Raw genomic sequence first — 71,477 nt, 5'->3', positions numbered from 1 at the left:
CAGCCATATCTGGATCTCTCCAGATGATTCTAATTGGTGACAGAGTTGATGACAAAGAAGGTGCTCTCTTAAGCACCCTGGAAACAAGCCATTGCATCTGAACCCTCCACTTTACACATCACTAAGGCCCATATATGAACACCCAAGTCGCTCACCTTCATAGAATCATAGAACGTTAGAGTTGAGACCTTGGAGGTCTCCTGATCCAAACCCCTGCTCAGTGCAGGAAACCGCTACAGCATAACTGATGGATGGCTGTTCAGCCTCTCTTCGAAGACCATCCGCGAAGGAGAGAGAGCCCATTCCACTGTCAAACAGCTCTTAAAGGTAGAACAGGGCTCTCAACTTTGGCCTTCCTTCAGATGTTGCCCTACAACCCCCATAATCCCTGGCTATTGGCCACTGTGTCTTGGGATTATGGGATTTGTAGTCCCAAAACAGCTGGAAGGCCAAAGGAGCAGGCCTGAGGTAGGACATTCTTCCTCGTGTCTTGCTTCCATCAGCTCCCTTGTCATTTTAACCTACTGAACCATCTATATAACTATTTCTCCTGGGTGTGCCTTTAGAATGTGTGTCCCGGCAGCCCAACTGATTGGCTGGGCTGCGGAGGCGCCTGATTGGCTGGTGCACCCAGGAGAGAGGATAATTGGCAGGCGGTGGGCCAGGGCAGCTGGCGTGCCCAGCTGGGCAACAGGTGGTGGCCGCGGGCCCAGCTGCGGCGAAGCAGTGGCGGCCCGGCCACGGCGAAGCAGCAGCAACAGGCCCGGCCACAGCGGTGGCGGTGGGCCTGGCCCAGCTGAGGGCGAAGGGCGTGAGGAGGCAGAGGCAGACCCAATACTGGGGTAGAAGGTGTGGGGAGAAGTGGCCGGCCCCAAAGATTTGCCAGCAGTGGCAGTGGGCCCGGCAGGCCACAGAGGCAGCACTTGGCGTGGCGGGCCCAGCCGCAAAGGCGGTACTCGGCCCGGCGGTGGGCATGGCCATGGAGGTGCAGGGCCCGGCCGCGTTGGCGGTTCTCAGCCAGGCGGCTCCGGAACCGGCTGCCGAGGCCAGGAGCCCATGGGAGGCTGGGGTGGGAGGGAACCAGGCGGCGGGACTTTCCTGTTTGCTGCCTGGGAGGAGGAGCAGCGGCAGCCGACCGGTAAGTAGAGCTTTTTAAAATGGAGGGAGAGGAGAGAGGGGGGAGGGGAGAGGGGGGAGGGGAGGGGAGGAGAGAGGGAGAGGGGAGGGGAGGGAGAGGGGAAGGGGAGGAGGGAGGGGGAGGTTAGGGGAGAGGGGGAGGGGAGGAGAGGAGAGAGGGGGAGGGCAAGACACTGGGGCAATAGGTGGGGGATGGAAGGTGAGACACTGGGGCAATAGGTGGGGGATGGAAGGCGAGAAACTGGGGCAATGGGGGGATGGAAGGCGAGACACTGGGGCAGAAGGTGGGTGGATGGAAGGTGAGACACTGGGGCAGAAGGTGGGGGGATGGAAGGCGAGTCACTGGGGCAGAAGGTGGGGGGATGCAAGGCGAGTCACTGGGGCAGAAGGTGGGGGCTTGGAAGGTGAGTCACTGGGGCAATAGGTGGGGGGTGGAAGGAGAGACACTGGGGCAGAAGGTGGGGGGGATGGAAGGCGAGACACTGGGGCAGAAGGTGGGGGGATGGAAGGCGAGACACTGGGGCAATAGTTGGGGGGGGTGGAACCCAGAAAACAACAGGGACAAAAAAACTCCTGACCAAATACTTGAAACACCAACCCACCCCCCCCCCAAATCAAAATACAAAGTGCACTGATGCACAAAAAGAACTGCAAAAAGACAACAAAGCCACATGGAAAAATAAGCAAGTGAACAACCAGCCAAATTCTCACAACAGAACTCCAAGAAGTAAGTAAACTACCGCACAGAAGCTCTGTGCGGGTTCAGCTAGTTGATTCTATTGTCCAATTTTGCAGTGCCATCTGCTGGCCATTTGATGCCAGTCCATGATGAGTCTTTGGAGGCTACCCCAGTGGCAGTAGTTGACCAGCAGATGGTGCTGCAAAATTGTGCAATGGCCAACAATATCTGAATATACTGTGCTAAAACCAGTAAGAACTTCCATTTTAAATGAAGTATTTCTCCACCTGGAAACACCCTTGGGCTCCAAAAGAGATGACAGTGATACTGAGGTCACTTTTGTTCTTTTCAGATGCAGATCATTGCAACAAATGTCCAGACAATCAGCATCCTAACAAGGACCAAAATCAATGTGTACCCAAGGCTGTAACTTTCCTCTCTTATGAAGAACCTTTGGGGATTATGTTAGCTTCTTTTGTCCTATTCTTTTCCATCACCACAGTGCTTGTGTTAGGAATCTTCATTAAATATCTTAACACTCCGGTAGTCAAAGCCAACAACCGGGACCTCTCCTACATCCTCCTTGTTTTCCTCCTGCTTTCCTTTCTGTCCTCCTTCCTGTTCATTGGCCACCCGAGGAAGGTGACCTGCCTTCTCAGACAAACCGCCTTCAGCATCATCTTCTCAGTTGCCGTCTCTTCCGTGTTGGCCAAAACCATCACTGTGGTGGTAGCCTTCATGGCCACCAAACCAGGGAACAGGATGAGGAGTTGGTTGGGGAAGAGTTTGGCCAACTCCATTGTATTTTTCTGTTCCAGTGTTCAGCTTGGGATCTGCACCATCTGGCTGGGGATCTCTCCACCCTTCCCAGAGTCTGACATGCATTCTCAGCCTGGACAGATCACCCTGCAATGTAACGAAGGGTCTGTTGCCATGTTTTATGGAGCCCTTGGCTACATGGGCTTCCTAACCACTGTCTGTTTCACGGTGGCTTTCCTAGCCAGGAAGCTGCCTGGGGCATTCAACGAAGCCAAGTTGATCACCTTCAGCATGCTGGTTTTCTGCAGTGTTTGGGTCTCCTTTGTGCCCAGCTACCTGAGCACCAAGGGGAAATCCATGGTGGCTGTGCAGGTCTTCTCCATCTTGGCCTCCAGTGCTGGCTTACTGGGCTGCATCTTCATTCCCAAGTGCTACATTATCATCCTGAGACCTGGTCTGAATACAAAGGAGCACCTAATGGTGAAAACTGAAGGTGGCATCTGATCCATAGTACATACTTTTCAGTTTTTGCAATGCTATTACAGCTTTGCAGTAATGAAATGAGCAACCTTTCGTTGGGATGTAATGACCAGAGCTGCTGTCATAACAAAGTTCTCTTCCCTTAAGATATAAATGATTCTAGTCATGAATGTATCATCATGCTGTTTTGTGCAAACCATCATCATCCCCTGGGGTCCATGCCCTACACCAGCTGAAGCTTCTGCATAGTTTTTAAGCCACGTGTAGAAATCACTGCAGTAATCTAGCCTGTGTGTAACTAGAGCATGTATAACTGAAGCCAGGTCCACCACATCCTGGCTGCAGTCGGAGCCCCAAACAGAGTTTATATATGAATAACCCTGTTGGATCAGGCTTGGAGCCTCTCTAGTCCAGCATCCTGTTTCACACAGTGGTCCACCAGATGCCCCTGCGAAGCCCACAGGCAAGACCTGAGGGCATGCCATCTCTCTTGCTGTTACTCCCCTGCAATAAAGTAGCTTTTAAATTGACACCTGGGAGACAGCCGACAGGAGCTGGGCAGTATCCGATTTGGCAAATGTTATCCCTTAAGATGCGAGGGTGTAAATGCTTCAGTTAAACCAGAAGGGGACAGAGTAGAAGCAGATAGAAAGCAGACAGAAGGATGTGCTAGCCGGTCAAAGAGTTCAAATGAGCATAAGAATGATAGCATTCATGGAGGACGCCAGTAAGGGTGTGCGCGGAAGTTGATGGTCCGGTCCCGTTCAAGTCCGAACTGGACCCGAACTGAACCGGGCCTGTTCAGTCTGGCACCCCCTCGCACCACCCCTGGTCCGGTCCAGGGGGATTTGCAAAGTTTTTTAAATGTTTTTTAAAAACTTATCCCCTCTGGGGGAGTTGTCCAAGGTGGCAGGGGATTCCGCAGAGGTTCCCCCTCCCCTCGCCAGCCTCCCTTATTACATAAATTGGCCGTTCAGCCAGCCAGTTTGGGGCCTTTCTCCCTTTGTGCAGCAACCATTTTGGAGGCCACCGCGCCTGCACAGTAGGCCCCTGCACATGGCTATGCTGCTAGGGATTGAACCTAGAATCTTCTGCATGCACTGCACATTAGGGATGTGCAAACAGTTCGAATTCAAACCAGTTTGGTTCGATGGTTCGAATTCGAACCGAACCAGCCATCAGGTTCAAGTTGCAGGTTTGATTTCGAACCAAACTGGGGGTGGTTCAATTCAAACAGGTTTGAACTGGTTTGAACCTCCAAATGTGGGTGGGGTGGTAGTTGGCATCCTTGGGTACCTACCACCTAACTCCCAAAGCAATTGGACACTCCTACAATTTTTAATGAATATTTGAAATATTTTTATTTTTTCCTCATAGGGTATAATGGGACTTGAACCAGCCCATTATCCCCTATTGTGGAGCACCTAGGGGCACAAAAGTGGGCTGGTTGGTAGGCACCCATGGGTGCCTATCACTCACCAAACTCCAAGGTAATCGGACACTCCTCTGATTATTGGTGAATTTTTAAAGTATTTTTAAATTCCTCATAGGGAATAATGAGGATTCCTGTAAATATATCGCTTCACATCGGGGGGAAAGGGGTGGCCTAGAGCAGAGTGTGGTGGGTGGTAGTCCCCAAGGGGGGCAAGGAAGCTACCAGAATTATTTGAAAGGAATTGGGCAAAGGGCTGATTTTTAAGTGATTTTTGAAGTTTACACTTCTTTAACGTTTTTCTCCATAAGGAAAGGTGGAGATTTCAGCAGCCCCATAACTGCACTTGGAGGGTGCTGGGGTGTCCCAGAATTGGTTCAAACTGGTTCAAAACTGTTCAAATTCGAACCGAACTGGGGGGGGTTCGAGCACAACCAAAACCGAGCCTCCCCCTCCCAGTTCAAACCTGGTTCAAATTCAAACTCAACTGGGCGAACTGGTTTTGTGCACATCCCTACTGCACATATTCTGCTGCTGAGCTATGAATACAAATGCACTTGCTAGTTTGCCAGTGATGAGTTACCCATCCCTCTGGCAAGCAGGATGCACCACACCACACAGATCTTCTCCCCAGAGGTCTGATTCCCACTGCCAATTTTGGGAAGGTAAGAACAGAAGAAAAGCCCTGCTGGATCTAAGCAGGGGACCTAAGTGAACCTAAGGCCTACCGAGTCCAGCATCCTGTTTCACATAGTGGCCTGCCAGATGCCTCCAGGAAGCCCACACAGGCAAGAGCGGAGGGCATGCCCTCTGTCCTGTGATAGTTCCCCTGCAACTCAGAAACATTTTTGAGCTGTAGAAGTGGGCTGCTACTGTTTCTTACCAACTCCACATCCCAGTGCACAAGACAAAAGTCCCACATCTCTCCTAAGCTCCCCACCTGTGTGCCAGAAAAAGATCTGAGAGAAAAGAAGGGATTGGTGGTGAGCAGAAATAATGGCTGGCTAGTGAGCAGAACCTACCTTTCTGGACCCCTTATGTTTTATTTCTGTACAATAAATTATTAAGTGTTTTTGAATGTGATAATTGTTCTATTATTATGTTAATGATAATTAATAATGATGTATGTCAAGAACAAAATATTCATAAATCATTAGAAGTCAATTTTATTAATTAAAAACGTATTTCAAAAGCTAAACAAAAACATTTCATAAAAACCATAAGGGAGGGAGCCTGTCACACCTCCCTGAGGAGTATATTCCACAAATGAGGCATCACCACACAGAAGGCCGCATCTCTGATACCCACCAAATTGATTTCAGACAAAGGCAGGCCAGAGAGAGATCTCATACAGATCCCATATCAATCTCATATTAATTGCCAGGCTTGGGCAAGTTATTTTGAGAATGGGTGGCCCATCCAATAACCCTATTGTTAACGGAGCTGAAGGAGAGCAGGTTTGGGAGGAGAGCTGGTCTTGTGGTAGTAAGCTTGAATTGTCCCCTTTGCTAAGTAGGGTCTGCCCTGTTTTGCATTTGAATGGGAGGCTACATGTGAGCACTGTAAGATATTCTCCTCAGGGGATGGGACCGCTCTGGGAAGAGCACCTACCTGCTTGCATGCAGAAGGTTCCAAGTTCCCTCCCTGGGATCTCCAAAATAGGGCTGAGAGAGCCTCTTGTCTGCAGCCATGGAGAAGACACTGACAGTCTTTGTAGAAACTACTGAGCTAGATGGACCTATGGTCTGACTCAGTATATGCCAGCTTCCTATGTTCCTATATTCCTATGTTCTTATAAATACGTGAGCTGCTTGTGATCCTGACTACACTGTGTGACGTATGTCAACATTGTGGGCCCCATATTATATATGGGAGTGGCTTGGGCTGAGAAAGACCCACCTGCCTGTTCAGCCACCAAGGTTTTCCAGACAGTGGTTTATACCACCTTGATTTCCAGTTCCCATTGACAGTGTTGCTGGATGGCAAGACAATGTACAGCCCTAACTGGAGAGAGAGAGAGACATGCATAGGGCCTGAAATCATGCCTTCATGCTATCTTTTGACTATAAGAAGACTATAAGACAGCTAACAGCCTGGATGGCTTTAAGAGGGGTTTGGATAACTTCATGGAGGAGAGGTCTATCAACAGCTACTAGTTGGAGGGCAATAGGACACCCCCAGCCTCAAAGACAGGATGCCTCTGAGTACCAGTTGCAGGGGAATAACAGCAGGAGAGAGGGCATGCCCTCAGCTCCTGCCTGTGGCTTCCAGCGGCATCTGGTGGGCCACTGTGCGAAACAGGATGCTGGAATAGATGGGCCTCCTTGGGCCTGATCCAGCAGGGCTGTTCTTATGTTCTTACGAACCTCTCCCAAGAGGGCATCAGTCTCTTGCTCTTGCACCCCCATCCCTTTTGCCTCATGCTTGAGCCAGCTGGAGAGAAGGACCAACCTAGATCAAGTAGCTCTGGAAAATGCCTTTGCTCCACTCTTTCTCTAAAAACTTCCATCTCTAAACCTCTTTCCTCCTTCTCAAGGCTATGACATGACAAATGTGTACTAGGGGAAACCTATAGCATTTCCACAGGCTGCAAAGCCCTTATGGGAAGACTGTTTTCAGCATGTGTGCTGGGTGCTGCTAATCTTTGCCCTAACTACTCTTCAATAAAGCAACTCTATTGATTTTAAGACATGTGCCTCTGCATTCTTTCCCTCCTTCCAGTACCACCACATATTGCCATCCACTTCCACAGCTTTTTTAAGGTTCACATAGCTGTTGACTGGTTTGCACCCATCTGAAGCTAATTTCCCCTACTTTCAGCAAAGCATAGACACAAAGGGCGATTACGACCATACTTCAAAGCAAGTCTGGTAACATTGTCCAATCTGTGAGACAGATGCTGGACTGCTTCAGACTACTGTTTTACTATCTCGAATGTGCAGAGCAAAATATTTCAGGAGCTCATACAACGTGTGGAGATTGTGTGCAATTTGCAACGTGTGGCTTTCTGTGTGGGTGGTGATCCAGGCAGGGCCAGCTCACCCACTACGATGAACACCAGGGCACCAGTTCTTGTGGGGAGCAACATGCCTCCCTTTCCCTCTCCAAGCAACCACTGATGTGTCTGGCGTGCAGAGAGTACCCATTGGTTCTCCTCCTTAAAGGGGGAGTGGAAGGCATTGGGGATAGGCTTGCCACCCCATTAATTATTTCAAGTAACAGTTATTTAGCATTAACATGTGTAGAATTATGCTAGCTTTGTGACAGCAGTGATGCATAAAGTATTTGGCTAACTCGCAAGTTTATAAAGATCCAGAAATAAGAAACAATATACTAATTTGTAATAGCTCAATGAGAAGCATCACCACCCAGAGTGAGGCCTCCACGCTTCTTCCAACACCCCTTTCAAAGACTGATCATCTTTGGAGTGGGGCTGGTGAGAGTGTGTGTCCGTCTGTGTGTGTGTGTGAATTAGGAGCTAGCTTGCTGTTTAATTGACTATAATAAACATGAATCATTGATTGACTAAAACCAGCTGGTGTCTGTGTCCGTTTTCCTGGGGCTACCTTGTTGTTGGGCCGTGCAGTGCTAGAGGACTTAGGGTAAATAAAGGGTCCCACACATGTACCCGTTCTTTATCAACTAAATAAAGAACGCAGTTTGTTCTATATTTTCAGCACTCTGAGGTAGGCCAGTCACTGACTGCAGTGAACACACAGGGAAGAGGCTGGTTTCATGTTGCTGGTCTCTAGAAAGCAGTCTTCTTCGGCCCTGCAGGCTAGATAGCAGAGGGCACTCTGGTACTACAACTCCCATGATGAAGCTTGTTTTTGGAGCCAAAAGTTCACCTTTGCCCCTGCAGGCGAAGGGAGGAGGCTGAGCCTTGTGGAGCAGAGAACAGCCAGGCCTGTGAAGATGTGGCCCATTCTGCAAAAGTCTCTCCCTAGGGTTGAGCAGCCTAACTGTCTGTCATCTTCATCCACCCAACCTCCAGCAAAAAAGGCAAGATAGTGCAAAAATATTGTGAAGAATGGGGAAGGGAGTTCTGTTAGTTGCCTAAAGTGCACGATGATGCTTTGAAACTTTGTTGCAATATATGCAACATGGACTCTTTAGTTTCACAAGGTGGAGTGTGTGAGGTGAAAAAGCATGCCGCTGGAGAAGGTCACGTTTGCAACATTAGAATGAGGGACCAATCAAGACTAGGGATGTACGAACTGGTTTGACCCTGAACCAGTTTGATGTCGAACCAGTCTGGTTCGACAGTTCGGAGTCGAACTGAACTCCTCCCAGTGCGGTCCGGACCCGGACCGAACCCTGCGCCATGGTTCGAAGGGTTCGCGAACATTTAAATGTTAAAAAAAAATATTTTTTTTTACCTTACTCCCCTCAGGGGAGTTGCTGGAGGCGGCGGGGGTGGTTTCTGTGGAGGCTCCCCCTCCCCCCGCCAGCTTTAATTATGCCTCCTCCGGCCATTTCGGCAGGCTCTTAATCGGCCACGTTCTTCCTGCTTCCGCTGGTGCTTCTGTGTAACCATAGAGTTGCTGGTGGCCAGAGAAGACAGCCCTGCCTTGTTGCCAATGCCCCCACCTCCTGCGGTGCTCTCGCTCACTGCTCAGCTAGCTTAGCTATGCCAGCTCCAGCCCCATGAACCCCTTCCTTAATGGCTTCCACTTTGGCGGCAGGGGGGTCTACTCCAACCCGGTCCCGGACTTGGTCTTTGCCGAGGCCATCTCACACTCGCCCAACTCTGCTGCTGTCTCTTGAATCAAGGGTTAACTTACTCGGTAGAAGCAGCTTCCTATGTTCATCATGTATTTAGATAGAGAAGTAGCTAATTGTAGCTGAGACTGTGCCTTTTACTCAATTAGCTGATCTGCACATTTCACAGTTAATTCTTCCTGTGCGACCATCGCCTCCTTATATACTATCACTCTCCCTTGACATTCGCATGACTTTTAGCCACGGGATTCCGAACTCTTTTAGGTGGAAATAGTCAAAGGACATGGGGCACTGTTTTTTTTACTACTCTTGACCCCCTGACCCTTCCCCCAGTGTCCTTAGGATTGCAGTCTAAACAGAATGAATTGCTAAAGAAAAACAAAGACGGGGCAACTGTTAACTAGGGGCGAGTGGGAAGAGCGGGCGGGGATGAAAATCTGATATGTCTGAAAGGAACCTACACACCAATGGATGTTAATTTCTGGACGCAAGATGGAGACAGCGAGCCTTTACCAGCCAACAATCAATACAGAAAGGCAACTGGAAAGCTTCTGTATATTACCACAGTAACAAGGCCAGATATTGCCTCAGCAGTGGGAATCCTGAGCAGAAAAGTAAGTGCACCAACCAGCAAGGACTGGAAAGCAGTCAAAAGACTGGGAAGATACCTAAAAGGTACTGCACACTATGTATTGGAGATTCCAGCAAGCAGCAATCCCAAACTAGTGGGATACATGGATGCAGACTAGGGCGAAGACAGAAGAGATCACAAGTCCACAAGTGGACACCTGTTCTTGTATGGAGGTGGAGTCATAAATTGGAGTAGCCGCAAGCAGTCACTTGTTGTGCAGTCATCTACAGAAGCAGAGTATGTTTCAGCAAGTGAAGCGTGCAAAGAAGTAGTATGGGTGCACCAACTACTATCAGACCAGTTGCAGGGGAGTAACAGCAGGAGAGAGGGTACGCCCTCAACTCCTGCCTGTGGCTTCCAGCGGCATCTGGTGGGCCACTGTGCGAAACAGGATGCTGGAATAGATGGGCCTTGGGCCTGATCCAGCAGGGCTGTTCTTATGTCTTTGGGATCGAGGAACCAAAGCCCACAGTGATGTTTGAGGATAACCAAAGTTGTATCCAGGTCTCCCAAATGGAGAAGATGAAGTCTCAAACTAAGCACATTTCCATAAAGTACCACTGTGTTTGAGACTTGCAAGAGAAAGGAGTGGTCCAGTTGAAGTACTGCCCTACAGAAGAAATGATGGCATATGGATTAACCAAGCCATTGTCCAGAGACAAATTCCAGATGCTTCGTGAGAGAAGATGGGAGGCATGTGTGAGGGCTAGAAAAAGCTGTGTTTTGCCTTTAGCATAACTGTAGCCATTTTGCTTCTGTAATACTGCTAAAAGCTGATTAGGAAATAAATGATAGTAAGAAATTGCAAGCAAATCTCTTTTTGGGTGTTGTAAGCATTTCTGAGTTCCAGACAGGACAGGAAGATAACACTTGAGAAATGCTTAAGCTTAGAAACCGCAAGCGGAAAGACAGGAAGCCACCTCTTGATATATGTGACACCATGTCTGGAACGACAACTTATTTGAATATAGCCAATAGCATTGATTCTACAGAAAAGGGGAACTGAGGGAGGGGGCTTGTTGCTTGTCACTGCTTGTTAAGGTATAAAATTGATTGTAACTGTTCCTGCGGTGTGCCATTTCTCTCTTGCATTGAAATGGACACCCTTTACTCAGCTGAATAAAGATACTTAATTTTCCTTTCTGGCTTCTTATTGAATTTGGCTAATTAATCATAAGAGTCCAGAGCCAAAATCCCACCAGACTAGCTGGAGGGCTTTTAGCCTTCCCGGAAAACTGACCCCAACATTTCTTGGTGCATTGGGCCGGGAAATTGAAGGCAAAAATTGTGAGGCTGCCATTTGCAGCAAAGGGCGCCTTCAGACTGGTACCTGGGTGAAACCGGAGTTGCCCATTGGTCGTCTCAAAGCGCGCTCCAGCATCCTTTCGCTGGGAGACCACGTTTGAGCAGTTTCTGGCAGATCCCAGCGTTACCACGAACGAATGCAAGGAGATTGGCAGGGAACAAGGAGGTTGATGCTGTGATTTGGACCAGAACTTGAGGGGGTAAGTATAAAATTATTATTTGGGGAAAAGGGGGGAGGTGTGTGAATTTTGTGACCCTGTGTGCAAGAGATTTCCATACGGAAGCGTGAAAGAGGAGGGCCAGTACCGCAGTTCTGTCCCTTCGCGAGAAGGCCAGTCGGGAAAAGCCCGAGCGCAAGTGTGTGTGAATGTGAAAAGGGTCCATACTTAGGAGGTTGGCCTGGGAATAGCTGTTCGACCGGGGGGTGAGAGGCCTGACCCCGTTTCTGACCCCACCTGTCCACCACAGCCGGTACGCTTAAAGGAGGGGACAAGGGTTCCCAGACCCAAGCCTGAGGGGGGCGGACGACGTGCGCCAAGGCCCAGCCCGGTGTTAGTGGAGATAAGGGAGGCAGAGGCGAAAAAACCCGTTAGGCTATTCTTGCAGTGGTTTGGTTAGGTTGGATTGGTTAGGTTGGGAAAATTAAGTTAAGGAAACTGGAAATTGGGAAGTTAGTGAGAATAGGGACAAGGGTTAATAGTTAGGGGAGATAGGGAACAATAGGGAAATAATTAGAACACCCCCTTCAGCACCTCCTAGATAAATTTAACTATATTAAAAGAATTATAAAAAGCTCATGAGCGTTAATTAAGTAAATTTATGGTCTGACCACCCACATCTTGGTCAGAATTTGCCTCGTTGGCCATTAAGAAACTGCCATTGACGTGTGAGTAAATTAGCTCGCAAAGTTATCAAGTTTAAAAGCCTTAAAGATGCAAGACCAGAGAGTCAGGGATGAGGATGGTTTTCCACCGCCCCATATGAATGCCCCATCCCACATTCAACCAAATCTACCTCAGCGGGCACCCTTTTTCTATTTTTCTGCCCCACGATTTCCATGGGCACCGCCACCCCGACTTCCCACTCCCAATATGAGACCAGTCCCGGGGAGACTGTCAGGGAGCCTGCCATGTGGCCCGTCAAGGGGATATGCTCCACCTGGACCTGGAGCGGGACCGTCTTCTCCCAGTGCCCCTAGTTTTAGAAGTGGGAGTGTTGGCTCCGACTTGGGAGGGGATAGGAGCTCAACTCCTGGGGAATCAGCTAGGGATACGAGAGGGTGCCCACCCCAGAGATCCATGGCCACGGGCACACCAAGGAGTCAGTTGGGAACAATGGTTGTGGGGGATGGATTGCTCCTAGTCCCTTTCCACCTTGGACCTTTAAAACCGGAGACAAGAACTTCTGCCCTATTGGCATCAGCCGTGCAGCTGACTATTGGCCAACCAGGCCATGTCCCGGACAGGGGAAGAAAGGGACGGGGACCACGGGGAAGTCGCTGTTTCTACTGTGGCCGGACAGGCCACTGGAAGAGGGAATGTCCTGACCTTAAGGAGGGAGAGGGTGCTGTCTCTCCACCACAGGCAGAGAAAAGCGGGGAACAACCAAATCCCCAATCAAAAACGGAACCCATTGCTGTTCCAAGCCTTTCTTTGTGGACGGATGGGACATCCTTTTTCTTTAATGGACAGAAATATATGGGATATGGAGTGAAGACTGAAGAGCACTTGGTGTTCTTAACAAGAATATTCCTACCATGCTCTACTCCAGAGACCGAACCATTGGGAAGGGAGAAAGACATGAAATAAGACAATGGCCCTGATGCCAGAGAAGATCAGCTGGCAGAAATGGGTGCTTAATAAGCAGCCTAAATAAAAAGGGAGGTCTGTGAATAGTTGAGCATTCAATGGCTTTTGTACTCTGTATACCATTTAGAAAACCAGGAATAGATGACATCTAAAAGTGCTTTTATATCTATATATTTTATGAACTCGAGTCAGAGGCCCTTTTTTGGCCCCAAGAATAACATCTTTTTGTAATTGCTTTTATTATATACCGGTAAAATTCTAATAAAACACTACATGTGTGGGCCCACCAAGGAAACTCCCCTTATACCATCATGCTCCAAGCACACGCTATGGAGAAAGGAGGGGGGGAAAGGAAAGAGCCCCCTGAGCCTGTGAGAAAGGCTAAGGGAGATTTTTGGGGAAGAAAACAATGCTGTCTGTGCTTTCTCTAAGCTCAAAGCAGCTAACTTCCTGCCTGTTTCTGTGTGTGTTCATCTTGGCCCAAAGCCAACACTGCTGCTGCTGCTGCTGTTGCTGCTACTGTTCAATTGTACCTGTTGCAGCGAAAAGCCAAGAATAAGCTTCTCCAAATGGAGGCTGTTTCTTGTTCTCTTTTTCCTTTCTCTCTTTTTCTTGTCCCAGCTGTAGCGTTACGGTTGGGGGAAGGAAGTGAGGAAGTGGAGTTAGAGGGAAGCCAGCTTAACTGCCACTCCTGAAAGTTGTACAACCAGCCTAAAGTTTTGCTGCCACATGAAATGAAAATTGAAGGATGTTGACCTCTGTACAAGAGACCACAAAGCAGAGAAATGGGAAATATGTAAAAGGATTTTGGTTGAAGGTGGTTAGCAAGGCAAAGAAAAGAAATGGATATTAACATCTGAGTGTGTCTTCCAGCTTCGGAGAAAGCTTCCTTGCACCTGCAGGAACTCACTTGCTGGCTGCAGGCTTTTTTCCTTTTGTCTTTGTGATCAGGCTGAAAAGACTAAGAGTTTCCTCCAGGTCATCCAGCAGAGCCGGCCAGGAACTCTTTTTTTTCCTCCTCAAGCAACTTCTGCATTTTGTTAAAGGCAAACAGGCTCTTCTGCCTCTCATCTCATATTTTTGTCAGACACCAGTAAGTTGTAAAGCATGTGGAAGGTGGAATTGGAGGGAGGTGTAATTGCAAGGAAAGGACTTGGGTTGTTGGAAGGGTTGAGACTGGTTGATTGAAGTCTATGGGTGGACTGTAGCTTTATACCACCTTGTGTGTGATGTGGAAGGGTGGTGTGGAGTTGCGGACCGTTCTGTGACTTGCTGTGAGGGATAGTTTTGTCTGGCCTCTATCCTGTGCCTGCTCATGGGCAGGAGGAGTTCCGCGGGGGTTACGGAGGATTTTAAAAATAATGATGTAAGTCCTTTGTGGCGCACGTGGAATGTCTTTTGTCTAAGCCCCTATTCTGTAAGCTGTTTTGATGGGTTTGTGTGCATGAGTTGCTGGAGTAAATACATTCACGGGAATGGCAGAGAAATAGTTCTGCTGTGTTCGTGGGTGTGTAATTCCGGTGATATGTTTCTTCTTGTGAACTGAAACAAAACTTAGGGAACTAAGTGCTGCTCAAGGCTGACTGAAAATATATTAATGGCAAGCTTTGCATCATGCATTTTTAAAACTGAGCTGAAACTCTTTTGTTGCTGCTATTGAAGAAGCTGCTACACTTGTTCTAAACCGGAAGTTCTTCCTTTAACTCTCTCACCACCGAGAGACAAGTCTTTGAATAATTAGCAGTGGCAACCCTGCCCAAGTTTAGATGGGGGAGGGAAAAGGGCTTTCTGTGAAGCAATTGCGTTCCAACTGGCAGTTGCGCGGATTTTTACAGAACACAGTGGTCCTGCGATGTTAAATTGGTTAATTGTATGCTGCTGTGTTTTTGCAAAATCTATGTGACATTTCTGCTGCCTTTTTGGGAAAGCTTAAATCTTGCCCCAAACTACGGGTTTTTCTTTATGATTGGTCGACAAGTGCTTGGATTTTGTGAGACATGACAGCAGTACAATGTAAGGGAAGTTAGTCTGATTGTATTCCTGTCATGCTTTCGGAAGATCTATGTAACATTCTGCTGACTTGTCTTGACTTTTTCTGTTTTGGCTAGTATTGACACCCAGGGACTTGATTTTAGGATGCCTTCTCTATGGGAGGAGGGAGAATATTGGCAACTCACTTGTCTGTTTTCTCTCAAGTAAACAGGGTTTTGTAACCAACAGTGCCTTGAATTATCTTTCCAAGAAGGGTTTTCCTCAGATGACAGAAGTATCCTGCATATAATCATTAGACTGTGGTCCCGAAGGAACCTCCAAAGGGACATCAACAGTGACCCAGGAGATTAGCTGCCAGCGACAACCATCCAATGGCAACAGATTGTTCACCTGCTAATTTGTCTTGTGTTGAATAAATTCTGGCCATATAAAGGAGATTCATGAAGCCTACAGCTTCAGAATCTTAAAAAAATAAAAAGGGAGGAATGTGAGGGCTAGAAAAAGCTGTGTTTTGCCTTTAGCATAACTGTAGCCATTTTGCTTCTGTAATACTGCTAAAAGCTGATTAGGAAATAAATGATAGTAAGAAATTGCAAGCAAATCTCTTTTTGGGTGTTGTAAGCATTTCTGAGTTCCAGACAGGACAGGAAGATAACACTTGAGAAATGCTTAAGCTTAGAAACTGCAAGCGGAAAGACAGGAAGCCACCTCTTGATATATGTGACACCATGTCTGGAACGACAACTTATTTGAATATAGCCAATAGCATTGATTCTACAGAAAAGGGGAACTGAGGGAGGGGGCTTGTTGCTTGTCACTGCTTGTTAAGGTATAAAATTGATTGTAACTGTTCCTGCGGTGTGCCATTTCTCTCTTGCATTGAAATGGACACCCTTTACTCAGCTGAATAAAGATACTTAATTCTCCTTTCTGGCTTCTTATTGAATTTGGCTAATTAATCATAAGAGTCCAGAGCCAAAATCCCACCAGACTAGCTGGAGGGCTTTTAGCCTTCCCGGAAAACTGACCCCAACACATGAGACAGTGAGACAGACAATGAGAAGGGGTGTTGGAGATGGAGTTCCTGTGCATCGACCTTCTGCACCAACTATCCTAATGACCACTAGGGGCATTGGGAGTAGAGACAGTGAGCAAGGTTCTCCCTATCTGTCCCTACTCTATGACTCCTGAACTGACTCTTCAGCACTTCCTGTACTGAGTAACAATCCTCTCTAAGAGAAGATGGAAACATCTGTCTCTCTCCTTACCTATTCATTATGTAGATTAGGATTAGGACTTTCCTATCCAAAGTGTACTTAATCAATAAATACTTTGTATTTAGTTCTACAAGAATCTTCATGTGTTTTTTTCTAAATAGCTGCAACAAACCATCTGCAATAAATGCAATAAGAAGATGCAATAAACCATCCTCTGCTACTTACTCTGTAACTGGAGTGTGCGCTCATTCCTTAGTGCCCTGCTGTTTTACCTAATGGAGGCAAAATTAACAACTACCAACATAGAGAAGGCCCGTTTTTTGGTTGCCACCAAGAAAACCGGTGGCGAACCAGTGGTGAACTTAACCGGTGGTGAAAACCGTTGGTGAGCTTAATATTATTTGTTTGTTTGTTTGTTTGTTTCAGTTTTTTATACTGCCCTCCCAAAATATCTCAGGGCAGTTTACAAGGAGAACAAATAGGCAGTGGGGTTCATGAAGAAGAACCCCATTGTATGTAGAGCCCATCAGTTGTGTCAACAGCTCTCCCTACAAGATAAAGGGACACACCTGGAAGGCTTTGGGATGTCTACAAGTTGGGATGTTGTCACACAATGGGTGAGTTTGTATGTCATCCTCTTTTAATTGTATGGGCTGAGGAGGTATGGTCCGAACCGGCCCCTGAAGACTACAAAGTGAATACCCCTGTTTCCCCGAAAGTAAGACCTAGCAGTAATTTCTGATGTACCGCTAATTGCCCTAGTGCATTTTTTGGGGCTAAAATTAATATAAGACACTGTCTTATTTTGGGGGAAACACGGTAACAGGCAGATTGCAGTTTCTCTCACCACACCCGGCTGCCTTGCATACCTGTGGGAGTTTGTAGGTGCCTGATATGGATGAAATCTGGAGAGATATGTCAGAGTCAGCCCCTTCAAGCACAGCCAACGCGTGATTCCGCCTTCCACAGCTATAGTTTGGAATGTTGTCCCCACTGCCTCCTAGGAGGTCTATCATGGCATCAGAAGTAATTCTTCCATCAAAATTGGTCTCATAGACATTGTAGCCCAGGGTGAGGTTGGGTAAGAGCCTGGGATTCCCATTGATTTCCCAAATGGCCATCAAGAAAGGCCAGACGTGCCAATACCTTGTATTTGACAACGTGGCCCTGCAACAAAATAGCCGTGATGCATTGTCACCCTCTCCATTTGAAGAAAACAAAATGCCAAATGCTTTCTATGATCATACATCTAAGGGTTTTTCCAGACAATAGAAATATCTGGATTTCCCCCTTAAAACTCCATTCGTGCTAGCTTGAATGCAGAGCCAGAAGCACAGCAGCCGGTGTGTGTGGTGGGGGGGCAGACTGGGGGCACTGAGAGGTGGTGGAATGTATGTGGAGGGAGGGTGCTGGGGTTTGAACAGAATGGGTACTTAAGGGTGGAAGTATTCGTTGCTGCTGAGTGCGGTGGGGCGCCTCATGGGTGGGGCACACCGGGAATATGCCCTGTTGCCCTGTGGGCCAGTCCAAGTCTGTGTGTGTGTGTATGTGTGTGAGAGAGGGAGGAAGAGAGGGAAGAAGAGAGGGGAGGTCAGAGGAGCAAAGGAGAAGTATTTTTGCCAGGTGGATATCTATTTGCATCTTAGCAAAAACAACAATAAACCAAGGGAGATGTTTGCTCCATTTTGGGAGAGGAGGGCACAGCTTTCAAAAAGCAAAATGAAACAAATGGCCGACGTTGTGAGGAAAAGTGCTTGAAGTGGCCCCATTGAAATTAAAAAGACCAGTTAGGCATCATCGTGCCAGCCAATATAATTTACACAGGAAGCTGCTTCCTACTGAGTCAGTCCATCCAGCTCAGTATTACCTCCTACACTCAGTGGCAGTGTCTCTCTAAGGTTTCAGGCAGGAGTCTCTCCCAGCCCCACTTTCTGAGGGAAATTTCAAGACCTGAGCCTGGGTCCTTTTGCCTGCAAAGCAAGTACTATAGCCCCATCTGCTGGAGTGTTTAAAATTCATGAAATGTTAGAGGAAGAGCAGGGCTGATGATTTACCAGAGACAAGCACTATAACTTGGGGCTGGGCTGGTGGCAGCAAGCATGAATAGTCCCCTTTGCTAAGCAGGATTTGCCCTGTTTTGATTTTGGATGGGTGTGTACACGTAAGTACTGTCTGCTGTAAGATATTCCCCTTAGGAGATGGCATAGCTCAGTGGTAGCATCTGCTTTCTATGCAAGAATTCCCCAGACCAATCCCTGGCAGCATTTCCAGGTAGGGTTGGGAGAGACTCCTACTTGAAATCTTTGAGAGCTGCTGCCAGTCAGTGTAGACAATACTGAGCTGGATGGACAAGCTGATCTGACTCAGTAGAAAGCAACTTCCTATGTAAATTATAGGCCTGTGCACACACCTAAAAGCTGGAGTTGGATCCAGCTTGACTTTTGCCAACCCTGCAAATGTCAGTTCAGGGTCCTTTGGACTCCTCTGAAAGTCAGGGTCGGATTTGGGATTGGAATCAGTGTTGGGGTCAGGATTGGGATCAGGGACAGGTCGGAATCGGGAGAAGTGGAGTGTGGGGTGGGATTAATTAACCATGGATACTCACCATTTTACCCTGGGAGGAAAGTAACACAACACCAGAGAGACGCAAAGGAACTGATGTAACAACAGAGAACCATGTGAAAAACCCAGAAATTGGTGGCAGCTGCTGGTAGTGAGTTTTAAAAGGGCTAAAAACTTTTTTTAACTGCTTTTTAAAAAATCAAATATGCATGAGGCAGGTGGGCAGATAAGGCAGAAAATGGGTGGGTTCCCCACCCCCCCTTGCAGCCATGATTGCAAGGAAGTGAGGAGAACCTTGCTGCCATTTGGAACTCTGGAGAGCTCCAATTTTTCTGGAAGGGGTCAGAAAAGTCTGGTGTAAACTGTGTATTTAAGGCACCTTCCAAACACCTCCAATTCCAGTAAAATCAGATTCACGGTCAATTTTATCAATCCAACTTTACACAGGCCTAGTAAATTATATTGGCTGGCATGATGCCTATGTTGTCCTTTTAATGTCAATGGAACTACTTTGATTAATTTTCCTCATAATTGTAAGCTATTAATTTGACCAATGGGCCAATGGTTTGATTCAGCAGCTTCCTATGTAAGGACAAATGGTGTGCAAGAAATCAAGAGTCAAATGGGGAAGCATTCAGTCTATCGACGCAGAGTTACATACTCACGAGTCCCCAAAAAGGGAGGCTTGTCGAATACATAAGGGTCAAACATAGTCCTTTGGGGAGAGATGGCTCCACTAATGAGGTGGTCTCCTGGCCTGTAATAATTCAGAGCTTTATTTGGATCCCTTGTGAGAGTCAGGGAGCATTTGCCCTTCAGCATCCCACAGGCTGCACTAGGCAGCAGCAGCAGCAAGAGCGGGAGTTTCATTCTGAGACTTTCATTCTGAGACCATTCTGAGTTTCATTCTGAGACCAGCGGAGTCCCTGCCTGCCCAGAATCCCAGCCCAGGCAACTCTCCATGGCACACAAGGTATTTATGTACAGGTCCTTCAGGGCACTGTGGCAAGAAGTTGCATGGCTTGCTCTCCATTCTGTGTTATTGGTCTGAAAAGATACTTGGGGGAGAATATCTGGCACTTGGGCAAGAAGAAGAAATCACTGTAATTTCTGATAATTGAAAGGGGATGCATCCCTCTGCTCCATCCTGGTCTCTGTGAGGCTCCAGCACAGGTGCAGAGATGGAGAAAACATGTTTGTGGAAACACATCAATACTTCATCCTCTGACATGGGTCAGTGTGGGGGCAGCTAAAGTTTGCTTTTAGTTTTACACAAGGAAGTGGCTGACACACCGGGCAAAGTTTGGTGCGTTTTCAAAAAGAAAACTGCATAAGAGTGCTCTTGTGCAAATGCATGGAGCTGTGCCATGGATGGCCATTGGAAACAATGGCTGTGCATTGTGCACCTCTGTTTCCACGATTATTGCATTTGCACAAGAGTGCTCTTGGGAAACTGAATACACATTCCATTAAAGTGCACACTGAACTTTGTGCAGTATGTCAGGCAGTGACGTTTTGTAACAGCCAGGAGCAAGGTAGTTCTTAGGATGTGCACACGACATGGATTTCTTACCATGACATGTCATGGACATATGATACTGTCATTCAAATGCAGTGAATACGACAGGGGCATACCAAGGCTGGAGTGGGCCCAGAGACAAGATTTTAAAATGGGCCCCTTGCTTCCTTCCTCTCCTTCTCATGGACCTATGTCTCTAATGCAGAAGAACATTAAGGACACATGTAATATAGTGTAGCAGATTAACAGACAACCCAAACTGTCATTTGAATCCACTCCGATATATGGACCAAATGATGGGTGGTTGTTCTCAAACCCAACAAAATAATTTGCAAAATATGGGAAAGGTGACTTATAGAAATTGCCTGTGTGTTTTTAGTATATTAGCTTTTCACAGTAGAGGTTTTCCATGGTAAAATAACATGTCTTAAATAGCAATGCAATTAATTTAACATCCAAACAATCCTCCAACCCAGTGCTTGAATGTGGTTCTTTCAGAGTTTTTCCAATCTAGGGTTGTCACCAAGTGACTCAGTTTGAAAGCCTTGACCCTTATTTCAAAACACAACTGCACCACCTGAGACTTTGTGCTGAAATACTTTTATAATAAAACTGCAATCCTGTGTACACTGACTGGGAAGTCAAGCATCTTTCCCCCGCCTCCACACATACACAGACACAACATGGCACATGCGGGTTCTTGAGGGCACAAACAGCAACTGAACTCACAAGAATGTAATAATATAAAAGATGTCTGTTCATGCAAATGTTGTGGGAAAATCCTCTGGAACCTTGCCCTCCTGTTTAATTCAGTCCCTTGCGTTCATCCTTCCATCAAGATTTGACAGAATGAGGCGACTTACTGAACTAAAGAGGATTAGACCAGGTTCCCAAAAAAGAACTAATTGCCTGACAGAATTGAGTCAAATTCAATAAGGTGTGTGTGCTCAAATAAGCTTTTATTCATGATCATGAAGGCACAGTACAAGTCAAAAAGCCTGACAAGCACTGCTCCCCAAAGATACGCAGTGGCTAGTTTATATAGATTTAAAAAGCAAGCAAATCAGTAAAGCAATCAATACATGTCTTCGTAATTAAACAGATGTTCTCATGTGGTGCCTATTAGCCTTGAACATGAGCTACTGTTTGGCCTATCCACCCTCCCTACTCCTTATTGGTATCTTCTGGTGCTAGCTATGTTTCTTTTCTGTCGAGTGAGGAATTTGTCTCATGACCTTGGCTACATACAGTATCTCTTGTCAGGTTCTGGTATTTGCTACCTCTTGGCTGAGGGGCCTCACATCTTTGACTCAAAAAATTCATTCTGGCCCACTGGCCTTACATTCTGTTTAGAAGCCTGAACCAAACTTTTATACACTTATTTGTAGGCCTGTATTAAACATTTCATCATCACAAATATGCATTAGCAGAAACATTTCAACACACAACTTAACATATTCCCACATCCTGCATAATTCTTTATCCCACATCCTGCATAATTAATTAATAATTAATAATTAATAATTAATAATTAATAATTAAAGGATTAATAATTAATCCCGCATCCATATCTCCCACATCCTGCATAATTCTCCCCTCTCTGTCTCTAAAGGATCCAATATTTCATCTTATTTATTTATCCATCCATCTTATTTATTTATTATTTCTCTGTGTAAACCACCCTGAGCCATTTTTGGAAAGGCGGTATAGAAATAAAATAAATAAATAAATAAATAAATAAATAAATAAATAAATAAATAAGAGTTAAACAACCAAATTTTCAAGAATCTAAAGATGTAAAAAAAAAAAAAACAACAACAACCCAAGGTAATGGGGTTTTTTGAGAAGGGATGCGGGAGACCTTGGAATTTTGTTGTTTTTTAATGCAACTTGGTGGGAAAGAGACCCACCATTCAGAAAAGCAGGAGCTGCTTAGCTGCTCCCTCACGCCTCTCTCTCCTGACTTGCACTCTTTCTCTCGGCATAGCTGAGTGGAGTACTTGGAAGGAAGGCATTTTTCCCCTCTCCCAGGTTCCCTCCTCCTGCTGATGCTCCTTTTTCCCCAGGACATTTGCAGAGTTCTGGAGTTTTGCAAGCGGAGAGCAGACACTGGTACAAAAAGTTAAACATTCACAGACAGACTCGAACTCTAGGAAGGTGCTCCATTCTCCACGCCCCACCCCCCTACACATGAAACTCTTCCCCTTCCCTCTTTGAAGAGAGACAGCTTGCTTACTGAAGTTCAAACTCCACAATTAGCAAAAAACAAAAACGGGGTGGGAGGCTTACTTTTTCTTGTCTTCCTTGTAGTGTCTCCCACCCCCTTCCACCTCCAGGTACAGCCCAGGGAACAGAAGGCAGATAGAACCGCCCCCCTCCCGCAAGAGCAGGACAGAGCTCTGTAGTGATCCTAACAATCATTCTCAGCTGCCTCAGCCTGCCAGGGAGGAGGAAGCTTCGCGGAGGGGAAATTTGCTTCTCCCCCTCCTTCCATCACCTTGGGCTTCCAGCAGCTCGCTCTCACAAGCATGCTTCATGGGCAGGGATTTGATTTGGCTTGTTTAAAGCCAAATTTTGGGTTACGGCCCATTTGACTCACAAGTATACCCCTCAGGTTCTGGCAACACTCAGGGAAGCAGGGAAGGATTTGGCTGGCAGGCAGCTGCTTTTGCCCTCCCTTGCAGGCATGTTGCATGGCAGAATTGAGAGGTCAAGGACTGGCCTTGAGGGGCCCCTCAGAGGCTGTGGGCCAAGAGACATTTGTCTCCCCTTGCCTCGCTAATGGTATGCCCCACAATGATTATGACATACTGCTTTTCAACAAAAGTCCCCAAAGTGGATTACGTAGATATAAATAAGTAAACAAAATGGCTTCCTGTCCCCAAAGGACTCACAATCTAAAAAAAGAACTGCAGGTTGCTTACCTGTAATTGTAGTTCTTCTGGTGGTCATCTGTCCAGTCACACAGATGGGCCTCACACCTGCGGTAAGAATAGTCCAGAACACCTATCAAGCTGATCTTTCTCTTGATTACCTCAGCTGGATAGCTGGGCACCTCCCCATGCACCTTGGTCACATGACTCAACCCCCTTCTCCTCAGTTCTTTTTCATCTGCCAGAGAAGATACATCTCTGGACACCTGTCAAGTTGTTCTTTAGGCCACTTTTCATTTAGTCTTATTCTGCTACACCTCCCCTATCGTTTTTTCACTTCTCTCTAACATAAGGTAGACAACAGCAACAGCCACCGGAGGGATGCTGTGCTGGAGATGGACAGGGCCAGTTACTCTCCCCCTGCTAAATCAGGGGAATCACCACTTTAAAAGGTACCTCTGTCTTTGCTCAGCTAGCAGGGGACTCCTGGCTCATCTACTGAGCCAGAAACTGGTGCCAACTAGATCGGGGTTCTCATGCTTGAGTCCCCAGATGTTGTTGGGCTAGATCTCCCAGCATCCTCTGGCTGTTGTGGCTGGGGATGATAGGTGTTGTAGTCCAACAGCAACTGGAGGCCCATGTTTGAGAATCCCTGGTCTTGACCAATGACAGGCTGGTTCTCACGACTGACAGCTGGGCAGGAGGAGTGTCCAACCAGGCTCCAGGGCCCATGTGTGCTCCTGAGGAATGACTGTGTGTCAGCAAAAAACAAGGTAGGAAAAGGGGGAAGTGATCATGTGCTGGCCACGATTTGGGTAGGCTGGTGTTGGACAACCCACATTATGTATGCTGTACCCTATCATGGGTGGTGGAAAAGCACACCCTGCACTGTCATATCCAGATTGCAGCTAGCACACAATCATTTCTCTCTCCCCCCCCCCGCTCAATTTTTGCTGACACACTTATCGTTTGGGGCTTGGAGCCTGTCTGGATGCTCCTCCTAGCCAACGGACGATCATGAGAACAATCCATTGTCAACTCAAGAGGAGAGCTGGTCTTGTGGTAGCAAGCAAGAATTGTCCCCTTTGCAATGCAGTGTCCACCCTGGTTTGCATTTGAATAGGAGATTGAGCACAGTAAGATATTCGCTTTAGGGGACAGTGGCACACTGACCCCGCTGCGAGCCCCACCGCTGCGAACCCCCACACACTGCGAGGCCCCCCCTAAAAAAAGAAATCTGCTTTTGGGGGCCTCTCCATAACCCACCACCCCAACGGGTGGGAAGCCTGCTCAGCTCACCCCCCCTACCCCCAGTGGCTAAAATAATGGAATAGATCAGAGGTTTGGCGGGGGGGGCAGAGGTGGGGCATTCACAGAGTGGTGGCAGAAATCCCCCCTGGGACATTTGGAGCCCCCCCCCCGGATCTTGAAGGCCATGGTCCGGGGGTAAGAGCACCTCTGTTGGCCGCTCTGGGAAGAGCACCTGCATGCTTGCTTGCAGAAGGTCCAAAGGTTCCACGTTCCCTCCCTGGCATCTCCAGATAAGGCCAAGAGAGATTCTTTTCACCTCCCTTATTGTCACCTTGCATTTCTTTTGACAGAGTTTATGTTCCTTACTGTTCTCTTCAATTGGGGAGACCTTCCAGTTTCTGAAGGAAGTCTCCTTTATGCCTTTCTTGACATTACCTGTTAGCCATGCTGGCATCCACCCAGTCATGGTGGTACCTTTCCTATTTTTTGGTATACAATCTAACTGGGCTTCTAGTATTGTAGTTTTGAGTAAACTCCATGCATTTTGGAGTGAAGTGACTCTCCTGATTTTCCCTTTCAGTTTTCTTTTCACCGTACTCCTCATTTTGGAGAAGTTTCCTCTTCTGAAATTCAAAGTGTCTGTGTTAGACCTCCTTGATGATTCTCTCTCCGCATGTATGCTGAATTTGATCGCAATATGGTCACTGTTCCCTAAAGGGTCGATGACACTGGCATCACATACCAGCCCTGGGTGCCACTCAAGATTAAGTCCAAGGTCTCCTCCTCTCTGGTCAGTTCCATGACCAACTTTCTAGGGCACAATCATTCAGCGTATCTAGAAAATTGACCTCTTTGTCATTGCCTGACTGTGAATTTACCCAGTCTATGTGTGGGTAATTGAAGTCACCAATTATTACTGCCCTGCCTCTCCTTGAAGCCTCCCTGATTTCCTTCTGCAACTCCCAGTCACTATCAGCATTTTGATCTGGAGGGCGATAGCATGTCTCCAGTAGCACATTTCCTTTCAGGCCTTTTATTGTCACCCACAGGGTTTCTGTGGAGGACTCCAGTCCACCTAGGTTTTCTAGCTTGTTAGATTCTATCCCTTCTTTAACATACAGTGCTATTCCAGCTCCAAGGTGCCTCTCCCTGTCATTTCTATAGCATTTATATCCAGGGATAACAGTGCCCCACTGGTTCTCACTTTTCCACCATTAAACCTTGTGTGTTAAGCCTTGTCAAAGGTTTATCCTCTTGTATTTGGAATTTGTCTAAATAGTGTATAATCAATGTAGCTTGTCTATTTCTGCCAAGCGCGTTTCAACCTTCTTGGTCTTCCTCTGTGGCATTTAAAACAGCACTCATACAACTTCTTCCTCCAAGGCATCACTACAGAAATATCACATCATGAAGCCACTCAGAATATTAATTCTTACTGGGCATCTTTAAATTATCCATGCATGCTTGTAAAGATTTAATATCACATAACATTCTCCAAGTGAAAAATAACCTTGTGTTGTAAAACTTTATCTCTTGCCTTCTTTAGATAATGGTAAGCATGAATACTCAGCTCTGATGTAGAATATACAGCAAAATGAACAAATTAACCCCCGCTGCTGTGGGTTGATATCACCATGTAGCTCTTAGAGGATCCAATTCTACAAAAACTTAAGTTCTTATTTACCATAAGGATAGTTTTTGAAAATACATACAGTGTAACTAAGTACACAATACATCCACATCAAAGCACACGAAGCAGAAAGAAAAGATCATGTCATACCAAGATTTCATAACATGACCCCCACTCCCCCATTGATATCCTCATTCGGTCCCATGGGATTCCAGGTTTTGAAGGTAAGGATCCAGAACAGTTCCCTTTTTAGAAGCCATTTGTTAGTGTTTCCACTATATCCCTTGTTTTTCTCAGTACACCAATATCTTATGTCTTCAGCACTATGTTCATGTTCCTTAAAATGTCAGAGTCCCCTGAGAACTGAACAAAGAAGCACCTTTTAAAAGTGGTGGTTCTCTTTATTGAGCAGGGGGAGAGCAACTGGCCCTATCCATCCCCAGCACAGCATCCCTCTAGTCGCTGTTGCTGGTGTCTCTCTTATGGTTTGTTTGGTATTTTTTATTTTTGTATTTTTATTTATTTATTTATTGTATTTGTTGTTTGGTTTGTTTGGTATTTTTTAAGATTATGTGCCCTTTGGGGATAGGGACCCATTTTATTTATTTGTTTGTTTATATCTGTGTAAACCACTTTGGGAAATTGTTTTGAAAAGTGGTATATAAATATTCATGGTATTTTTTGTATTCGTATGACAGTTTCATATGTTCATGACATGTCATGGTAACAAATTAACAGTCTAAAAGAACACCTTGCTTCTGGCTGTTACAAATGTTACTGGCTGACATACTGTGCTGCTAAGTTCACCAAGTGCAGTGTGTGAACATGTTTGCAGTTGCAAAAGAGCATTCTTGTGCAAATGCAATAATTGTGCAAAAGCAGTTGCACAATGCAGGGCCACTGCACAGCTCCTTGCATTTTCACAATTACACAGCTTTCTATGTAACAGGAGATCTGGTCTTGTGGTAGCAAGCATGACTGGTTGCCTTAGCTAAGCAGGGTCCACCCTGGTTGCATTTTAATGGGAGACTACATGTGAGCGCTGTAAGATATTCCCCTTAGGGGATGGAGCCACTCTGGGAAGAGCATCTAGGTTTCAAGTACCCTCTCTGGTATCTCCATGATAAGGCTGAGAGAGATTCCTGCCTACAGCTTTGGAGAAGCCACTGCCAGTCTGTGTAGCTTTGGAGAAGCCACTGCCAGTCTGTGTAGACAATACTGAGCTAGATAGACCAATGGTCTGACTCAGTACAGCTTCCTATGTTCTTATGTTACTATTTAAAAGCACACCAAACTTTGTGCGGTGTGCCAGCCACTTCCTTGTGTAAAGGTAAAGGCAAAGACAAACTTTAGCTGCCCCCTCACTGACCCATGTCAGAGGATGAAGTATTGATGTGTTTCCACAAACATGTTTTCTCCATCTCTGCACCTGTGCCGGAGCCACACAGGGACCAGGATGTCGCAGAGGGATGCATCCCCTTTCAATTATCGGAAATTACAGTGATTTCTTCTTCTTGCCCAAGTGCCAGATATTTTCCCCCAAGTTTCTTTTGAGATCAATAACATAAACCTCAGAATGGAGAGCAAGCCAGGCAACTTCTTGCAACAGTGCCTGGAAGGACTGGTGCATAAAAACCTTGTGTGCCACGGAGAGTTGCCTGGGCTGAGATTCTGGGCAGGCAGGGACTCCACTGGAGGCAGCTATAAGGTTGCTGCAGTGGAGAGCAGCCACGAGGGAAGCCTCAGAATGAAACTCCTGCTCTTGCTTCTACTGCTGCTGCTGCTGCCTAGGTCAGCCTCCGGGGTGCCGAAGGCCAAATGCCCGCTGACTCTCCCAAGGGATCAAAATGGAGCTCTGAATTATTACAGGCCAGGAGACCACCTCATTAGTGGAGCCATCTCTCCTAAAACAGCTGGGTTTGACCCCTATGTATTCGACAAGCCTCCCTTTTCGGGGACCCGTGAGTATGTAACTCTGTGTCAATAGACTGAATGCTTCTCCATTTGATTCTGATTCCTAGCACACTATTTGTCCTTACATAGAAACCTAAGAAGCTGCTGAGTCAGACCATTGGTCCAATGGTCAAATTAATGGCTTACCATTATGATGAAAATTATGTAAAGTAGTCCCATTGAGATTAAACAGACAACCTAGGCATAATCAGGTAAATCTTGCCGCACCAACCTTTTGGAGTTCTTTGAGAGTGTCAACAAATGTGTGGATCAAGGTGTTCCAGTTGACATAGTATACCTGGACTTCCAAAAAGCTTTTGACAAAGTTCCTCATCAACAACTCCTGAGGAAACTTAGCAGTCATGGGATAAGGGGACAAGTACATGTGTGGATTGCTAACTGGTTGAAAGACAGGAAACAGAGGGTAGGTATAAATGGAGAGTTTTCGCAATGGAGGGAAGAAATAACTGGGGTCCCCCAGGGATCTGTACTGGGACCGGTGCTTTTTAATTTATTCGTAAATGATCTAGAAGCAGGGGTAAGCAGCGAGGTGGCCAAATCTGCAGATGATTCCAAACACTTTCGGGTGGTGAAATCCAAAACAGATTGTGAAGAGCTCCAAAAGGATCTCTCCAAATTGGGGGAGTGGGTGACAAAGTGGCAAATGCGGTTCAGTGTTGGCAAGTGTATGGTGATGCACATTGGGACGAAAAACCCCAACTTCAAGTATACTCTGATGGGATCTGAGCTGTTGGTGACTGACCAGGAGAGGGATCTTGGGGTTGTGGTGGACAGCTAGTTGAAAGTGTTGACTCGATGTGCGGCAGCTGTAAAAAAAGGCCAGTTCCATGCTAGGGATCATTAGGAAGGGGATTGAAAATAAAATGGCTAATATTATAATGCCCTTATTAAAAACTATGTTGCGACAACACTTGGAGTCTTGCATACAATTCTGTTCACCACATCTAAAAAAGGACATTGTAAAACTGGAAAAGGTGCAGAAGAGGGCAACCAAGATGATCAGGGGCCTAGAGCACCTTTCTTATGAGGCAAGGCTACAACACCTGGGGCTTTAGTTTAGAAAAAAGATGACTGCGGGGAGACATGATAGAGGTCTATAAAATCATGCATGGTGTGGATAAAATGGATAGAGAGAAATTCTTCTCCCTCTCACGTTACACTAGAACCAGGGGTCATCCCATGAAATTGATTGCTGGGAAATCTAGGACCAACAAACGGACATACTTTTTCACACAACGCATAATCAACTTGTGGAAGTCTCTGCCACAAGATGTGGTGACAGCCAACAACCTGGATGGCTTTAAGAAGGGTTTGGATAACTTCTTGGAGGAGAGGTCTACTAGTCAGAGGGCTACAGACCACCTCCAGCCTCAAAGGCAGGATGCCTCTGAGTACCAGTTGCAGGGGAGTAACAGCAGGAGAGTGGGCATGCCCTCAACTCCTGCCTGTGGCTTCCAGCGGCATCTGGTGGGGGCGCTGCACGTTTTGTGTCTGGCTATACATTTTTAAAAGCCCTGCTCTTTTGGTTTTTGAGGAAGGTTTTATAACCACGGGGGCAGCCTCAAGCCTCACAGCCAGCTACTTCACTCACTATACCTGGGAAGGTTGATTTTCGAGTCTGAAGTATAGTGGGAGGATGAAACATTTCAAGTGTCGTTTTAACCAAAAGAACGAGCACTTTCCTGCTTTTAGTCATGAGAGAAGCAGCAGCTCAGATGCCTCTTCCTTCATGGACTAAATACAAAGTACCCAATTAATCCCCCTCCTGACTGTGACTGCCCATTATTTATTTGACATATTTGTATGCCACCCATAACGTACGTCTCTGGGCGGTTTATAATAAAACAATACAAACAAAACAAATAAAAAGGTTTTAAACAGTACAATTATTTAAAATTTAAAACAATATCTAATTTTTATTAGACAATGTCAGAGAACGTTGCATAAGTATTATTATTATTATTATTATTATTATTATTAATTATATTTATATACTGCCTAGTATAAAATCTCTAGGCGGTTTACAGAATTAAAACATACAATATAACATATTTAAAATTCATAAAAAGATAAAAATTATAAATAAAAACTCATTAAAAACAATATTTTTAAAAAACAACAACAACACCTCAGTTGAAGGCCTGGGAAAACAGGTGCATCTTCAGGTATGCCATTAAGACCAATGTGGTGGTTATTTATTTATTTATTTATTTATTTTACATTTTCTATCCCTCTCTTCCTCCAAGGAGCCCAGAGCGGTGTATTACATACTTAAGTTTCTCCTCACAACAACCCTGTGAAGTAGGTTAGGCTGAGAGCGAAGTGACTGGCCCAGAGTCACCCAGCTAGTATCATGGCTGAATGGGGATTTGAACTCGGGTCTCCCCGATCCTAGTCCAGCACTCTAACCACTACAACACCCTGGCTCTTAGCTGGTTCAGTCAGATAAGACATTGAAACAACAACTGGTGAGAACGAAGTTATATGACAGGAGATGTGACAAGACACAGATTGTCCAGTATGTGAAAAGGGGGAGGAGAGTTGTGGATTAGAATGAGTATTGTACAGAATACAAAGCATCAGCCCCACAATTCCTCTTTAATATTTCATGAATTTAAAACACTCCAGCGGATGGGGCTAGAGTACTTGCTTTGGGTGCAAAAGGTCCCAGGCTCACTTCTTGAAATGTCCCTCAGCAAGTGGGGCTGGGAGAGACTCCTGCCTGGGAGAACCACAGCCACGGCTGATGAATGTAGAAAGCAGCTTCCTATGTAAATTATATTGGCTGGCACAATGTTGCCTAACTGGCCTTTTTTCATTTCAATGGGGCCACTTCAAGCACTTTCCCTCACAATGTCGGCCATTTATTTGATTTTGCTCTTTGAAAGCTGTGCCCTCCCCTCCAAATATCGAGCAAACATGTCCCTTGGTTTATTGTTGTTTTTGCTAAGATGCAAATAGATATCCACCTGGCAAAAATATTTATCCCTTGCTCCACCCATGCTCACTCTCCCTCTGTGAGCTCTCTCTCATGTGCGCTCTCTCTCTCATCACACACACACACACAGAGCTGCTGTGCTTCTGGCTCTGCATTCAAGCTAGCATGAATGGAGTTTTAAGGGGGAAATCCAGATATTTCTATTGTTTGGAAAAACCCTTAGATGTATCATAGAAAGCCATTTTGTTTTGTTTAAATGAAGGATGACAACACAACATAGCTATTTTGTTGCAGGACCACGGTATCAAATACAAGGTACTGGCATTTCTGGCCTTTCTTGATGGCTATTCGGGAAATCAATGGGAATCCCAGGCTCTTACCCAACCTCACCCTGGGCTACAATGTCTATGAGACCAATTTTGATGGAAGAATTACTTCTGATGCCATGATAGACCTGCTAGGAGGCAGGGGGAACAACATTCCAAACTACAGCTGTGGAAAATGGAATCATGCGTTGGCTGTGCTTGAAGGGGCTGACTCTGACATCTCCGTCCAGATTTCATCCATATCAGGCACCTACAAACTCCCACAGGTATGCAAGGCAGCCGGGTGTGGGGAGAGAAGCTGCAATCTGCCTGTTATTCACTTTGTAGTCTTCAGGGGACGGTTTGGACTATACCTCCTCAGTCCATGCAATTAAAAGAGGATGAAATACAAACTCTCCCATTGTAATGACATCCCGACTTGTGGACAGATGTGTCCCTTTATCCAGTGTGGAGAGCTGTTGACCCAACTGGTGGGCTCTGCATAAAACTAGGTTCTTTTTCATTAACCCCAGCTTCTATTAAGATCATTGGGGAAGTTCCAGTTGCAGTTGCCATTGACTTGCTAGGTGGTGGCCCACAACCAGGTCTTCTCTGGAGTTACCCCAAGGCTCTGGAGCACACTCCCAAATGAAATCAGAATCTCTTCATTTCTGGTTCTTTTGAAACGACTTTTGAGGAGTGCTGCTGATGGCCAAGGGTTGGTCTCAGGTGGTTCCCACTCCCACCGCCAGGCTTCCCTGTCTCTCCCAGGCCATTTTGGCCCTCTCCAAGCTTGTAGCAGACATTTAGGAGGCTGCTGCGTGTGTGCACAGGCCATTTGCATGACCTGGCTAGGCAAATGGCCCACATGCATGCATGGCCACCTCCAAAATTGACACTGGCTCGGAGATGGCCCGAATGGCCCAGAGGAGACTGTGGGGAATCTGGCGGGGAGGACTGACAGAGGAACACCACCACAACCACAACCACCCCCCGTGGCCAGCAGCAACACCACCCAAGGCCTCGGAGGTGGTAAGTCCACCATTTAAAAAAACAAAACACAAAACCCCAAACCAGCCCCAAACTGGCCTGGAGGATTCAGGTCAAACTTGATCTGAACTGGCCCCGGTCTGGTTCAAGGGTGAGCCCTTGGACCAGGCCAGCTTAATCAGGTTCAAACTGGTTTGCACATCACTAATTCCAAAACAAAATCAAATTGAGAATTTGCAATATTTCAACCTCTTAATTTTTTTAAAAAACAAAAACACCCAACCCTGAATATAACATACAATATTCTCTGCCCAAGGGGTACCACAGATACAGAGACGTTGATAGACAGATCTTTGCCTAGCGCCCATCTATATATAATGGTACAATTTGGAAAAACAGTTCAGTAAAAGCATGTCTCAGTGGGTTAATGATTGAAGATTATCTATTTACTATATTTATATCCTGCTTCTCCTCAAAGGAGCACAGAGTGATGCACATGATTTTGTTTATCCTCATAACAACTCTGTCAGGTAATCGAGGCTGAGAGATAAGTTCCTGGGCCAGTGCGTTTTGTGGCTAAACAAGGATTTGAACTCAGGTCTCCCCAGACCCAGACCAACACTCTAACCAGACTGGCAAACCTGTTTGTGCTTTTGCAGCAAGGTGACTCTCCTGCTGCAAAACATCACCATAATTTGTCCCATTGGCACTAATAGGAAGAAGTGTGACAATGCGTCTAGTATTGATGCTTTTGAACCGGAGAAGACTTGAAGATACCAAGGACAGCCAGGAAAGCAAACAAATGGATCATAGAACAAATCAATCCAGAATTTTCACTCGAGGCACAAATCACCAGGTTCAAACTGTCATACCTCAGACACATTATGCAAAACCCCCTCTCCCTTGAGAAGTCCATAATGCTGGGAAAGTTGAAGGTAAGAGAAGAAGTGGATGGAGCAAAGTGGATGGACTCCGTTATGACAGCAGTGAATGCACCACTGAGAAACCTAAAAGGCCAAGTTGAATATAGATCATCCTGGAGAGAATCTGTCTATGTGGTCATAGATAGACCACACATAGATAGTCAACACTGACTTGACAGCACTTAATCAGAGATAGAATTGAGGTGACCCACCAGTTCTTGATAGTTAGGGAGTATAGTTCTCACTCTCTTTTTACATGTACTGTATATCCTGCTCTTAGGCTGAGAGAGAAGTGACTGGCCCAGAGTCACCAGCAAGTGTCCTGGTTGAATGGGGATTTGAGCGCGGGTCTCCCTGGTCCTAGTCCACCACTCTAGCCACTACACCATGCTGGCTCTTGTGATTCAATATTTAGAATACATTGTTCCAGGATTCTATGAGCTTGATCGTTGCCCACAGCAATTAATGATTCAGAAGAGAGTCCAACTGTATGAAGTTTTCCCATTAACTTGGATAACGACTTAGAGTGGGTCTGATCCTCCAAAACTAGGGGAGTCAATCCACTTGGAAAAAGTTTTAGCTTTAGCCAGTACTTAAGGACTGCAAACCACACTCTGGTCTCTACCTTGTTCACCTCTGCTTCCAGCCTTAAGGCTGAGTTCGATATTCCTTTTGGCATTTGAAGAACTGCTCTTAGAAACTGAGTTTGAATAACCTCCGTGGGGGTAAAGTTTGAAAGTTGGGCACCAAAGAGCAGCTGGACCATTGACCTGGTTTGAAACAGCTTAATAGCTGCCATGACAAATTGTCCCCCTTTGGAGTGATAGAAGATTAAAATCACCATAGCACTTTGCTGCACTGTTAGTGTTATATATTCTAAGTGCGCTTTCCTCCCCCCGGAAGCATGAAACACTACCCCAAAGTATCTGAAACACTTAAACTGTGATTGTGTTGCTGTTAATTCTCCATCTGTGAAATTTGACTCTCTTGGCAAAGACCATGACTTTAGTTTTTTGGTAGTTAATTAGCAGATGGTCTTCTAAACAGAATTGGAAGAGTGCTTTTAGTGCTTTCCTAAGGCCAATGGGTGACAAAGATAGAATCACTGCATCATCAGCATAAAGAAGTATAGAGATCTACCTACTTTCTATCTTAGGAGGGTGCATGTCTGTCCTTTTCAGATACATAACAAGTGAGTTGATATAGAAGTTGAACAACAAGGGGGCTAAAACACATCCTTGCTTAATGCCAGTGCCTGTAGACTACATTAGATAAATCACCAATGGGATTATATCTACATGAAAAGATGTATTGCTGTATAATTTATAAATCAAAATCAAACGTCAATTGAGAATGCACTAAGCTTTGAAATCTCTCGGGATGGAGTCAAAAGCAAATTGGAAGTCAATAAAGGCAGCATATAATGAGGAATCAGGTTGACTGCCATATTTTCCTGCAGATGTTGGAGTACTAGGCTTTGAACTATTACAGAGCAGCCAACTCGGAAGCCCGCCTGCTCCTCAGCCAAGATTGATTCCTGCTCCAACCAGTCTTGAAGCTTCAACTGTAGAAGCTTGGCATAAAGTTTGCTAATCAAACTCAATAGACTTATAGGTCTATAGTTTCCCGGGTCATCCTTCCTCCACTTTTAAAAGATAGGGACAAGATAGGGTTCTCTGCTTAATAGGGGTTGGCTCAAATACTCTCATACAGGTAGGAGTTGGGCTAGCCTTGCCTCATAAGGAAGATGCTCCAGGCCCCTGATCATCTTGGTTGCCCTCTTCTACACCTTTTCCAGTTCTACAATGTCCTTCTTACGATATGGTGAACAGAAGTTTACATAGTACTCCAAATGTGGCCACCTTATGGATTTCAGCAATGGACCCAACAACTGCTGTGATCATCTGAAGAAGAGGTGCTGCTCAATGTGTTCCTGACAGAGTAGGAACTCACTTGAACTCCACCCTCCCTTAAATGGTCTTGACAAGCCTATTATCCTTGGGCTGCTGCTGGGGCTTTGGCTGCTGCTGCTGCTATATAGGGCAGGCTAGCCCAAGGGCCTGGGGGAGGAAGACAGAAGGAGAACAGCTTGGGTGGGGCACTGACTGACTGCTGTCTTTGCCCCTGCCCCACCTTTCCTCAGGTGTGTGTAACATCTCCTTGGGCTGCTGCTGGGGCTTTGGCTGCTGCTGCTGCTATATAGGGCAGGCTAGCCCAAGGGCCTGGGGGAGGAAGACAGAAGGAGAACAGCTTGGGTGGGGCACTGACTGACTGCTGTCTTTGCCCCTGCCCCACCTTTCCTCAGGTGTGTGTAACATCTCCTTGGGCTGCTGCTGGGGCTTTGGCTGCTGCTGCTGCTATATAGGGCAGGCTAGCCCAAGGGCGCGAGCCTCTTGGCGAGAGCACAAGGGCTCTCGTCCTTGTGGCTCTCTGCCGTGGGGCAAGCTGCCTGAGGACCAGAAGATCTCTCTCCTTCCGCCCTGAAGAGCCATCTTCTCACAATTAAGAAGTCAGCAGGAGACTACGCGAGCCTGGTTTTGTTGTGTTTTTAATTAAGCCAAGAAGCCGTGTTGGGTTAGTCTGGGGAGATGTGTCTGGGGGAGCAAAAAAGTGGGTCTGGAGCGGGGGCGGCAATATCACAGGTAGCGGGCAGAGGGAGGTATGGCGGTGGGAGTTGGGCAGGCCGTTACAGGGGAAAACGGTCCAGGCAATTGAGGCCTGTTCCTTTTTCCGGCCCTTCTCCCAACCCTCTGACCCTAGGGAGCTCTGGGAACACTCCTTCGAGGATTAGGGTGCTGCTGCTGAATGCCAGGTCAGTTAACGCAAAAACATCTCTCATCCACGATCTGATTGTGGATGAGTGTGCTGACCTGGTATGTGTGACGGAGACCTGGTTGGATGCGCTGGGCGGGGTCAGTCTCTCTCAGCTTTGTCCTCCAGGTTTCCAGATCGTGCAGCAGCCCCGCCTCGAGGGTCGGGGAGGAGGCGTTGCAGTCATCTTTCGAGAGACCCTCCCCGTTTCCAGGTGCCTGGTCAGGCCATCTCAGAATTTCGAGTGTTTGTCCTTGAGGGTGGGCCTCCGAGATAGGCTGGGGATTCTGCTGGTGTACCAACCACCCCGCTGCACTTCAGTCTCCCTACCTGAGCTGGCGGGGGTGGTCTCGGAGGTGGCCTTGGGTTCCTCCAGGCTTATTGTTTTGGGGGATTTCAATGTCCACGCTGAGGCCCCCCTAGTGGGTGCGGCTCAGGATTTCATGGCCTCCATGGCAACCATGGGCCTGTCTCAATTGGTATCGGGCCCTACCCACGTGGCGGGACACACTCTGGATCTGGTTTTTGCCGACCGGGAAATAAATGATCTGGAGGTGGGGGAATTTGAGACCACTCCCTTGTCATGGACAGATCATCACCTGGTAGGGTTTAGTTTGACTGCTCCGTCTGCCCTCTGCAGGGGTGGTGGGCCGATTAAGATGGTCCGCCCCCGGAGGCTTATGGATCCGCTTGGATTCCAGACGGCCCTCGGGGAGTTTCCAGTGTCCAGAGCTGGTGACCCTGTCGACGCCTTGGTTGATCTCTGGAATGGAGAGGTGGCCCGGGCTGTTGACACGGTTGCCCCCAAGCGCCCTCTCCGGCTTAGTGGAGCCCGTTCCGCTCCTTGGTTTTCCTCGGAGCTTAGGGCGATGAAGCAACTCGGACGACGGCTGGAGCGACGCTGGAGGAAGAGTCGTCACGAATCCGATCGAACACGGGCTAGAACCCATTTTAGGGACTACGCCGTGGCAGTGGGGGCGGCGAAGAAACGTTTTTTCTCCGCCTCCATTGCGTCTGCTCAGTGCAGGCAAACAGAGCTGTTTCGTGTGGTGAAAACATTGCTCCACACATCCCCCCGGACAATGGGGGAGGAGCCATCTACAGCTCTTTGTGATCGGTTTGCCTGTCATTTTGCAGATAAAGTCGCTTGCATCCGTGCTGACCTGGACTCCAGAGTTTTGGCAGTTCCGGCAGACGTGCCTTTGGTACCATCTGGTCCCGTTGTGTTGGATTCTTTTCGGTTGGTGCGGCCTGAGGATGTGGACAAGATCCTGGGCAGTGTGCGGGCGACTTCGTGCGCTCTTGACCCTTGCCCTTCATGGCTAATAAAAGCTGCCAGGGAGGGGACAGGTAGATGGCTGGAGGTGATGGTTAATGCTTCATTAAGGGAGGGCAGGATGCCATCGTGCCTTAAGGAGGCGGTGGTAAGACCTTTATTAAAAAAGCCCTCCCTTGATCCCTCCAGCCTGGACAACTATAGACCTGTGTCTAACCTGCCCTTTTTGGGCAAGGTGATGGAGCGTGTGGTGGCGTCCCAGCTGCAGAGGGTCTTGGATGATACGGATTATCTGGACCCTTTTCAATCTGGCTTCCGCCCCGGGTATGGGACTGAGACTGCCTTGGTCGCTCTAGTGGATGACCTACGCCGGGAACTAGACAGGGGAAGTGCGTCCCTGTTGGTTCTGCTGGACCTCTCGGCGGCGTTCGATACCATCGACCATGGTATCCTTCTGGGCCGCCTCTCGAGTATGGGAATCGGAGGCACTGCGTTGCAGTGGTTCCGGTCCTTTCTTGAGGGGAGGGTCCAGAAGGTGGTGCTGGGGGACTACTGCTCGGCCCCGTGGCCGTTGGCCTGTGGGGTCCCGCAGGGTTCGGTCTTGTCCCCCATGCTGTTTAACATCTACATGAAGCCGCTGGGAGAGGTCATCCGGGGATTTGGACTGAGTTGTCAGCAATATGCGGATGACACTCAGCTCTATCTCTCCTTGTCATCTGATCCTAGGGAGGCGGTGGATGTCCTGAACCGGGGACTGGAGGCCGTGATGGGTTGGATGTGGGCTAACAAACTGAAATTGAATCCGGATAAGACGGAGGTGCTGTTGGTCAGTAGGAGAGCCAATCGGGATGTGGAGATTTTACCAGTTCTGGATGGGGTTGCACTCCCCTTGAAGGAACAAGTACGCAGCTTGGGGGTACTACTGGACCCGGCTCTGCTTTTGGAAGCTCAGGTGGAGGCGGTGGCCAGGGGTGCCTTTGCACGGCTTCGGCTGGTGCGCCAGCTGCGTCCCTTTCTCGAGAAGGCAGATCTGGCCACAGTTACCCACGCCTTAGTCACGTCGCGGCTGGATTACTGTAACGCGCTCTACGTGGGGCTGCCCTTGAAGAATATCTGGAAACTGCAGCTAGTGCAAAACGCGGCAGCGAGGGTTTTATCCAGAGCTGCCCGTTGGGAACATATCACCCCCATTTTGAAAGAACTGCACTGGCTACCGGTTCGTTTCCGGGTCCAATTCAAGGTGCTGGTTTTGACCTTTAAAGCCCTAAACGGTTTGGGCCCAGGGTATTTGAGGGACCGCCTGCTCCCAAGGGTTGCTGCCCGCTTGACGAGGACATCTGAGGGGGCCCTGCTCCGGGTGCCGACAATGAGAGAGGCCCGGCTGTCGTGCACTCGGGACAGGGCCTTCTCTGTTGCTGCCCCGAGACTCTGGAATGCTCTCCCAGTGGTCATTCGCTACTCGGACTCCATCATGGCTTTTAGAAAGCTTGTAAAGACTTGGCTTTTTACCCAGGCTTTTACATAATCGTTTTTACTGCTGCTTCTGGGTGTTTTTATTTCTTGTATTGTTTTATGCCTGTTTTTATATGTTTTTATACTCTTAGCATGTTGTTTTTATTGTGTTTTTATTGTATGTTTTTAACTTTTGTAAACCGCCTTGGGGCTATATTTTAACGAAAGGCGGTATAAAAATGCAAAAATAAATAAATAAATAAATAAATAAATAAATAAATAAATAAATAAATATTACCCAAGCCTTCACCATCCACATGACTCAGATACAGTGCCAATGGGAGCATGTCAGCAAGCCCAGCCCCCATGCCGACACATTCTTCAACTTCACATCCCTGTTCTCCCAAGATCCCCCAAAGTGTACCTCTTTCAACCAACTGAAGGGTATTTGTCATCAATTTACACCTCTTCCCACACATACTCCAGACATTTAATAATGTTAGGCTGAGAAATATCTGTTGTTCTGAAAATAAAAAACGCATGTGTCTTTCTTTCCTCACAAGGTTAGTTATGGCCTTGTTGCTCATGTTCTCTATGATAAAACTCAATTTCCTTTTGTCTACCGAATGGTCCCAAAAGAAGAGGTCCAGTATCTGGGGATTGTAAAATTTCTTTTGCATTTTGGATGGACATGGGTTGGTCTCTTTGCTCCAGACACTGACAGTGGGGAACGATTCCTCAGAATCTTGACACCTCTTCTAATCAGGAGCAAAATTTGTGTTGCCTTCTCAAAAAGATTATCAGACTTTGTGTATAAAGAGTTGTTCCACAGTGAACCATTTGTCATGTGGAGACAGGTCAATGTATTTGTTTATTATGGGGACTCTGACTTTGAATTTGATCCAGTTATCAAAATGGAAATAATATTTAAAGAGAACCGAGAACCAATTGCAGGGAAAGTGTGGATCACAACATCTTGGTGGGATATGAGTTTGCTCCTTGCTTACGATCCTGAGTTCACCCTGCCCCTCCATGGTTCTTTCTCCTTCATGATGAAGACAAACAAAAGGACAACTAGTGAGTACCACGAACCAGTTTCCTCCACTCTTGACCGGTTATGGAACGCAGCATTTCACTGTTCATATTCAAAGCATGTGTTGGCCGTGAAAGGTTGGACAAGATGCAGAGAGAGTAAGAGCCTGGAGACCCTGCCTCAAGAGTTGTATGAAAGGACCCTCCCTCAAGACAGCTACATTATTTTCACAGCTGTCCAGGCTGTGGCACATGCCCTCAATACTGCATATTCATGTAGATCCAGGAGGATGTTGAAGATAGAACATCAAAGGATGCAGCCATGGCAGGTATGCTTTTCCCCTCCTGAAAACACGCACTGAAAATTACAGTTTCAGATCAAGAGATCCTGAGTGGGATCTCTTTGTCTGTGAGGAAAGACCTGGCTACATCAGAAATAACTGGTCACAATACTCAGTCAGTCAGGTAGGGGTCTAGGGTCTTAAACTCACACAAGTGAGTTTAAGAGCTGCAACTATCTATAATCTTTTGTCTTGGGGTTCCGGGAGCATTCCAAGACAGGGCTTTTAGTTCACATCACAGAATGGAGGGGGGGTGTTCTCATATCAGCCAGATTTATCCTGACATCCATGTGACACATCAGAGGGAGTATGCACTATTCAGGTATTTCCCTGCATATTGGACCCTAGCCCGATTTATGTCTGGGGTTTAAAAAAAATGCATTTTTTGCATCAGAGTATCTGATATGCCCCGAAATCGCAGTAAAGCCTCTCAGTAAACCAGTGGCAGACACATAACCAGGGTGGGGCAGGCAGGGCACGTGCCCTAGGCGCCAGTTGCAGGAGGGCGCCAAGTGCCTGCCATGCCTCAGCCCCAATCACCACAGTTGTGTGTGGGGGGTTTTTTTAGGCTTTTTTTGGAAAATCCCTGCCCCGGCTAGGCGCCGCTGCCGCCCCCACTCACGCAGCGGCAACGACAGAGATCTGAGTTCTGGGAGGAGAGCCTGCGCCCCCGCCCCCAGCCTCATCTTGACTTTCCGGTTATTTTCAGGGAGCGTTTGCTGCCTGAACAGGGGCGTAGGAAGCCCGCTGGCGGCCTGTGTGCAGCCGCAGCGGGCGCCTCGATAGCCCCACCCCCTGCATCTGACGTCAGACGCAGGGGATAGCCACGCCCCCACGCCTGCTGTCAGATGCAGGGGGCGTGGTCTGGCTCCCGAACGGAGCCTTGAGGCTCCGTTTGGGAGAAGCAGCTTAACTGCCGAAGGGGCCATGTGGCCCCTTCGGCAGTTAAACAAAGGCTGGTGCTGTGTTCGCAGTGCAGCCCAGGAGCAGCTCTTCCCTGCAAGGAAGAGCCGCTTCTGGGCTGCGTTGCGAACGCAGCACCAGTCTTAGCTCCTGAAGGGGCCGGGCGGCCCCTTCAGGAGCTAGTTAGGCTGGCGCTGCGTTCGCAGCACCAGCTAGGAGCGACTCTTCTCTGCCTTTTAATAATTGTTTTACGCTACTGTTTTGTGTATTTTAATCTGTGTTGATTTTTAAGTATTGTTTCAGTTTTGTACACCACCTAGAGATGTACATATCAAGCAGCATAAAAATATGATTAATAATAATCAATAGTAAGATAACACTTAAACAAATCAAGTGGGCCACCTCAATTTGCTTAATGGCAGAACATGACTCAGCACACAGAAAACACTTCACAGCAGGGCTTCTCAAACTTAGGTCCCCAGATGTTGCTGGATACAACTCCCATCACCCCCAGCCCCAGTTGCCTCCATTGGTGCCAAGGATGATGGGTGTTGTAGTCCAGCGACATCTGGGGACCCAAGTTTGAGAACCCCTGCCGTATAGTAAAAAGCCAAGTGTATTATGCTGAGGCATAACTGTAATTGGGCAGATGTGTTCAAAGAACACAGTCCATCCTGGGCCACCTGAGAATAGGGGCCACTGAGGATCCCTGACCTGCTTCCCCCTGGATTATGTCCTTACACCATGCTGCTCCCAGCAAATAGAACAAAGGTGCACTATGGTGGCTACTGAGACTGAGGGCTATTGAGATTCACTGAGAGAGTGGGCTTAGTGGTTCTTCGGCAGAGGTAGCTGGCAGGTGAGGAGGGGGCTCGCCCGGGGGTTGACTAGCAGCAGATACTATGGGGGGTGGGGAGGCAGGCAGGAGATCAAGAGGTTGGCAGTGGTGGTGTGCCAAATTTGGACACAAGCTGCCACCAACATCATCATCTGTACCATTGGTATTGTGTGTAATGTCTCTAAACATTCTCCAAATGCTGGAGCAGGAAAGAGATGTTGGTTTCACTGTGAATTTGAAAAGAACAAGACAAAACTATAGACCTGAGTTGGATGCTTTGTCTGTCATTTAAGCTCCACACATTCCTGAGAAACATCCAGTTTTATAATGCTTCTATGGATGAACTATATTTGGGCGAGAATGGGGACCTGGCGGCAGGCTTTGATACTGTGAACTGGGTGGTGTTTTCCAATACCTCTCATGACAGAGTGAAGGTTGGGAGCATTGAGAGACAGGCATCCATGGACGTCAAGCTGACTATTAATCAGGACAGTATTATGTGGCCCAGGCAATATGACAAGGTAGGCACAAATATTCTATTGCTGTAGTTCCTTGGGTTTTGGTTTGGAACAGTTTCATTAACACTTGGTCAGCCTGATAGATGGACCTTTGCCAGGGAATTGACAGAGGGGAAAAACAAAAACAAACCGTGAACAGGATGATCTAATAGGCAATTAAATAGAAATAAAATTTAATCATATGACATACTTTTTGAACTAGCGATTGGTTATCTGGTTTGGCCAAATTATTACTGTTATTTTGGGATACAGCTGCAGAGGCTTTTCTGCTAATTAGCGTTCTGTTATAAGCTGTGGAGTTTCATGGAAAGTTAGTAGGCTTTTAGGCTTTTACCTGCTTGGAGGAACTTTACTGAGTGTTACTACGGTATGTTCTGAGCCTGCATATGTGAGTATATTTACAGATTAATTTTGATATTGACCAGCTTTTCTCTTCATGTATAGTAACTATTTTTATGTGATATTTTTGATTGTATTATTGTTAATATAGCAATTGAGACTGATGAAATGTGCTCCTGAAGAAGCATTTAGTGAAACAGCTATTTATCCTGGGGAAGCTGTAGTGTTTCCAGTCTCTTCAGACATCGTCCAGCAGACTACACAGCATGCATTGTTTTCCTTTTCTCTACCTTTGAGACCTGAGTACAACTGACTATATCTCTTATCATCGCTCCCAATCATCAGACACAGTAGAGTGTTCTGCTTTCGTCTTTCTGCTCTTATGGTTTATGAACATACTGGATGCATGTATTCATACTGGGAGAACAACAAGAGCTGCTATTGGGAACATGAGCTAATTTAGAGTCACATATTGATGTCAACTTCTGGTTGTTGAGGGTTTTTTTTTTTTTTGTTTCCACTAGATTCTGGGCTCTTAATGGGAGTTTACTACTTACCATTTGCCTATGTGTATTGTATACACTCATTCATATATGCTGTTTGTAGATGTTTACCTGGCTGGTTTGTGTATAGCATATTTCAGACATACACTTTTTGCATATATACTGGTTTGGGGCATATCTTATATCATGTTTAGTATGTCATATGATTAAATCTTATTTCTATTTAATTGCCTATTAGATCATCCTGTTCACGGTTTGTTTTTGTTTTTCTCCTTGTGGTTCCGTGGATCCCCCCTCCTCCATTTTTCTAGGGAATTGACAGAGGCAGCGTGACTTTTCTGGTTCTTTTCAATCTCTCAACAGCTTTTGATACCATTGGCCATGGTATCCTTCTGGATCACCTGAGGGAGTTGGGGATAGGAGGCATTGCTTTACAGTGGTTCCGCTCCTATGATTCAGGTAGATTACAGATGGTGGTGCTTGGTGACAGTTGCTCTTCAAAACTGGAGCTATTATATGGAGTCCCTCAGGGCTCAGTTCTGTCACCAGTGCTTTTTAACATCTACATGAAATCGTGGAGTGAGGTAATTGGGAGATTTGGGACTGGGTGGTATAATATCAATATGCTGATGAAACCCAAGTATATATCTCCTTATCATCAATAGCAGGAAATGGCATTAGCCCCTTAAATGCTGCCTACAGGCAGTAATGGGCTGGATAAGGGAGAATAAACTGAAGCTGAATCCAAGCAAGACTGAGGTGCTCATTGTTGGGAGTCGTAATCTGAAAAATGGGATTGGACATCCAGTTCTGGATGAGGTTACACTCCCCCAGTGTCGTGAATCTGTTACCTCGGCTAACCCAACAGGATTTTATAACCCCCTTCAGCACTCCCCCTGAGAGTAACCAGAAAGCAGCAGCAAAACCAAATGAAAGAAAATAAAAGGCCCACAAAGCAATTAGTCAATGGATTAAGTCCCCACCCCCCATGCGGGAGCTGCCTCCAGGATTTCTGGCATGGGGTGGCAGCGTTCCTTGCAGTGTTCCAAAGCGATTCATTCATTCTCAAGATCATATTGTGGAAACTGGATAGCTTTGTTTTTCTGCTTTAGCTTGACTTGGAACTTGCACTTGAGCAGTCCGTGATCTGTTCCACAATTGGCTCCTGGCCACTTATTAGCAACTAATAAGTTGCTCTCCTGCTTCATTTCTGTTTCCTAGGCCATACAGTCCGACTATGTTTTCCTCCTTACCATTTCTGACTTTGGCATTCCAGTCTCCCCAGCCACCAGCAGCACATCTTGCTTGCATGTTCTGTCAATTTCAGACTGAACTTGAGCATAAAACTCAGCAACTTTCTCTTCTTCTGCATCAGTCCTTGGGGCATAGACTTGAAAAACTGTCATGTTCAAGAGTTGCCAACGAAACCTAATTGATATTAGTTGATCACTGACCACATTGTACCCAAGTACTGTCATTGCTATATCCTTCCTGACTATGAAAGCAACACCATTCCTTCTTTGTTTTTTGTGTCCTGAGTTGTAAATGGTATAATTTTCTGACTGAAAGTGTCCAATTCTAGTCCATTTTAATTCGTTGATGTCCAATATGTCAATCTATAATCAATGTATTTCATCTTTCACTGTGTTGAGCTTTCCCATGTTCATGCTTCTTACGTTCCATGTTCCCACTGTAATTCTGTCTTTGCAGCTTTATATTTTCTTTTCCTGCATGGCAACATCAGCCGCTAGACATCCAAAAGGCTTTAATCTAACCACATCATAAACACCATCGGTACTCTGAGAGATCCTCAGCTCTTCCTCAGTAGCATGTTGAGTACCATCCAACCTCAGGGACCCATCAATCATCCGGCACTATATCTCATTCAATTTTGTCTATCCATGTGGGTTTCTTGGTAAAATACAGGAGTGGTTTACCATTGCCTTTCCCGCGCAGTATGAAATGATGCCTTTGTCGTTGTCACTGAAGTGATCGTCTGCCTCCAGCACCTTCCTATATCACTGCTGCCCAATATAGGAGCCCGCTTGCTTTAGCTGGGCAGCTGGGATGACCTTCGTGCTTTGGGTGACCCTATTGGGAGTATATCTCCCTGTGTACTATCTTCCAGTGCTCACACTTCTAGTCTCCCATTCATATGCAACCAGGGCAGACCCTGCTTAGCTAAGGGGACAAGTCATGCTTGCTACCACAAGACCAGCTCTCCTCTCCAAGTCACTCATCTTAACAATACTAGTGCTTCCATGCCTGCATAATCCATTCATGAATTCTCCCCCACCCCCATCTGTACTGCACAATTTGCACCACAGTGGGATTTTATTTTATTTTGAAACCTGTGCAATGCAATCATGTATACTCCACACTGCTCTGGGAATCCTGGCATCCTTCTATTTTTCTCCTCACAATCCGATTTCTTTAACTAGCTGCAGGATGATACTTAGGAAACTGCCTCATACCGAGTCATAACATTGGTCCATTTAGCTCAGTATTGCCCACACCAACTGGCAGCAGACTCTCTATGGCTGTAGGCGGGAGTCCTTCCCAGTTGTACATGGAGATGCCAGGGGTGAGCCTGCGACCTTCTGCGTGCAAATGCAGATGCTCTACCATTAAGCTACAGCCTATCCCTTATCATACAACCCTCACATGTAGTCACTCATCCAAATGCAAACCAGGGCAGACTCTGCTTAGAAAGAAGACAATTCATGCTCACCATCACAAGACCAGAGTTCTTCTCCTCCAGGTAAAACCAGACCTGGTATTAGAGATTCTTTTGTAGTCTTTTTCATAGCCTATAACTATAAAATACACCCCATTGCTTGATGTTCTTTCTTGTTATTCTTAGCCCCTGCCTCGTTCCAGGTGCACAGAAAGTTGCCACCCTGGATATGTCAAAGTGGTTCAGGAAGGAAAGCCAGTTTGCTGCTATAGTTGTGTTCCATGCACGGAAGGGACAATCTCCACCCAGGAAGGTAGGCGACCTTAGAAGAAAAGAGAGCCCTTTTGGGCATGTTAACTTTTTGAGGATGCTTTTGTATGTATTTTGGCGAGGAAAGATTAATGGGAGCAGTCAGATTGCAAGGGAGGAAATAGTATGACAGAGGAAGGTTCAACAGCCCTTCATGCCTGTACTTTTTATGTTTTTTTCATTGCATTCCAACCCTCCACTTTACATATATATAAGCATAGGTAGCCGAGATGGGTGATATTGAATGACATGACCGATCTCATCTTCCTAGATAGGAAGTAGACACTCGAACAGAAATGGGAGAGGGAGAACACACTCTCAAGGCTCAGGTACATCGTGTGGAGTTCGATTCTAACTGAGGATTTCTATAATCCTCTGAAATAGTGTAATAGGCTGATTGGGGTGTTTCTAGGCAGAGAAATACTCTGTTTCAAATGGAAGTTGTAGTGATCAGCCACCACCATCCTCTAAAGACTTAACAGGGAATGCGCCGTTATCTTGACTGACACTTTAGTGAACTTCAGGGCAGCCAATCAGTACACCAGGTGGGTGGGACCTAGAGTGTGGTTGCAGGGAATTCTGAGAACCAGAAGGGCTGTCTTTGTTAGAAGCAGTGAGGTTGGAGGGGCAGAGAAGGACACGTGGCCATGGAGGATGGCTGCAGGAGTATAATTGAGAGCTCTTGGAAGACAGAACTGCAGGGGCTTGAATCTCAACCAGCTGCGGAGGAAGGCCAGTGCTGGCCTGGGTTCTCACCCATCAAGTTTCCCATTCATATGCTACCAGAGTGGACCCTGCTTAGCTAAGGGGACAAGTCATGCTTGCTACCACAAGACCAGCTCTCCTCTCCTTGGTCTTCAGAGTGTCTCAGAGAGACCATATTATGCCTGTTTTAAAGTAATTGCATTGGCTAGCAATAAGTTTCCAGGCGAAATGAAAAGTACTGGTGATTACCTTTAAAGCCCCAGACAGCTAAGGACCAGGTTACCTAGGAGAGTGTCTTCTTCTACATGATGCCCACCCCACACTGAGATTATTGAGAGAGGTCCGTCTCCATATGCAGCCAGCTCATCTGGCAGTGACTCAGGAGCAGGCCTTCTCTGTAGTCGCTCCTAGGCTGTGGAATGCGCTCCCTATAGACATTTGTGGTTTAATATCCTTGCTATCCTTCAAAAGAGCCCTTAAGACACATTTTTTCAGCCAGGCTTTTAGTACTCTTCAAATGTTATACATTTTTAAATTAGTGTTTTTAACAGTTTGTTTTATTTTGTTTTTCTTGTGTTTTTCTTGTGTTTTGTGAACCGCCTAGAGCCACTGGAGTCAGGTGGTATATAAATTAAATAAGAGTAATTTTGAGAAATTGTGCAATGACCAACAATATCTGAATATCCCATGGAAAACCAGTAAGAACTTCCATCTTCAAATGAAGTATTTCTCCACCTGGAAACACCCTTGGGCTGCTAGAGATATGACAGTGATCCTAAGGTAACTTTTGTTCTTTTCAGATGCAGACCATTGCAACAAATGTCCAGATGATAAGCATGCAAACAAGGATCAAGATCAGTGTGTCCCCAAGATTATAACTTTACTCTCTTATGATGAACTGTTGGGGATTATCTTAGCTTCATTTGCCCTATTCTTTTCCCTTGCCACAGCACTTGTGTTAGGAATCTTCATTAAATATCTTGACACTCCAGTGGTCAAAGCCAACAACCAGGATCTCTCCTACATCCTCCTCATCTCCCTCCTACTTTCCTTTTTGTCCTCCTTCCTGTTTATTGGCCGGCCAAGGAAGGTGACGTGCCTTCTCCGACAAACTAGCTTCAGCATCATCTTCTCAGTTGCCATCTCTTCCGTGTTGGCCAAAACCATCACTGTGGTGGTAGCTTTCATGGCCACCAAGCCAGGGAACAGGATAAGGAGGTGGCTGGGGAAGAGTTTGGCCAACTTCATTGTCATGTCTTGTTCCGGTGTTTAACTTGGGATTTGCACCATCTGGCTTGGAACTTCTCCACCCTTCCCAGAGTCCGATATGGTCTCCCAGCCTGGACAGATCACCCTGCAGTGTAATGAAGGGTCTGTTGCCATGTTTTATGGCGCCCTTGGCTACATGGGCTTCCTGGCTGCTGTCTGTTTCACGGTGGCTTTCCTAGCCAGGAAGCTGCCTGGGGCATTCAATGAAACCAAGTTGATCACCTTCAGCACGCTGGTCTTCTGCAGCGTCTGGGTCTCCTTTGTGCCCATCTACCTGAGCACGAAGGGGAAATCCATGGTGGCCGTGCAGGTCTTCTCCATCTTGGCCTCCAGTGCTGGCTTACTGGGCTGCATCTTCATTCCCAAGTGCTACATTATCATCCTGAGGCCTGACCTGAATATCAAGGAGCACCTGATGGTGAAAACTGAAGGTGGTGTCTGATCCGTAGTACACTCTTTTCAGTTTTTGCAATGCTATTACAGCTTTGCAGTTATGAGATGAACAACCTTTCCTTGGGATGAAATGACCAGAGCTGCTATTATTCACGTCCCTTCAGATGCAAAAGAATCTTGTCATTGATGACAAAGCACCAAGAGGAAGCTGCCCACTCCAGTTATGAAGTAGTGCAGAGCCTTATTGTTGCAGTTAGTCATGAACAAGCATGGAGATTGTAGTGCAATATAAAGTAAATGTGGTTTATTAGGTTAAGTACATTTGAGATAGGAAAGACCCTAACTATGAGCTACATAGTGAATAGGAGGGGAGAGAGAGAGATGCTCCCATCTGCTCTCCAAAGAGAAAAGAAGCAGAACTACAGGAAGTACCTGAGGAGTCAAGGCAGGGATCATAGAGTAGAGGCAAAGCAGGGACAGGTAAGGGGACCCTCACTAGCTACCTGCCCCTAGTGGTCATTAGGAAGGTGCAAAAGGTCAATATACCGGATCTCAATCTCCAACATAAAGTGCATGCATCATGATGCTGTCTTCCCCAAGAGCCTGTGCTCTACACCACCTGAAGCCACTGGAAAGCACTGCAGTAGTCTAGCCTGGCTGTTAATAGAGCATGAATCACAGAAGCCAGGTACACCCCATCCTGGCTGTGGTTGGTGCATCAAACTGTTTATATAGGAAGCTGCCTTATACTGTGTCATACCAATGGGTTTATCTATTGCCCTCACTGGCTGGCTGGGGTTCTCCAGAATTTCAGGCACACATCTTCCTCAGCCCTACCTGAACATGCTGCTAGGGATTGAACCTAGAACCTTCTGCATGCACAGCAAATGTTCTACTACTGAGCTATGGATACAAATCCACTTGCAAGTTTGCCAGTGATGAGTTCCCCAATCCTCTGGCAAGCAGGACATCCCAGATGACACAGATCTTCTCCAGAGATCTCCCATTTCCACTGTCAATTTTGAGAAGGTAAGAACATAACAGCCTCAAGCTCCCTAACTGTGCGCTAGAAAAAGATATGAGAGAAAAGAAGGGATTGCCGGTGAGCACAAATAATGGATGGGTAGTGAGCTGAGCCTACATTTGTGGACCCCTTGTTTTAATATTTCTGTACAGTAAATTATTGTGCTTTCAAATATGATAATTGTTTTGTTATTCTTATTTTAATATTAATAATGTATATCAAGAACAAAATATGCTTAAATAATTAAAAGCCAATTATATTAATTAAAAATGTGTTTTTAAAGCCCTATAAAATCATTTCTTAAAAAACATAAGGGATGGAGCCTGTCATACCTTCCTGGGGAGCATATTCCACAAATGAGGTATCACCACACAGAAGGCCACATCTCTGGTAGACCACCAAACTGATCTCAGGCAAATGCAGGCTGGAGAGAAGACCTCTCATACTGATCTCCAGGACTGGGCAAGTTATTTTGAGAATGGGTAGCCCATCATAAATCCCATTGTTAACCAAGCTGAAGGATAAATACATGAGTTGGTTGTGATCCTGACTTCACCCTGTGAATTAAGCCAAAACCTTGGGCCCCATATTGCAGGTTGGAGAGGCTGAGTCTGAGAAAGACCCACTTGCCAGATTGACTCTCCCTCCAGCTGCCTATTTACTCCTTGAAGGCTAAAATGCCCAGGTTAGATAGCATACATAGTAGGAATATATCCAGTTTTATGGAAAGTACACAACAGAAAATGTTGTGTCCCAGAAAGAAAGATGTCCCCAGTCTTCCTCAGCCCTTAGACCCATTCTCCAGTCCCAGGCGAATGGGCCCCTGAATAAAGGAGGGCATAACATTTGTGTCTCAGGTCAGGCAGGAGGCAGTCAGGATGTCCTGACTCAGGAAGAGCTCCATCTCTAAATCTCTCCAGTGTTCCCTCTAAGAGGGATTCCCAGATGTTGTTGACTACAATTCCCAGAATCCCCAAGCAAAAGCCATTGAAGCTGGGGATTCTGGGAGTTGTAGTCAACAACTTCTGGGAATCCCAGTTAGGAACATGGGAAGCTGCCATATACTGAATCAGACCATTGGTCCATCTAGCTCAATATTGTCTACACAGACTGGTAGCGGCTTCTCCGAGGTTGCAGGCAGGAATCTCTCTCAGTCCTATCTTGGAGATGCTGCTAGGGAAGGAACCTGGAACCTAGATGCTCTTCCCAGAGCGGCTCCATCCCCTCAGGGCAGGGGCATAACGAGGCTGGAGTGGGCCCAGAGACAAAATTTTAAAATGGGCCTCTCGCTGATACACACACACACACACACACACACACACAAACTCTTCACATGTGACTTGCCTCTGGGGGGCCCCTCGAGGTGTGGGGGCCCCCAGGCAGCCGCCTCCCCTTGCCTAATGGTAGTTACGCCCCTCCCTCAGGGGAATATCTTACAGTGCTCACACTTCTAGTCTCCCATTCATATGCAACCAGGGTGGACCCTGCTTAGCTAAGGGGACAAGTTGTGCTTGCTACCACAAGACCAGCTCTCCTGTTAGAGGAAGCACTGGTCCTCTTCTCTTCCTCCAACACTCTTGTTCTCTTTTGGAGAGCTCCTAAGCCCCCTCAAAATCTTTTTCTCAGCTATTATGTTGTATGTGTGTGCAGGTGTCATACATATTTCCTGTGAGTGACTATATCTGCATTCATTTTAAATGAATTTTACGGGCCTCTTGACATGCAGGATACAGATCCAGCATACTTTGGGAGGTTTGTACTTGCCTACACCCTCTTTTAAAATCATGTCTAAATAAGGCTAGGATCTCTTCAAAATCTCCACACACAGCTACACACCAGCTACTTCTCTGGGCCAAATTATACTCTACATCACAAGGGTTGCTGTAGTGGGGAACTAATCGGAGAAGGTTCTGAGGAGACCTGAGCCTTATTCAGAGATTATTTTGTACGTGAATATGGGTGTCAGTATATACCATGTACATGTTTCAGTGTGCATGACTGTACATGGATGGATTTTGAAAGTGAACCTGTGTACAGCCCCCCTCAAAGGTACAACCCCCTGTACCTTTATGGGCCTCTAAACTGGTTTGAAAGACCAGCAGATCAACCGGTTCAAAAGTGGGGGGGGGATATCTTTAAGGACGGGTGAAGGTGCTCTTATCCCTCCTGCTGTGTTTCCCCTGCCCGCGCTGTAGTTTAAAATGGACCTGCGGGGCAATAGCATACCTCCTTGCCACCCCGGTGTGTTGTAGACCAGAAATGCCCAGTGCACACACACCAGGTACTTCCGGTCCGCAATGCACCAGGGCGTCAAGGAGGCATGCTGCCGCCCCACTAGACCGTTTTAAACTACAGCAGTGGCAGGGGAAGCCCAGCGGGAGGGGTAAGAGCACCCTCCTTTGTCCTTAAAGTTATCCCCCCCCCCCGCCCTCACCTTGGAACCAGCAGGCGCCAGTTCCATGCACACCACAAGTTTCCAATATTGAAGTGCTTGTGTGAATCCATGCCAAGGTTCTTTATGGCCCAAGACTGCACTTTGGCATGGGTTCACACAGTCACACTAATGTTGGTAATCCATATTAAACCTAGATTCAAGTAATTTTGTGAACAAGCTATATCAGAAAACCCTGACTACAAAAGGATTGCTGTCAGAGGCAAATGCTCTGCTTGTTAAGAAATAATTGAGAACAATGAGATGGTGTAAAATCTTGAATATGTATATTACTGACCAAAAAAAATATGGAATGTAGTTTTTAATGGAGAAGCATCTAAGGCAGCATGCTCTAATTTTAAAGAAAAAAATTAGCTTCCTTCACTAATCCTTATTTCAGAAGAGCAACTTAAGTAGATCCTAAAACATCCTGTGAAACATTTAGATCACATAAGCATCATTGAAAAACACTGAGTTGCATGAGAAAAGGTTTTTTAAAAGGTTACAAGTAGGTCTAGCTGAATCAAAATGATACAGGCAAATGGGGTGATTTTACTGCTAATATCCATCACTGAACTATGAACTCTCCTCCACAGGCGATTCCTTTGGCTCTCTCTTTAATGCTATTTAGACTATAGGCACGTGGTTTTCTCAGATGCTTGGTGGCTGAGGTTAATGGCCCCTTTGCAGTGCATCTGACCCCGTTATGTCTGTGCTGTGGCTTTTACTATTAATGTTTGCTATTATTTATTGATTATTATGGCTAATGTTTTATTTCTTTATGTTTCATCTTTATGTGAAGGTGCCTCACAGTTCTGGAAGGATGGAAAAGTGGAATAAAAAAGCATCTCTAACAGTTTTAGCAGATAAGTCCATGAGCCAGCTTCCTTTTAACAAGCACACCTTTAGTTCCTTCCAGTTAACATCTTTATGATTTGTTGTTGATCAGCAGGAAATCGGGGAAAGGAACATAGTTCAGTTCTCAGATGGAATTATTCTCCCCAAGTAAGGCAGGTAGGTAGGTGTGTGTGTGTTAATTCGCCCAGGCATTAAAGTGTGGCTGTTGTGCAGTTTCTTGGTTTAAAGAAAGGCACAGATTCTGAGGTTGCCTTCTGAAAACAAAGAGTTGGGTGTGAATCGGAGAGGCTCCACTTGGGTCTCCCGGCTCCTTCCCATGCCTTCTCCGGCAGGGTTTCTCTGCCAAGTATAAATTTCCAAGCCCTCTCTCTCCATTTTCCTGCCCTGTACGAATCTTGTCTCTGGCGCTCCACCGGCGAGGCATTTGCGCTCGCCAGATCCCTTGGGGCGGGGGGCGGATACAGCAAATCCTTCAGACCTGGTGGGAAATAAGGACTCCTTTGCTCGGAGGAAGAGTGAGCCCCTCAACGCCCAGCCTCTCTAGGAACTGCAACTCCCTCACCTTAATCCTTAGGCTGAATCTCTTCCGGAAGCAATCCCATGGACCCCGCTCTGTGCCTGCCTGCCTGCCTCCCTCCTCTGCAAAGCAGGGGACGAAGGGGGCTCTTTGCCCCGCTTACTCCCAGGCGACATGTCACTGTAAGGGTTAAACTGGATTCGGATTCCAAGAGAGACCTTTGGAAGGCTAATCTGGGACGCCCACTTCCTGCGGAGCCCCCACCCCCCTCTGCGAGAGATTTCCGTGCTCATCATCATCTTCCATGCAGCATGAAAGGGATCTGGTGCGTGCAAAAGGCATGTGGGGTGCGCGCCGCGGAGAGAGGGAGGTGCAAAGGAGGAAAGGTGGGGAGGGGGCTCGGGAAGGCACCGTAAGATATTCCCCTTACGGGGTGGAGCTGCTCTGGCAAGAGCATCTGAGGTTCCAAGTTCCCTCCCTGGCAGCATCTCCAGGGCTGAGAGCGATTCCTGCCTGCAACTTTGGAGAAGCTGCTGCCAGTCTTTGTAGACAATACTGAGCTAGATGGACCTATGGTCTGACTCAGAATATGGCAGCTATGTTCCTGTGACCCAGCTGAGAGAAAGGATGCACAGATGGGGGTTGGGGGAGAATCCCCAAATTCACCTCAAAGGGAGGTGGCCTTTCTGGCACCTTAGGGTTTGTGGCACAGTGGGGAAATGCTTAACTAACAATCAGAAGGTTGCTGGTTCAAATCCCCCACCTATATCGGGCAGCAGCGACATAGGAAGATGCTGAAAGATGAGATGCATCATTTCATACTGCGTGGGAGGAGGCAATGGTAAACCCCTCCTGTATTCTACCAAAGAAAACCACAGGGCTCTGGGCGCCAGAAGTCAAAATCGACTTGACGGCACACTTTAAGCAAAGTATGACTGCCCCTCCCCACCACATTCAGTACTGAAAAAAATGAGATGTCTGGAATGAACTTTTACACATATTTACTTGGCAATCAAAATGAACATCAGTTATTTTGCCATTGGGAAGAAAAGCCTACTCTTCCTCCTTTAAAAAAAACGATTAAAAGCACTACAATATGTGTTCCCCATTGCAGTTCAACAAAGACTTTAAAACTAACATTACAAAACAACTTTACTATATAAAGAGCCCTTCAGATAGCCTTAATGGGGCTCACAAAGCACCATTTTACATGCTACACAAATATCTGAGCTGTCAAGGGCTAGGAAATGGTTCTTCTAAGGAAAGCAGAGGTGGGTAGATCAGCAACAGCAACAGTCTGACTTTGTCCCAACTCAATTTAAACGAGCACTGCAGATGCCAAGGAGTGTGGACAGTGTGAAATTTGCAACTTAGAGAGCCAATGTTGTGTAGTGGTTAGAGTGGTGGACTGGGTGAGACCCAAATTCAAATCACCACTGGGTGATTCCAGGTTAGTCATTTATCTCTCAGCCTCACCTACTGTGATTGTTTCAGTATCCACTGCCACCATTTATCTCCAGTAGTCCTATCCTGTAATAGCTATTACCATTGATAGTGGGTAATCGGATGTTACTCCAATAGAGTAACATGGGATTTACTCATGTAATTTACTCAGTAAATTTGAGCATGGGATGTTACTCCAATAGAGAAAGTCCAAATATTTTAAAAATAAAGACAATTTATTGTTTTCGCAAAGAAAAACAAATGAAACAAAAGTTGATCCTTTCCAAGAAACACAGTTACAATTTACTGTCTTGTAGTCTGAGTCCCTTTCTGCCAGCTTCTTCCTTGGCAGTGAACTTACAACTGACTCTGCAGTACACACCTATAGAATTCCTCTTGTCAATCAAAAGCAACTGTTGTCAGGTACACGTTCTTAGAAGAAGAACCACAGTACCAGTGCTTTTCAGAACAGTGTCACAATTTCCTGCCCCCTCAGTGCAAAGAATGGCAGCTTAACAGCAATAATATTTCAATTTTAATTTAAAAAGTGAAACCTGAACTTCATCAGTAAAGTTCCCATCACCTTATTCTTGGAGGAGGATATGATATTCCCAGGGCCGTCATCTTCCCTCTATCCCAAGGAGTTGTAATGTTCAAACTAATGAATGTTTGGAGAGCCTCAAACAAGATAGATGGGCAGATAAACATCCATGGGGTTAGAATTCTTTCCCAACAGAAAGTGCACAACTGAGATTTCAGTGAGACTTTGATGTTGCTCACTGACAGAAAACAGAAGAACTGAATGGAAGGGGAGGAGAAACTAGGAAGCCAGTGTTTTGCTAGTGGAGCGCAGAAGTTCAGCAGCCCTGCTGACAGAGCAAAAACACCCCATCTCCTACTTCTGACCCGTCCAGTCAGGAGCCTGGAGGGTTGGCAGCTGTTTATTTTGGCACAGGGCCAGCGCCCACCAAAACTTGGAGGCTACTTTGGCGTAGTGGAAGGCAGGCCTGTGGTGGTGGGGTCTGTGGCCCCCAAGACCTTGGTCACCTATATCCACGGGCCAACCCTGCTCTCAGGCTGGGAGTTACTCTTTACTCTTCTCTGCTAAGGTGGGACAGTGCTAAAGAAATCAGCACAGACTGTATCTCTGTTTCTTAGGTGGGGGAACTCCTTACCTTCAAACTCCATTTCCACTCCAAGTCTTGACTTTGATCTGTTTTGTGGGGAGAAAGACCCCAATCACTTGCTGGAGAGACGGATAGACAGATAATTGATTTGTTGATTTTCTCTTGCTGTTCCTAATATTTGCAGACCACAACATTGCAGGAAATGGTCTCCATTTCTCCAAATGCAGGCATTGCTAACCTTAAGGAAGAAGAAGTAATGTCAGAAGAAGATAATTCAAGGCCTGTTGGAGGCTGCTCTTCAAAGATGGAAGAGGAAAACTCAGCTGGCCCTGAAGAAAGATGCCCTGATGCCATCCAGACTGGGAGCAGTGAGGTATTCTGGGAAGGAACTATGCAAAAGATTCTGGATGCACGAATATTGGAGAAGGCAGCATGAACTGCTTCTTCTGCAGGGGGCATGTGGGGTGCAGAGAAAGAGGGTGAGGAGGGGGCCTGGAATGATCCACATGGGTGGAGAGATGCCCAAGCATGGAAGCACCTCTGGACTGAAGGGGAAGAAAAAATGAGGGATCCCAGATTCATACCTCTCAGACTGACCTATCCATGTAAGGTTCATCTTTCCTCTGCTCTGCTCAGAAGGCATAATGGTAGAGACATCATCAGCAGCAAAGCTCCTCACCAAACTGCTTCCCTTCTATGTTTTGGCTTTGATCTGTTTTATGGGGAGGAATACCCCCTTGTCACTTCTGGAAGATCCAGACAGATCTTTATTTTGTTTAGTTTGGTGTCTTCTGTTATTGTTCCTAATATTTGTGCAGATACTAACATGTCACCTTTTGCAGGGTGTAGTCTCTGCCTCTCCAAATCCAGGGAGCTCTGGACTTAAGAAAGAAGAAGAAATGGAGGAAGAGGAAGGAGATCATTCAGGTTTTGTTGAAGGCTGCTCCCTGAAGATAGAAGAGGAAGACTCCGCTGACCCTGAAGCAGGAAGATGCCCTGATACCATCCAGATTCAGAGCTGTGGGGGATTCCGCTTGCATGCAGAAGGTCCCAGTTTCACTCCCTCACATCTCCAGGTAGGGCTGAGAGAGACTCCATCCTGAAACTGTGGAGAGAGCTACTGCCAGTCTGTGTAGGCAATCCCAAGCTCGATGGACCAATGGCCTGACTCAGTATAAGGTAGAGCCCTATGTCCCTAAAGAACAATGCAGGAGATTCTGGGTGCAGAAGATCTTGGGGGAAGTAGCATGAGCTGCCTCTTTCAAGGGGATCTGGTCTATGCATCAAGGTTTAGTGGAAGGAGGGTGGTAAATGCAAAGGCAGGCAGCTGGGGAGGGAGTTCCAGATAGGGATGTGCATGGAACCGTAGAGGCGCGGTCCAGCGCCGGTCCCCACCCTTTAAGGGCGGGAGGGGTTGCACTTACCCCTCCCGCTGCTTTTCCCCCGCCGGCGCTCGGTTTTTGCGAAAGGTTTTTGGGGCGGCAGCATTCCTCCCTGCCGCCCCTGCCCCTGTTGTTGTCCGGAAATACCGGAAGTAGCGATTGCATGTGCGCCCGCCACCACGCACACGTGCCCACTGCGCACATCCCATGTTGCGTGCGCACGTCACGCATGCGGCATGCGATGTGCACGGCGGGTGCGCATGTGGCAGCAGCATGCACGCACAGCGGTGGGAGAATGTGCTATCGCTACTTCCGGTATTTCCGGACAATGGGGGCAGGGGCGGCAGGGAGGAACACTGCTGTCCCAAAAACTTGTCGCAAAAACGGAGCGCCGGCGGGGAAAAGCAGCGGGAGGGGTAAGTGCAAACTGCCAGCCCGGCCCACATTCAAACTGGTTTGGAGGCCTCTATAATGGCCTCCGTACTGGTCCATGCACATCCCTAGTTCCAGAAGGGCCCAGCTGAAGGGGGAGATGTCCAGCCAGGGAGGCATGTCTGGTGTGAAGGTGGGAGGAGAGAAAGTAAGGGATCCCCAGTTTCAGCCCAAAGGGAGCTGATCCCTCAGGCTGATCTCTCCATGCAGGCTTCCACTTACCACTACTTTGATAGACAAAACAGTGGTGGAGACATCACCAGGAAAGGCCCCTTTGTCTCTTAGGTGGTGGATCTCCTCATCACCTTGGACGTCCCCTCTATGTCTTAGCTTTGATCCATGTTACAGGGAGAAACACCTCTAGTCACTAGCTGGAGATACAGATAGATGGATAGACAGATAATTGATGCATTGATACGGGTCTTCTCTCTTGCTGCTTGCAATAATTGCACAGATAATGACTTGTCAACTTTTGCAGAACTTGATATCCCAGTCACCAAATCCAGGCATTTCTTGCCTTAAGACAGAAGAAGAAGTGGAGGAAGAGTATCTTTCAAGTCCTGTTGGAGGCTGCCTTCCAAAGTTGGAAAAGGAAGACTCAGCTGTCCCTGAAGCAAGAAGATGCCCTGATGCCATCCAGACTGGGAGCAGTGAGGGATTCTGGGAAGGAACCATGCAGAAGATCCTGGGTGCAGAAGATCTTGGAGGAGGCAGCATGACTGGCCTCCCACAAGGGGATTTGGTATGTACATGGGGCATGTGGAGTGCAGTGGAGGGAGGGTGAGAAATGAAAAGGTAGGGAGGGGCCTCTGGACTGGAGAAAAATTGAGGGATCCCCAGATTCACTCCAAAGAGACCTGGCCTCTCAGCACCCATCTTTGAAGGCTCCTTTTGACATCAATGATGTATCAATGGCTACTTGAGCCTATTAAAGGCTAAAGGCCACCTCCAGCCTCAGAGATGCCTCTAAATACCAGTTGCAGGGGAGTAGCTGTAGGAGAAAGGGCATACCCTTAGCTCTTGTCTGTGAGCTTCCCAGAGGTATCTGGTGGGCCACTGTGTGAAACAGAATGCTGGACTAGATAAACCTCGGGCCTGATTTTATTTAAAGATTATCAGCCCTTTTGGGAGGGGGATTCTTCCTTCCTTCCTTCCTTCCTTCCTTCCTTCCTTCCTTCCTTCCCTCCCTCCCTCCCTCCCTCCCTCCCTCCCTCCCTCTTTCTTCCATTAACCCACTTTGGAAGCTTTTGTCGAAAAAATTTATATAGGTGCTTGTAGTAGTTTTACAGAGAGAAACACCCCATGTCACTTGCTGGATAAACAGATGGATAGATAGTTTATTAATTTTAGTCTTCTCTGTTGCAGCTCCTAATATTTACACAGATAATGACTTGTTCACTGTTGCAGGGTGTCATCTCCATCTCCACAAATCCAGGCCTTTCTTGCCTTAAGAAAGAAGAAGAAATGGAGGAAGAGGAAACAGATCATTCGAGTTATGCTGAGGGCTGCTCTCCAAAGATGGAAGAGGAAGAAGCAGATGGCCCTGAAGCAAGAAGATGCCCTGATGCCACCCAGACGAGAAGCAGTGAGAGATTCTGGGAAAGAAATGTGCAGAAAGTCCTGGGTAGGGACACCAGCAGCTCAGATGTACGGCACCAGCGCTTCAGGGAGTTCTGCTACCAAAAAGCTGAGGGCCCCCGAGAAGTTTGCAGCCGAATCTTGGACCTTTGCAACAATTGGCTGCAGCCAGAAAGACACACCAAAAGTCAGATGGTGGACCTGGTAGTCCTGGAGCAGTTCTTGAGCATCCTCCCCGCAGAGATGGAGAGCTGGATCAGGGAATGTGGAGCGGAGACCAGTTCCCAGGCAGTGGCTCTGGCAGAAGGCTTCCTCCTGAGACAGGCAGAGGCCACGAAGCAGGAAGAACAGCAGGTGTGAGATTATTTCATCCTGGTAGGGATGCCTATCGGTTGGCCAGCTTTTGGTGGGGGGAGGCTCTGCAGGTCCCAAGCACTCCAGGCCAGATTTGGATGTGTGTGGCAAGGGCCCCTGGTGAGAACACTTGAAGAGAACTCAGGGAGGGAGAGGGAAGCACCTCTGCTTCTACTTCCTGCTACAAGCAGAAGCAGAGGCACTTTCCTGCCAGCATGCAGAGGCAGTGCCCTTTGGCTGGGGATTATGGGAGTCGTAGTCAACAACGTCTAGGAATGCCTGTTACAGAGGACACTTATAAGGAGGAAACTTAAGATCTATCTATCTATCTATCTATCAAGTTTATACCCCGCCCACAAAGATGCCCCTTTGACTCCTCTTCTAATCTCTGTGTTGGGTCAGTACACCCATATACACATCCTTGGGTGCTTATCTGCCAAAGGTATAGCTAGTTGTGGGTTCTATAATAGAATAAATTAATCCAGCCTAGTTTTACCAAGAGGGAGGAAATTATGCCCCAGAGTTTGCCAGCATCCTCTTTTTCCTAATCCCTCTTGTCCTTCCCTGGTTGGGCTCCTCACTCACTGATGCAGGAACCATCCAAAGAGGCCACTGGTTTCCTGGAAGCAGAGAAGGCTCCACCAGACCCCAAGGAAAAGTCGTTGTTGAGGGGGCTCTCACAGGAAGGTGACGGAGGGACCATCGTGCTGGGTAAGGACTGATGGGGTGTGCCTGAATTTGCCTTTTTTTGAACAAGACTGAAACCTGTTGGCTGCTTATCTTTTTCTCTAGGGCTGAGAGAGATTCCTGCCTGCAACCTTGGAGAAGCCGCTGCCAGTCTGTGAAGACAATACTGAGCTAGATAGACCAATGGTCTGACTCAGTGTGTGGCAGCTTCCTATGTTCCTATGTTCTTTTGGGCCTGTGCAGGGGAGGTGACACTCCTCTCTCGCCTCCATAACATGTTAACAAAAAGCCTGTCCATGCAACATTTTAAGGTTATGAAAAAATCCTTAATAGCACTTTGAAGTATGCCCAAACTGTATTCCTCCCAGGAGCTGAAATGCAAAATATTTATAAAGCATAAAATATCTCCCTCCCTCCTTTCTCTCCCTCACAGGCAGTGGACTGCTCCATGCACTTCCTTCCAGACCTTCTCTCGTTTGTGATGGAATAGAAAATATGGCTGTGCAGTCAGATCAGGTAGGAGAAGGATGACTGGAGAGAAAGAAAGTCAGTGGGGCAGAGCCCGGGGCCTCTGTCCCCTACCCATCCCCTTGGGTTGAAATAATCTCTCTCTCTCTCGGCTTCTGCCTCACTGCCTCCTAGGAAGGGTTTGAAGGCCACTGGAGAATGGGGGCCTCCACCCACCCTCCCTTTTATTGTCATCTTACCTGTGTAGAGAGAACATTTTGTTCTTCTGTCCTTCAGAGTCCAGTGACCTGGGATGAGGTGGTTGCATGTTTTGCAAAGGAATTGTGGGCTCTGGATCCCACCCAAAGGGCTCTGCAGATGGAAGTCTTGTTAGATGGAGAGAATGTGGCTTCTCTGGGTAAGGTTTTTTCCTTTTGCTTGAGTGACAAAATCAGTTTTCGAAATCTAAAAAAATGGGTTGCTTAAGATGATGCATCTGGACAGAACTTATCCACATGTGATAAGTGATATGAGTGCACAGGGGTGTCTCATCCCACACCCCGACACACCTTCCTGAAACCTCATTTTTGATTTAAATACATTGACCACAAGGCTCAAGTGTGCAAGGTTTGGACATACATGTTCATCCCCCTCATTGTGTGGGTGGTTTGAACGAGAAAAATGGATTAAAAGGTTGAGTCACCATACCAGGGCAGACACAGGCAAATAAGCCATTACAGGAAGATGAAAAGCATCACACCAGGGCATCCGAAGGAATGGATCTGGGAAATTGCCATGACAAGTGCCTACATAAGGACACACAGGCATGTGACGTCCGAATGAGAGCCTGTTCAAAATAAGGCTGAGACTCTTAAATAGCAGGGCTCTTAAACAAGTAGGTAAGGCCTGTGGTTGACTGGGCAAAGTCATATGGTGGGGGTAATAGCAGAAGCAGCAATTGGCGTGCTTGGCCTAAACCCCCAAATGGTGATCGATTCCTTAGTCAAACAATCCACTCTCTTGGGGATTGTGGCTATTTAAACTTAAAACCTCCTCAGTATCAGCTGAAAAGCGCGGGGAGGTGTAAAGTTTAAATGTCCACAATCCCTGCCTCTCGGCTGATGTGCAGGGAAGTTTAACCACTACACCAGCATGGTGTAGTGGTTAGAGTGCTGGACTAGGACCGGGCAGACCCGAGTTCAAATCCCCATTCAGCCATGATACTTGCTGGGTGACTCTGGGCCAGTCACTTCTCTCTCAGCCCAAACTACACCACAGGGTTGTTGTGAAAGAGAAACTCAAGTAGGTAGTACGCCGCTCTGGGCTCCTTGGAGGAAGAGCGGGGTATAAAAATGTAAAAATGTAAATGCAAAAATGTAAAAAATAAATAAATAATAAAATGAATAATAAAGAAGTGGCCCAGGAGGCGAAAGTGAATGGAGCAGCCTGCGCCTCTCACACCACGTCTTTAAATCTCCCCACGCATCAGCTGAGAAGCACAGAGAATTGCTATTTAAACTGGATACCCATTTAGTTAGGGTAGGAAAATGTGAGTAACCAAGACCACCATCATCCCCACCCCACAATAAACTACATTCATATCCTGTGGTGTGGACTACAAATAGGAGTAACTACTCTTTGAGGGCCACCTGTATATGTCATGGGATTTTTAAAAATTAATATGGCTTGCAAGAGGGAAATAAAAGAACAATTTGAACTTTGCAGGATGTCAACTTCAAATATTCATGTTACTGAATAATGCACATATATGGTACATTTGAATCATATTAAATCTGAATCTGAGAAAGATCTTTTGCTTTGGGACATAGGGACATAGGAAGTTGCCATATACTGAGTCAGACCATTGGTCCATCTAGCTCAGTATTGTCTTCACAGACTGGCAGCAGCTTCTCCAAAGTTGCAGGCAGGAATCTCTCTCAGCCCTATCTTGGAGATGCCAGGGAGGGAACTTGAAACCTTCTGCTCTTCCCAGAGCAGATCCATCCCCTGAGGGGAATATCTTGCAGTGCTCACACATCAAGTCTCCCATTCAAATGTAACCAGGGTGGACCCTGCTTAGCTAAGGGGACAAGTCATGCTTGCTACCACAAGACCAGCTCTCCTCTTTGCCTTTGCTTGGGCATGTAGTCGTTTTGGAATTATTGATCTGAATTATTTAATTATTTGGAATTATTTAATGGAATTTATATGGAATTATTTAACACCAAGTGTTAAAAATATGTTGAGAACAATAACAGTTAAAATATGATGATTATATTCAGAATTATTTCTAATATATATATATATATATATTTAAAATTAAACATTTTCCCCAACATATTCTGGTGTAACAAGTAGTGCATTCAGCTAATTTCAGTGGCAGGATTGTGTATGCAAAATTTGATAGGAGAGCTGGTGTTGTGGTAGCAAGCATGACTTGTCCCCTTAGCTAAGCAGGGTCCGCCCTGGTTGCATATGAATGGGAGATTTGATGTGTGAGCACTGTAAAATATTCCCCTTAGTGGATGGAGTCGCTCTGGGAAGAGCAGAAGGTTCCAAGTTCCCTCCCTGGCTTCTCTAAGATAGGGCTGAGAGAGATTCCTGCCTGCAACCTTGGAGAAGCCGCTGCCAGTCTGTGAAGACAATACTGAGCTAGATAGACCAATGGTCTAACTCAGTATATGGCAGGTGCCTATGTTCTATGTTCCTATGATATCTGTAAGTCATAATAAGTCAAGTACAGGTGGACCTCATTATCCGCTATGGTTCCATTCCTGTAGATTACCACGTAACAAAATCGCGGATAATGAGTCACTGAGTCTATAGGAATGTGGTCATTAGGTTTCCAGACTTTAAAAAACACCAAAAACCAAAATAAAAATAAAAATGGGCCAAATAAAGTGCCCTACCATGCTCTGTGGGTCTCCTGGCAATGCCCCCCAAATGGTCCCAACAATCGTGGCTTTTTCCCCATTTCTTTTTTATTCTTTGGCTGAAATAAGCTACAAAATGGCTGCTGTGGACAAAATGGCAGCTGGAAATGGTCATTTCCATGGCAAATGGTCCAAGGTCATTTCTGACCACCTAGGAACTGCAGATACATTTTGTTTGTTTGATTGATTGATTGATTGATTGATTGATTTCTATACTGCCCTTCCAAAAATGGCTCAGGGCGGTTTATACATGTGTGATGACTTTACATGTGTGACTTTATAAGTAAACATATAAACAAATTCCTCAAAACAATAGATGAAATGTAATAGGACATTTCACACACACACACCCATGAAGAAGAGCAAGCAATGGGCGTGATTTCCCTGATTGGAGGCTCTATGTTTCCCTCATCAGGTTTTTCTCTTCATTCCAGCAGGTGATAGAAGGGAGAGCAAGAAAAAAGGTGAAGAACAGAGAAAGACAACTGTAGCAAAACAGAAGCAAGGGAGGAAACCCATTGCTTTTGAAGGGGCTGGTCAATCAAGCCTTCAGGCATATCAAACCATCTACCCAAGTGAGGTACCATATATATGCTCAGAGTGTGGAAAGACCTTTAATTGCAGGAAAAACTTTTTAATGCATTTCAGAACACATGTACCAGCACTGCCGTATAAATGCTCTGAGTGTGGAATGAGCTTCAGGCTGAAGAAAAAATTTCTTAAACATCTAAGTTTCCACACAAGAGAGAAGCCATATGACTGCTTGGAATCTGGAAAGAGCTTCAGTCAGAGCACAACTCAGACACAACCATATGCAACCCATACTGGGGAAATGCAAAATGAAAGCTCAGAGCTCACTTTCCGCCCCAACTTAGTTAATCATGGCAAGAACCACTCAGAGGAAGAACTATATATATGTTCCGAATGTGGTAAGGGCTTAATCTCTGCCAAATTCCTTATTCAACATCAAAAAACTCATACAGGGGAGAAACAATGTAAATGCCCAGTATGTGGAAAGAGCTGTGGAAACAGCTCAGTTCTGACAAAACATTACAGAATGCACAGAGGCAAAAAGCCATACAGATGCTCCGAATGTGGAATGAGCTTCAATCAGAAGGTAAAGCTTACTAGACATCAAAGAATTCACACAGAGGAAATGAGGTACAAGTGCTCTGAGTGTGGAAAGAGTTTCTGTTTGTACCAAAGCCTTGCGAATCATCAGAGAATCCACACAGGTGAGAAACCATATAAATGCTCAGAGTGCGGAAAGAGCTTCAGTTTTAGTAATAGCTTCATTAGACATCAAAAAATACACAGAGAGGGGGAGAAAGCATATAGATGCTTGTGTGGAGAGGCGTTTAGTCGGATCACAGCCCTTGCAAGACATTCCAGAACCCACATAAGCAAGATACGCTCCTTACAAAGGGCAGATGAGGCATTGCCCTCCCACCATCCCAGTTTCCACCACTCTCCCCTATTGGATAACCTTGCTCTGCTGAAACAGTTGATACTTGCAATGCGTTCTTTAAGGCCACAGGGGACAGCATTCTCTGGCCCCTTACCCTTGTGCCCATTACCTCTTCAGTAAAAACAAACTTTTCCCCCAGTGTGATGTTGCCTCAAGCAGGGCAAACTTCTGTAACACTCTGCATTGCCACAAAGCCTCACAACTTACATAGGGGAGAAACCATATAAATGCTCAGAGAGTGGAAAGAGCTTCAGTCAAAACATGAATCTTTCTAGTCATCAAAGACCTCACACAGGAAAGAAACCCTATAAATAGTGGGAACGTGGAAGAAGCTTCAGGCAGAGCTCAAGTCTTATTTGCCATCAAAGAATTCACCCAGGGAAGATGTCGTGTTTATGCTCAGTGTGTGGAAAGAGCTTCAGTTGGAGCAGAAATCTGAGGTCACATCAAAAACTCCACACTGGGAAGAAACCACATATCTGCTCAGAGTGTGGAAATCGCTTCAGTAAGAAGCCACATCTTACTGAACATAACAGAATTAACACAGGGGAGAAATTATGTAAATACTCAGAATGTGGAAGGAGCTTCAGTTGTAGCAAGCACTTGATTTCCCTTTCAAAGAATCTGCACAGGAGGAAAGAGCTTCAGTCAAAGTGGATGGAAAGAGCCTCAGTCAGAGCTCTAATCTTATCAGTCATCAAAGAATCCACACAGATAAGTGCTCACAGTGTGGAAAGAACTTCAGCTGAAGTGGAAACCTTCATGTACATAAAAGAATCCACACAGGGATGAACAATGTGAATGCTAGAATTGCCTGGAGTGTGGAAAACACTTCAGGTGGAGAACAGGTTTTCTTATCAAAGGATTTGCTGTGGAATATGCTATATTGATAATTAGGTGAGAGCTTTCCTAACCAAGCCCAGATAAAGATCAGAGAACCTATGGAGAATTTGGAGAACCTATAGACATGCTAATACAATGGAAAACAATGTTTATCACCATGGGAATTGTGTTACATGAGAGAAAGAAGCTGAGTGTGGGAAAGGAATTGCAGTTGGAGCCCAGCTGTTCTATTGTGTCTTGTAATGTGACTGTCCCCTCATTTAGGAGGCAGTCACATTTTGTTAAATATGCCATATAGAACCATGTGCTTCTCTGCATTGCAAATTCACCTGCTCTGACACTGAGGATTTTAAAACAAAAAATATGTGAAGGGTAACCAACATCTTTTTCTTCCCTAACACAGAAATATTAAGGGTTAGGAATTGTTCCTATAGTCTGTGGCTGGCATATGTGAACTGGTTAGATATTTTTATTAGATGTTCTATAAATGTAATAAGTAAATAAAACAGTACAGAGCAACGAAGGGCTGGTTTAACAAGCAAAGTTACCTTATCTCAAGAAGATTTTAATGAACATTGGATGGCATTTCACTTAATGAATTTTTAATGAACATTTTATTTACATTTTTATTCTGCTCTTTGCCCTAAGACTCCAGTGCAGTGGACATGTTAAAAATAGTCACAAAACTGCAGTAAAAATAATCCAATAGTTTTCTCCAGTTCTTTGGATGCTTCATTTAATAATGTAATCGTAAGTGTTAAAATCTTAATCCTTCTCTGTCTATCTCTAACCATTTTTAATGATGTATTAAAAGTTGTTTTAATAAAGTCTTTAAGTGTCATTCCTATGGCCTCAGTCTTTTCTTGTATCCCAAATTAGTAATCTCAAAGGTTTTACCTTGATTTAGGGATAAGAACTATGAAGTATTCTTCATAGTTAGTCCTGGAGGGGCAGTTAGGGTTCAAGGGCAGTGAAGGATACCATCAACTGTAAGTGTGTCTCCCTGAAATTGTTTATTGGGCTAATGGGCCAGCCAAAGCTGAATACTCTCTGCACAGTCCCCCTGCTCCATGTGTTGATGGCCATATCCACCTTGCAGTGCTATGCTTTGTCCAGTGCTAGGGGTGGGGCTTCTTTCAGGCAAACAGTGCCCTCTTGAGCCCCTGCACCATCTTCAAAGGCATGCACAGAGTGCTGGGAAGTGTAGCCCTTCCCAATGCTTTCCTCCTAGAACTCTTGCGTACAGTTCTGGTCACAACGTCTAAAAAAGGACATTGTAGAACTGGAAAAGGTGCGGAAGAGGGCAACCAAGATGATCAGGGGCCTAGAGCACCTTTCTTATGAGGCAAGACTACAACACCTGGGGATTTTTAGTTCTGAAAAAAGACGACTGTGGGGAGACATGATAGAGGTCTATAAAATTATGCATGGTGTGGAGAAAGTGGATAGAGAGAAATTTCTCTCTCTCACACATAACACTAAAACCAGGGGTCATCCCATGAAATTGATTGGCGGGAAATCTAGGACCAACAAATGGAAGTACTTTTTCACACAACGCATAATCAACTTGTGGAATTCTTTGCCACGAGATGTGGTGACAGCCAACAACCTGGATGGCTTCACGAGGGGTTTGGACAACTTCATGGAGGAGAATTCTATTAATGGCTGCTAGTCGGAGGGCTATAGGACACCCCCCAACCTCAAAGACAGAATGCCTCTGAGGACCAGTTGCAGAGGAGTAACAGCAGGAGAGAGGGCATGCCCTCAACTCCTGCCTGTGGCTTCCAGTTGCATCTGGTGGGCCACTGTGTGAAACAGGATGCTGGACTAGATAGGCAGGCCTGATCCAGCAGGGCTGTTCTTATGTTCTTAACTCTTAAATGAGGGCGCCATCTCTCTTAAAGGGCCTTCCCAGAATGAGGGAAGCACAGTACCATGTGGAGGTCAAATGGCTCTCACCTTGAGGGGTTTTTTGTTTTGCCAAGTGCCCGTCACTTGAAATCTAGTGAAGATCACTGATTTAGGGGGAAGAAGGGGTTGTCACTGAGCCACCTAATGGCACAGCAGGGAAATGACTTGCCTAGCAAGCAAGAAGTTGCCAGTTTGAATCCCCGCTGGTGTGTTTCCCAGAATATGAAAACTCCTATATAGGGCAGCAGCGATATAGGAAGGTGCTGGAAGGCATCATCTCACACTGCGCGGGAGGAGGCAATGGTAAACCCCTCCTACCAAAGAAAACGACATGGCTCTGTGGTCGCCAGGAGTCGACACTGACTCGAGGGCACAACTTTACCTTTCGGGATTGCCATTCGACATTCAAACCGTTTATGCTCTAAGGCATGAGAGTAGGGCTTCCCCAGCCCCTTTAAAGTGGAGGAGAGCAAGTCTATACCTGCTATTCCTCCAATTGCCACCACTGTACTTCTGGTGCTCCCCCCAGGATTAACTGCGCCATGGGAGTGTGTGTGTCTCCCAGCTGCCCCTGCGGCGGCCACTGGCACTCACATGGTCTCTGCACATGCATGCTGGCCATTTGCATGATCTGCAACGCAAATAGCCAGCACTGGGGGACAGACCCTTCCTCAGCCCCCAGGGCTATTCTCCAGTCCTAGTCTAATGGGCTCCTGTATAAAAGGAGGGAGCATCATGGAGTCTATCAGGTCCAGCAGGGGGAGAAGTCAGAACGCCCTGGCTCAGAAAGAGCACCTCTGGGTCTCCTGAGGCTCCTCTCTTCCTCCAACTCCCATCCTCTCATTTGGGGATTTCCTCAGACCCCTCAGAATCTTTCCCTCAAACATTGTGTAGTATGTGCATTAAAATGTCTGTACACTCATGCATTTTTCTGTGAATGACTCTCTTATGTTCATTTTATTTAAAAAGTGAACCTGCTGCTTACAGGCCCTTTCAAATGCAGGATACAGATCAAAAGGGTACAATCAAAAGGGTGTGTGTGTGCGTACACATTTTAGAACTACGTTTTTGCCTGGGATTTGAAAGAGTGCTTGACATTGGAGCTTAACACAGATTTGTACATTTCCCCCCATTGTATTCTTTGCACAGGAGAGGGTTAGGATTGTTTCGCCTCAATAAATAATAATAATAAATAAATAAAACTTCGATTTCTATACCACCCTTCCAAAAATGGCTCAGGGCGGTTTACACAGAGAAATAATAAATAAATAAGATGGTTCCCTGTCCCCAAAGGGCTCAAATTCTAAAAAGAAACATAAGACACACAACAGCAACAGTCACTGGAAGTACTGTGCTGGGGGTGGATAGGGCCAGTTACTCTCCCACTGCTAAATAAAGAGAATCACCACGGTAAAAGGTGCCTCTTTTGCCCAGTTAGCAGGGGTATGCCCAGTTAGCAGGGGTATAAACACAAATCTGTGCAATAAACATAATGACAATAACAGAAGTGCAGGTGAAAAATGAACCTGTAAGAAGCATTTTCTTTGTTTAACAGCAGTTTATTAAAAATGACCTTTGTCAAAATACATTTGGACTTGAAATGTTTTTAAACCCTCACCCCCACCCCGCCGCCTTGGTGTCTCCTATTGCAGCCTTCAGCAGATTTTTTTATTTGTGGCCACATAGAAAGGCAGCAAATTCTGAACAGGTTTCACTAAAGTTCAGCCTCATCCTCTGTCCATAGACTTCACAGCTAAAGCCAGAGGCCTACCACTGCTACCTACGCTACATGTAGGGATGACCCTGTAGAAAGGAAGGGAAAGGGCCATATATGGAGAACCATACAGAGAACAGGGGCATTTCTAGGGGAGAGGGGGCCCGTGTTCTCCCCGCCGGCCCCTCGGGAGATAATGAAAATAGGGAGGGGTGGAGCTGGGGGGCCCTCAGGAGCTGGGAGGTGGGCTGGGTTCTTTGAACCCATCAAATTTTAGCTGCACCCCTGACAGGAAGCCAACCTAGCCCTTTTGCAGCACTGGTGCCAGACAAAGGGTAAGCATATGGGGCTTTTAAACACAGGCACCATGTAGCTACAATGCCTGGAGAGAAACACCAGGAAGAAAGGGGGGAATTTGTTAAAGTAATCTTCCCAGCCAAATTTCTGGACATTTTGTATGCAGTGATGTGTTTAGAAAACCAAAGAAACTCCATGTTTGCCCAGAATACCTCATTTTAACTTGAAGTAACCCCAGCCCAACTCAGGGACATCACTGCCTCTCATGACTGGTGTCATTATCTCTCTCCAGCTAAAATGTATCTATGAAACTTGCTGAGGCAGCCAAGCTTCCCATTGTAAGAAAACAGGATATAACCAAATAAGGAGTAATCACCAAATGAACAATGAATCATTCGCATGCGTACTAGATACTTAGACCACCATTTTATTGTCACGTATACGATGTCTAGAGTGTCAGCATCATTCAGATTGTTTGTATAAACATAAGATGCGCCTGTAACCAAACTGTAATCAGTTTGAGAGTGTTAGCCTATTGATTACCTATTGCTAAACTGCAGCAGCAATAAAGCCTCTAAAATGATTCCCACTGAGTCTGTTTGATTGACTAAGAGGCGGACCCAGGGACAAACCATGTTCACATCATGCAGGACGACACTTTTCCTACATCCCGGACAGGAGGTCTGATTCCTGAACTGACCAGGCCAATCCTGGACCTGTGGCAAACCTAGTACAGCTGTATGTGAGCAGCATAATGTGTAAACAACTGTACATGCACACAGGGGCGGAGCCACCATTGGGCCAACGGGTTCAAAGAAACCGGGCCGGGCCCAATAAGGGGCCGTGCTTCGCGGCCCTGACATCCCCCCCGCGTCCGTCATCAGACATGGGGCTGCTGGTTTAGTTCATGAGTGGGGGCCGCATGGCCCCCATTCGGGATTTAAAGGGCCGCTGCGTTTGCAGAGCGAACTCAGTGCCAGCCTGAGTCTTAACTCCCGAAGGGGCCGCATGGCCTATTCAGGAGTTAAATGGCCAGCGCCGGCCTGACTCATTCCCTCCCAACTCCCGAACAGAGCTGTGGGGCTCTGTTCAGAAGCCAGACCTCCCCCCGCCCCGCATCTGACGTCAGATGCAGGGGGCGGGGTGAGCAGGGCCACTGTCGCCGCTGCACATGAGCCACTGGCGGTCAGGCTCCGCCACTGTATACACATCCATCTGTGTGTACACTATTCACACATTGTATACGAGTTGAACATAATGTGTGAACAGTGCTATCGTCTCCTCAGAATATCCTCCCAACAGTTCCCCTACAGCAGAAGGCAACCTCGGCTCTCCAGCTGCAGTTGAACTACAACTCCCATCATCCCCAGCCGCAATAAATTGTGGCGGGGATGATGGCAGTTGTAGTGCAACAATTGCGGGAAAGCCAAAGTTGCCTTTCCCTGCCCTACAGCATAGCAGCCTCCGTGGTGTAGGAAGCAGAGGCGCTCCGGGCCGAAGTCTAGGGCCTCCACAGGCTCTGGGGCCCCCCAGATCCT

At 46.5% G+C, this 71,477-nt stretch overlaps 2 protein-coding genes across 8 annotated transcripts in view; both read left to right on the top strand.

Moving 5' to 3' along the window:
- LOC128343802 (vomeronasal type-2 receptor 26-like) overlaps positions 1-3,079 on the top strand; it is an 18,687-nt gene extending 15,608 nt beyond the window's left edge. The window contains exon 4 of the mRNA XM_053293238.1: positions 2,169-3,079. Coding sequence (XP_053149213.1) covers positions 2,169-3,079 — 911 coding nt within the window. The remainder of the gene's footprint in view (positions 1-2,168) is intronic.
- A 39,539-nt stretch (positions 3,080-42,618) lies between these two features.
- LOC128345474 (zinc finger protein with KRAB and SCAN domains 8-like) lies at positions 42,619-66,858 on the top strand. 7 transcript variants are annotated; one of them, XM_053297465.1, is made up of 10 exons: positions 42,619-42,686; positions 46,004-46,130; positions 56,078-56,266; positions 56,736-56,969; positions 58,186-58,449; positions 59,115-59,639; positions 60,233-60,350; positions 60,760-60,842; positions 61,071-61,191; positions 64,141-66,858. In XM_053297465.1, exons 2-10 carry the CDS (start codon positions 46,047-46,049, stop codon positions 65,292-65,294), a joined length of 2,772 nt encoding a protein of 923 aa, XP_053153440.1. In that variant the 5' UTR covers positions 42,619-42,686; positions 46,004-46,046; the 3' UTR covers positions 65,295-66,858. The 7 variants fall into 7 exon arrangements, with proteins under 7 accessions (XP_053153440.1, XP_053153443.1, XP_053153439.1 ...); XM_053297468.1 differs by lacking the exons at positions 42,619-42,686; positions 46,004-46,130 and adding an exon at positions 52,920-52,962 and having other exon boundaries at positions 56,121-56,266; XM_053297464.1 differs by lacking the exons at positions 42,619-42,686; positions 46,004-46,130 and adding an exon at positions 53,361-53,661 and having other exon boundaries at positions 64,144-66,858.
- The last annotated feature ends 4,619 nt before the right edge of the window (positions 66,859-71,477 follow it).

The sequence above is a fragment of the Hemicordylus capensis genome, chromosome 2 (genome assembly GCF_027244095.1).
Source record: "Hemicordylus capensis ecotype Gifberg chromosome 2, rHemCap1.1.pri, whole genome shotgun sequence".
NCBI classification, from domain to species: Eukaryota; Metazoa; Chordata; class Lepidosauria; order Squamata; family Cordylidae; genus Hemicordylus; species Hemicordylus capensis.
This window is presented reverse-complemented; position numbering and strand designations above follow the sequence as displayed.

Coding starts and splice junctions, on each gene's coding strand:
- LOC128345474 (XM_053297463.1), top strand. CDS start 53,407: ATGGACCCCGCTCTGTGCCTGCCTGCCTGCCTCCCTCCTCTGCAAAGC. Junction 58,450..59,114: donor GCCTCCCACAAGGGGATTTG/GTATGTACATGG, acceptor TCACTGTTGCAG/GGTGTCATCTCCATCTCCAC. Junction 61,192..64,140: donor AGAGAATGTGGCTTCTCTGG/GTAAGGTTTTTT, acceptor TCTTCATTCCAG/CAGGTGATAGAAGGGAGAGC.